Source organism: Platalea leucorodia (genome assembly GCF_965183815.1).
Source record: "Platalea leucorodia genome assembly, contig: HAP1_HAP1_SCAFFOLD_273, whole genome shotgun sequence".
Classification (NCBI taxonomy): Eukaryota; Metazoa; Chordata; class Aves; order Pelecaniformes; family Threskiornithidae; genus Platalea; species Platalea leucorodia.
In genome coordinates, this window is record NW_028121299.1 from 44,949 (window position 1) to 106,653 (window position 61,705).

General features: G+C 55.5%; 1 protein-coding gene across 1 annotated transcript; it reads right to left on the reverse strand.

Annotated features, from left to right (window-relative positions):
* Positions 1–23,220: 23,220 nt before the first annotated feature.
* LOC309603956 (scavenger receptor cysteine-rich domain-containing protein SCART1-like) lies at positions 23,221–59,200 on the reverse strand (the record flags this gene model as incomplete). The annotated part of the gene is made up of 11 exons (XM_082338828.1): positions 23,221–23,237; positions 33,066–33,368; positions 33,725–34,039; positions 34,126–34,446; positions 35,298–35,603; positions 35,850–35,908; positions 47,794–47,879; positions 48,275–48,531; positions 48,770–48,923; positions 49,358–49,419; positions 59,131–59,200. Coding segments are annotated over 11 exons (1,950 nt in total), but the record flags the coding sequence as incomplete, so codon positions are not given.
* Positions 59,201–61,705: the final 2,505 nt, after the last annotated feature.

A 61,705-nucleotide genomic window follows, 5' to 3' on the forward strand; every position in this document is an offset into this window, starting at 1 on the left:
CCCAGGCAGCTGCTGCCATGTGGACACAAGCTCTGCTGCCCAGGAGGGTCCCATAGTGCAGAGGTTTGCAGATGGCAACGTAGCGGTCATAGGACATGATGGTGAGGAGACAAAATTCTGCTGCCATCAAAAAGACAAACAGAAAGACCTGGGCAGCACATCCCTGGTAGGAGATGGCCGTGGTGTCCCAGAGGGAATTGGCCATGGCTTTGGGGAGAATGATGGAGATGGAGCCCAGGTCAAGGAGGGAGAGGTTGAGGAGGAAGAAGTACATGGGAGTGTGGAGGTGGTGGTTGCAGGCCACGGTGGTGATGATGAGGCCATTGCCCAGGAGGGCAGCCAGGTAGATGCCCAGGAAGAGCCAGAAGTACACGAGCTGCAGCTCCCGTGTGTCTGCGAATGCCAAGAGGATGAATTCAGTGATGGAGCTGGCGTTGGACATTTGCTGCTTCTGGGCATGGGGACCTGTCCAAGGAGGAAAAGGCAGTGAGAAGTTAAGGCAGAGTTCTTTGAGCAAAACCTACTCCAGTTCTCATGGAAACTCCCCAGGCTTCCTTGCCCCTTTCAGGTAGACCTTTGTCATGTTGCTTTTATGAGCTCTGCATGGTGTTGGCAGAGGGTGCCACTGGGAGCAGGGAGCTCTGCTGTGGACTCTTGAAGTGTCACTCCTGCCCTACAGCAACCGGTAAACAGGAACACAGAGTCATCTCAGATTAAATCCACTTTTGATGCCAGTGAGCTTTTCAGCATTGTTCTCATTTCACCCAACAGCAGAGCAGAGCTGTGGGGATTTTGGTTTGTGTATTTTGTTCTAGTTGCCTCACCGAAACCAAGGAGTGTTTTTAAGGTAGAAAGCTTTGGCATTCCTGTTGCACTCCAGGTGAAACCTTGTGGGTGCTGACAGGCAAAGGAAGCTCCCTGGGCAGGCTGAGTGCTCATCCTGGCAGGCGGCAGAGTCCCTGCCCTGGCACACAGCCCCCTGGGGTGCAGGGACCCTCCTCTGAACGACAGCCCTGCACACCCTGGCTGCACAACTGGCTTCACAGCCCTGCAGCCAGCCCCAGGAGAAGGCAGCCATCATGCCCTGTCCTTCTGACCGTGCAGCAGGGAAGCCCTGCCCTGGAGTATGTCCTCCGTCTTCACACCAGGGAAGCCAAGACAGACATCCTGACAGGTCCTAGCAGTCATGGGATGTGCCAGCTCTGGAAGACCTGTCCAGGATACTCATCTGCATTGCCCTGCTGCCAGAGACTTACCGTGTCAAATGCTGTGAAGATTTCTCTGGGAACAAGCTCAGCTCTGTCCTCCCACCCCAGACTGCCTTTAACCTCTCTCTGCCTCACTCATCTCCCCTCGGTGCCTGCGGGCAGTGCCCTCAGCCCTGCTGCACTTTGCAGAGGAGCTGCTCCTGGGCAGAGCTGTCTCTCAGCACTGCTGCCCACTTGCCATGAGCTCCCTGCATCCCAGGAGCCTGGGCCACCTGAGCAACAGAGGACCAGCCCAAGGCAGCACTTTCTCCACCCCCTCAGGCCTCCCTCCAGGTGTCCCTGGGGCTCCAGGGCAACCTACTGTGAAACAAGCTGAATATTCCCTCCCTCAGCTGGGGAGAGACACTTCTTTCCTGCAGTGTCATTTCTCCTATCTGAGGCAGAGTTAGGTCTAAAATTCACCTTTGTTGTCTTATCATTAGGCAGGGCACCCAGACAAAGACAGGCAGGGATCTTCTTTACTCCTGCTCAGGGAAGGGATTCAGCTGAGTCAATCGAGGTATCTCATCCTGCGTTTCTATTGTGAGCGCTGGAAGGGGACTGAGCTCCCTCCCTTGCCTGTCACAAACCCACAGGACGTGGGATTCCTCTTGCCTCAGTTCAGGCAATAGGGTTAAATAGGCACCTGCATGTGAGTTCCTTGTCTCAGCTCCCATGGTAATTGCTGAAGATGTAGGTCAGGAGTTGGCTGTTCAGGTGAAATAGCTGGTGATGTTTGAGGTACCAGAGGTTGTCCAAGGCATGTGCAACACAGCTGCACCTGTCCCTATTTACTATTTCCTTGGCAGCCTGCGCTGCCATCTGACCAAATACTGTCCTGTATCACAGGGAGAGCTACGTTTCTCTGTCTTTTCCATCAGCTGGCTTGACTAGATCTCCATTGACTATAATGGCGGTTTTCATCCCCATATTGCCTAATCACATCCTGGACAGTTACTCTTTTTAATGTCCAAATTGAGGCCTGTAGTGCTGTATGAGATGTCAAGGCTCTCACACAGAACTACATGCGGCTGGCAGGTACAGCACAGGAAAGCCATCCTCAGTCAGAGCAAGAGTGTGACAGATGCCCCGGACAGCACTGCAGACAGGTTCGGTGCCTTTGTGCAAGCCACTGACTGCCACCACTGCACTGTGGCAAGGTCTGTCCCTTCTCTATCCAGCAGATGTAGGGCAGTCCAGGAACATAAGGCACATCACACTGGGCTCTCCACTTGGGTGCCTACATTCTCAGACTGCTGGTTTTGCTCTGCATCAACCTTTACTCACCCTCTTGATGATACAGCCAAGGAACAGACCAACAGTTTTCACAGTGGGCCTGTCAGCAGCACCTTGTCATTCATGGAGATCACCTTCATGTCCACTGAAGGCCCTCAGGGGCAGCAGAGATACCACTGAAGTAAACCCATTTCTTTCCAGGGCTGCGTTTCCCAGCCCTGTTTCTCTCTGTCCCTGCAACAGCAGGGTTTGCTCACTCTCTTGGCATCCAGTTTCAGCTTTATTTTTCCATCTGCTGTCCACTCTGGCATGTCTCTGCTCTGAAGCAAAGCCTTTGCACACATGCGGTCTTGGATGTGTGGTACCAGGTTTTCCCAAGACAAGTCAGAGCTTGGCCTGGTGCTGCACCTGAGGTGCTACAGCCCAAATGTGCACCGATGCCCCCAGCCAGGGGCATAGCCAGGACGAGCTGGAGCCTGTGCTTTTTGACATCGATGGAGTAACTGCCAAGGCGTGGTAGAACAAGTCACACAGCTTGGGGTGCTGCAATGGATGGGTACAGGCTTTTCAGGACAGACAGGCTGGAAGGATCAGGAGTGGGGTTTCTCTCAAAGTGAAGAAGCTACTTGGATGTATGGGGATCCTGTATGGGGCCAGTGAAAGCTCTGGTGAGTCCTTGTGAGTGAGGATCAGAGGAGGGGCTAGTAAAAGTGACATTGTGGTGGGAGATGAGGAACCCACGGTCAGGGTGGAGAAGTGGGCATAGTCTTTTCTAAGCACCCCAAGGAAGTCTCTGGATGGAGAAGCCTGGGCCTCACTGGGGATTTTGATGACCCTGGCATTTTCTGGAAGGGGAGCAGAGCAGCATGCAAACAGTCCAGGCAGTTTCTGGAGTTTCTTGGGACAACTTCTGAGCATAGCTGCCAGATGGGCCAACAAAGGTAATGCAAACCTGGATCTGGTACTTGCCAGCAAGGAAGAGCTTGTCCGAGATGTGAAGATCATTGTAAGTCTTGGTTGTCATCACCCTGAAATATTGGGGTCCCAGTTCCTGAGGGGAATGGGGAAGGAAAACAGGAGACTGCAGATGCTGGATGTTAGAAGAGCAGACTTTGGCCTATGCTGGGGAGTTCTAGTGGGGATCCAATGGTCAGCAGCACTGAATGGCAGCAGAGCTCAGTACAGCTGGTCTTCAAGGCCAGCATCCTCCAAGCATAGCAATGGTCTATAACAAATGTCGGTTGAAAGTTGAAAGTAAATTCAAGGGCACCATAATGAGCTGTTACTACTTCAGGGACAGTGAAAGAAGAAGCAAAGATAATATGGAATCACTCCCAAGTTTAGTAAGAGCAGGTGTAGATTGATCTGAGATATTTAGTGTGCTCTTTGACTCAGTTATCACCAGCAAGGTCTCCCAGGCCTTTGTGCCTCAAGGCAGGAGTCTGGATGAAAACAGCCAATGGTGGATGGGAATCAAATCAGGGGCTACTTGAGCAAACTCAAACGTTACCAGTCAGAAGGGACTGGATGTATATATCTGTATTTAAATAGAGGGAGAAAAAGTGCTATCAGCTTGCTGGTCCATGTCCATGGCCTATGAAAAAATAACGAGAATTTACAGACGAGCATCAAAGTTCTGAAAATGAAGGCTTCTTATACACTTATCACACTGAGGTCTTTTCTGCCTACGTTTCAACTTCTGCTTAACATCTTCATTCAAGGGTTGATACAGTTGCCCACACAAAGGTGGCGAGGATACGTGGGAGTACCCGACGCCCCAACATGGTACTAGGAAATGTGACCCAGGGCTGATGGGAGCATTTCTGGAGCAGGAGCTGGCGGACAGGCAGGGTAGGCCAAAGCATCTCAGTTGAGACAACTGATATCTCTCCTTTGAGTAGAAAAGGAAGCACTGGAGGAGGATGAGAAATGAGTGCGTCTAGATGCTGCGGAGTCTACAAAGAACATGCTCCTGTAACCCAGCTATGTTGGGATTAATGCAGATTTGGCTATTCAAAAGAGAGCATTCCATTCACGTTGTCTCTTTGCTTCCCTCTGTGAATTGAGGGAGCTTGACTGCAGCGTGTGACTCGCTGTGTGCAAAGATTGAATATGGACAAACAGAGTCCGAGGCAGGGAGTGCTTTGGCAGTTCTTGGGATCTATGCTTGATGCAAAAATGTGCTTTCTATTGGTCTAAGGCTATCCACTGTGGAGAGTGGACTTCAGAGGAGGTAAAGTGGACTTAATATACAGCAGAGGAGTGTATTTTATTTTTATTGAACCATGCCTGCCTTTGGTTTTGTTTTTTTGGCAATTAAGAAACATCCTTCTGTGTCTGGGTGCAGCTCATTCCCCAAATAAAACAGGTGGGAACTGGTGACAATGCGCTGAAACATGGAGCTACAGACTGTAGTGGAGAAAGGTCAGATTTGAGCAAAGGTGCCATAGATCCCAGGTGCCTGACGAGAGACATGTAGAGTTGGAGGTAGGGACAAAGATTGCCCATGGAGTGTTTGACATACAGGGTCTTGACTTGTCTATGTATTCAGTCTTGACTATGTTTGGTTTCAACACCATTTGGAGATTGCTGATATCACTCAACGTGTAAGCAGACGAATGAAGAAAAGCGGAAGAAATGCCTTCTTATTGTTTTTGATTACTGAAATCTTTTCACTTCTGAAATGTCTCTAATTAACCACATAAGAACTGAGGAATTAAGAAAATTATGCCCAGAGACTTGTCTCGTTAGGGAATTTTGCATGTTAATGAGCCCTCTGGTGCCAAGTTCCTGAACTGCAGATACTGCAAGTGCAATGAACCAGCCTCTAGCGAAGTAAAAGTCAGCAGCAAACCTCCAGATTTCTGAGGGTGTTAGCAGTCCCCACTGAGAGCCATCACTGAAGAGACCATGGAGGGAATGAGCAGACAAATGTCCTGCTGTTGCCCCCATAATCCAAGGGGAAATGGTTAGCAACCTGCTACACCACTTAGGCAAGAACAAGCCTATGGGGCTGGATGGGATGCATCCAAGGGGAAAAGGTTAGCGACCTGCTACACCACGTAGACACACACAAGTCTATGGGGCTGGATGGGATCCACCCAAGGGTACTGAGGGAGCTGGCGGAAGGGCTCACCAAGCCACTTTCAAATATTTATCAGCAGTCCTGGCTACCTAGGGAGGTCCCAGTTGACTAGAGGTTAGCAAATGTGATGCCCATTCACAAGAAGGGCCAGAAGGAGGATCCAGGGAACTACAGGCCTGTCAGTCTGACCTCAGTGCCCAGAAAGGTTGTGGAGCAGATCATCATTCTATGATCTTGAGTGCCTTCCCACAGTACGTACAGGGCAACTGGGGGATCAGGCCCAGTCAGCGTGGCTTTATGACAGGCAGGTCCTGCTTGACTAACCTGATCTCCTTCTGTGACAAGATGACCCACTTAGTGGATCAGGGAAAGCCTGTGGATGGTGGTTCCCTGGACTTTAGTAAAGCCTTTGACACTGTTTCCCACAGCATTCTCCTGGAGAAACTCGCTGCTCATGGCTTGGACAGGTGTACTCCTCACTGGGTAACAAACTGGCTGGATGACCAGGCCCAAAGAGCTGTGGTGGATGGAGTTCAATCCAGTTGGCGGCCGGTCACAAGTGGTGTTCCCCAGGGCTCAATACTGGGGCCGATTCTGTTTAATATCTTTATCAATGATATGGACAAGGGGATTGAGTGCACCCTCAGTAAGTTTGCAGATGACACTAAGTCCATAGAATCATAGAATGCTTTGGGATGGAAGGGACCTTTGAAGGTCATCTAGTCCATCCCCCCTGCAATTAGCAGGGACATCTACAACTAGATCAGGTTGCTCAGAGCCCTGTCCAGCCTGGCCTTGAATGTTTCCAGGATGGGGCATCTACCACCTCTCTGGGCAACCCGTTCCAGTGTTTCACCACCCACATTGTAAAAAAGTTCTTCCTTAGATCTAGTCTGAATCTACCCTCTTGCAATTTAAAACCATTACCCCTTGTCGTATCGCAACAGGCCCTGCTAAAGAGTCTGTCCCCATCTTTCTTATAAGCCCCCTTATATTGAAATACTATAAGCCCCCTTAGTATTGAAAGGACACAATAAGGTCTCCCTGCAGCCTTCTCTTCTCCAGGCTGAACAACCCCAGCTCTTTCAGCCTTTCCTCATAGCAGAGGTGTTCCATCCCTCTCATCATTTGCGTGGCCCTCTTCTGGACCCGCTCCAACAGGTCCATGTCCTTCCTGTGCTGAGGACGCCAGAGCTGGATGCAGTGCCCCATGTGGGGTCTCACCAGAGCAGAGCAGAGGGGCAGAATCCCCTCCCTCGACCTGCTGGCCACGCTTCTTTTGATGCAGCCCAGGAGACGCTTGGCTTTCTGTGCTGCGAGAGCACATTGCAGGCTCATGTCCAGCTTTTCATCCACCAGTACCCCCAACTCCTTCTCCTCAGGGCTTCTCTCAATCCCTTCATCCCCCAGCCTGTATTGATACCAGGGATTGCCCCGACCCAGGTGCAGGACCCTGCACTTGGCCTTGTTGAACCTCATGAGGTTCACACAGGCCTATTTCTGTAGCTTCTCCAGGTCCCTCTGGATGGCATTCCATCCCTCAGGCATGTCAACTGCACCGCTCAGCTTGGTGTCATCCGCAAAATCACTGAGGGTGCACTCAATCCTGTTGTCTATGTCATTGATGAAGATATTGAACAGCACAGGCCCCCGTACGGACCCCTGACGGACACCACGTGTCACTGTTCTCAATCTGGACATCGAGCCATTGACCACTACCCTCTGGATGCGACCCTCCTGTCAATTCCTTATCCACCAAACATCTCACTCATCAAATCCATACCCTTCTAATTTAGAGAGAAGGAGATTGTGGGGGACTGTGTCAACGGCCTTAGAGAAGTCCAGATAGATCACATCCATAGCTCTTCCCTCATCCACTGATGTAGTCACTCCATCATAGAAGGCCACTAGGTTGGTCAGGCAGGACTTGCCCTGGGTGAAGCCATGCTGACTGTCCCGAATCACCTCCCTTTCCTCCATGTGCCTTAGCATAGCTTCTAGGAGGATCTGCTCCATGATCTTCCAAGGCACAGAGGTGAGGCTGACAGGTTGGTAGTTCCCAGGGTCCTCCTTTCTACCCTTTTTAAAAATGGCTGCAATAGTTCCCTTTTTCCAGTCCCCAGGGACTTCCCCTGACTGCCATGACTTTTCAAATATCAGGGAGAGTGGCTTAGCAACTACATCAGCCAATTCCCTCAGGACTCTGGGATGCAAGTTGGGCGGGAGTGTTGATCTGCTGGAGGGTAGGAAGGCTCTGCAGAGGGATCTGGACAGGCTGGATTGATGGGCTGAGGCCAACTGTATGAGGTTCAACAAGGCTCAGTGCCGGGTCCTGGGCTTGGGTCACAACAACCCCATGCAACGCTATAGTCTTGGGGAAGAGTGGCTGGAGAGCTGCCTGGCGGAAAAGGATCTGGGGGTGTTGGTCGACAGCCGTGTGAACATGAGCCAGTTGTGTGCTCAGGTGGCCAAGAAGGCCACTGGCACCCTGGCTTGTATCAGAAACAGTGTGGCCAGCAGGAATAGGGGAGCGATCGTACCCCTGTACTGGGCACTGATGAGGCCGTGCCTTGAATCCTGTGTTCAGTTTTGGGCGCCTCACTACAAGAAGGACATTGAGGTGCTGGAGCATGTCCAAAGAAGAGTAATGAAGCTGGTGAAGGGTCTAGAGAACAAGTCTTATGAGGAGTGGCTGAGGGAACTGGTTTTGTTAAGTCTACAGAAAAGGAGGCTGAGAGGAGACCTTGTCGCTCTCTACAACTAACTAAAAGGAGGTTGCAGTGGGTTGGGGGTCAGTCTCTTTTCCCAAGTAACAAGTGATAGGATGAGAGGAAATGGTGTCAAGTTGTGCCAGGGGAGCTTTAGGTTGTATATTAGGAAAAATTTCCTCACCAAAAGGGTTGTGAAGCATTGGAACAGGCTGCCCAGGGAAGGGCATGTAGGCGTGGCACGTAGGGACATGGTTTAGTGATGGACTTGGCAGTGTTAGGTTAACAGTTGGACCCATTGATCTTAAAGGCCTTTTCCAAGCTAAATGATTCTGTGATTCTATGATTCTCCTTTTTGCCCATCCCTCTGGCCTGTCAATGTCCTTTGGGATGGCAGCCTTGCCCTCCAGTGTCATGTCAGCTCTCCTCAATATGGTTTCATCTGCAAACGCTATGAAAAAGAGCTCTCTCATCTCCTCCAGGTCATTAAAAACATGTGAAACAGGGTAGGTGGTGGGACAGACTCTTGCAGGACCCTTCTAGCTAGATGCCTCCAGGCAGAGTACCACACATTGACCACATCCCTCTGAGCCTGACCAGCCGTCTCGTTCTTTTCCCCTCTACTTATGCACCCATGCAGGCCATAATATCCTAACTTGGGCACAAGAATATTGTGAGGGATGATGCTGAACTCTTCACTGACTTGCAGGTTAAAAGACAGCCACTCTTCTCCTGCTGTCCAGCAATCCTGCCCTTTCATCCCGGAAAGCAAAGAGGATGGCAAGACACAAGCTACCCTGGGGAAAACCAGTCACCTTCTTTTTCAGACACCCAGAAATGGGGTCTGAATGGACACACTCAGACACACTCACACGCAGCCTTGAGTTTCCCTGCTCATCCCTTGGGTGTTTTTGAAAGGTGCATGCAATGGTTGGGTGCTGCCAGTCATCAGGGAGTGCCCCCAGTCTCCATGACCTTATAAAGATGATGGAGAGTGTCATCGCTGTGAGACTGGCTTGCCCTCTCAGCTCCCTGGGATGCCACCTCTCCTTTCCCGTAGACTGGCAAGGATTGCATTTGCTCAAGTGCCCCCTGACTTGATCCACATCCACCACTGCTTGATCTCCTCCAGAGCCCCGCCCTGAGTCACAGAGGCCTGAGAGACCTTGCTGGGGAAGACTGAGGCAAAGAGGATAACACTCTCATATGTATCTACACCTGCTCTTAGAAAACTCAGCAGTGGCCACACAGTATCTTTGTTTCTTCTTTAACAGTTCCAGAAGTAGTAAACACGCAGATGGTGCCCTTGAATTGCCTTTCAAGGTTAGATCGAGTTGCGATCTGGAGTATTGCTGAGCTTGGAGGATGCTGTCCTTGAAGACCAGCTGTACTGAGCTTTGCCACCATGTCACAGCTCTGTCTCCCACAGTATCGGCTCCAGCTCGTCCTGTCTGTGCCCCTGTCTGAGGGCACTGGTGCACACTTGTGCTGAAGCACCCCAGCTGTGGCAGCAGGCAAGCTCCTACTTGCCATAAGGAAACCTGTTACCCAGTGTCCAAGACCCTGAATGTGCAAAGGCTTTGCTTCAGAGCAGAAACACGGCATGGACAGAAGAATTCTGAATGTCTTTCTATTCCTAGGACCACAAACCCAGAATGAAATGCCTAAATTCACCCAACTGAAGACATTCCCCAGCTTGCAGAAATTAGATCCCTGCCTGTAACCTGCCAGGTGTCCTGTCTAATGATGGAACAACAAAAGGTGATTCTCATGGCCATCTCTTTTCCCAAGAGGAGAACTGCCACTGCTGGAAAGTAGTGCCTCTCCCCAGCTGAGAGAGGGAACATCAGTGATTCCTTCAGCCTGTTTCACAGCAGGTTCCCCTGGAGCCCCAGAGACACCTGGAGGGAGCCCAGAGAGGGCAGAGATAGTGGTGCCTTGGGCTGGTCCTGTGCTGCTGAGCTGGGCTGGGCTCCTGGGACAGAGGGAGCTCGTGGGAAGTGGGCAGTGCTGCAGAGAGACAGCTCTGCCCAGGAGCAGCAGCTCTGCAAAGCGCAGCAGGGCTGAGGGCACTGCCTGCAGGCATGGAGGGGACATGAGTGAGGCAGAGACAAGTTAAAGGCAGGCATGAGTGGGAAGATGGCCAAGACCTCGCTGAGGGAGAGATCTTCAAAGCCCTCTACATGGTAAGTCTCTGGATGCAGGGCAACGTACCTTGTGTTCCTGGAGGGATCTCCAAAAACTGGCACATCCCACAGCCTATGGGATCTTTCAGGACTCTCACAGTTTCTCTAGTGTAGAGGAGGAGGATGTGCTCCAGAGCAGGGCTTCCCTGCTGCACCATCAGAGGGACGGGGCATGACTGCTGCCTTCTCCCAGGGACAGATGCAAGGTGTGAATCTCGGTGTGCAGCCAGGGATGCCCAAGTCTGTCCTTCAGAGCAGGGTCCCTGCACCCCAGGGGGCTGTGATCCAGGGCAGGGACTCTGCTGCCTGCCAGGGTCAGCACTCAGCCTGCCTGGGGAGCTCCTCACGGTGTTGTGGGGAGAAGCTGTGCATGGAAGGAGTGACCCCTGGCCAGGCAGGGTTCTTCTGCTGTTGAGAGGGCACTGCATGGGACAACGCTGCTCTCAGATCCAGCTCATGCCCAGGTCATTTCCAAGGAGACTTTTCATGAGTACGGTCAGGGTTTCCTGCTTGAGTCTGTGCTTTCCTGAATCTATGCTTCCACTTTTCTCTGGCTTGGCTTGGTGGCACTGGAAACTCAGCTATGCAGGTTAGAGAAGGGGCTGAGACTCCTAAACCATCACCCTGGGGTCTACTAGGAAGCTCAGCAAGTACCTTCACCCCCCACCAGCCTAGAGCTAAAACTGGTATCACCTTTCCAGTTTCATCAGGGTTTGTGTGACCTGCTCGTTGGCCCCTGCACACACACACAGAGGCTGCAGGGCAGAGCTGGGCACACAGGGGCTGGGATAGGGTCTGGGAGCACTGGCAGGGAAGAGATGTGGGGCCAGAGAAACAGATCCCAGCAGGGACAGCACAGGGAGTAGAGACATGGGCAGGGAGAGAGGGAAATGCTAAGGGAAACCCTGCTGCAGAGGAGATATGGGTGCCTGCCAGCCATGCCCTACAGTACAGATACCTTCCCTGAGCAACACCCTTCTTGTCTCCTCTCCCACCTAGCAAAGCCCTCAGCCAGCCCATGGCATCTAGGGTGTTAGTCACCTCCTCGTCCATCTGCCAGCAGGAGAGATCAAGTGCATTTCCCACTGACCAGGGGCTGAAGGTGATTGCCCTGCGTTATCAGCATCTGGGAAGGGCTCTGCAGTGCTGGGTAAGGGAAAGGCTTTCCTGAGTGTCCCTCTGCCTCTCCCAGTGCCTCCCTCAGCTGCTCTTGGTGTTGATGTCAGGATCTCTGAGAATAATAGTTATAGCTGAGTCAGGCACGGATCTTGTGGGTCCTCCCATTCAGATGTGTTTAAGGCAATGAGGTGTCCAGCTTTCCTCTAACCTGTGAAGCTCTGGGCAATGCAGTCTGTGAGGCTAGGAAATGAGCTGATTTTCCCTTAATCAGATGCCATCATTAGCACACTTGGCTATCTCCTTGGGGTGTCCTTCCAAACTGCCAGATGCCTTCCAGGATGCACAATGAGCCATGTGTGTCTTTGGCTAGAAATGGGGTGCTAAGACCTTGGGAAACGGGAAGACATTTAGTGGTCTGCAGTGGATGCCTTTGCTCTCAGCACTGTCTGGTGACTTTTCAGGAAAACGTGGGAGTGTGATCACCCTCCATCTCAGAAAGGTGCAAGCACTGGGCAGCTGGGAACAACACGGAGGGACAGACCAGCTCCCCTCACTCTTCACTAAACCATAGGCAATCCTCTTGTCTTGTAGGACTCACTCTGTTCTCCCTGAGTGCAGCAGAAATGCTGAGGGTTTCTGACACGCGAACACACTCCCCAGGGGAGAATGAGGGGAGATGTAAAAATAACCTCTCAAACTGCCTTCTGCCATCCCCGTTGCTTAGCGCTGGCAGTGCAGATGCAGACAAGCTCTTCTGTTTTGGGAGCAGTTTCATCTGATAAAGTCAAAAACTAGCACTGGCTCCTGCCCCCACCGTTCCCATGAACTCACTGCTGTAGAGCAGGGCTGACTCCTCAGCCATCAGCGGGCACAGCACGCGCTCCTCACCACACACTGAACCAGCACCAACCAGAGTTCCAGCCACAGAGCTGAAGGAAGGTCTCCTAGAAAGGCAAAAGGGAGGGTGTGTGCAGCAGGGGAGGGTTTATGGGAAATGGCTTTGATTTTGCTCAAAGTCTCCCGTATCGTCTCACCACCTTTTCCTCCTTAGACAGTGCCGCATGCCCAGAAGCAGTAAATGTCCAACGCCAGCTCCATCACTGAATTCCTCCTCCTGGCATTCGCACACACACAGGAGCTGCAGCTCGGGCACTTCTGGCTCTTCCTGGGCATCTACCTGGCTGCCCTCCTGGGCAATGGCCTCATCATCACCGCCGTAGCCTGCGATCACTGCCTCCACACCCCCATGTACTTCCTCATCCTCAACCTCGCCCTCCTCGACCTGGGCTCCATTTCCTCCACTGTCCCCAAAGCCATGGCCAATTCCCTCTGGGACACCACGGCCATCTCCTACCAGGGATGTGCTGCCCAAGTTTTTCTGTTTGTCTTTTTGATGGCAGCAGAGTTTTCTCTTCTCACCATCATGTCCTATGACCGCTACATTGCCATCTGCAAACCCCTGCACTACAGGACCCTCCTGGGCAGCAGAGCTTGTGTCCACATGGCAGCAGCTGCCTGGGGCAGTGGTTTCCTCCATGCCGTGCTGCACACCACCAATACGTTTTCAATACCTCTCTGCCAAGGCAATGCCATAAACCAGTTCTTCTGTGAAATCCCCCACATCCTCAAGCTCTCCTGCTCAGATGCCTACCTCAGGGAAGTGGGGCTTATTGTGGTTAGTCTCTTAGCATCATATGGTTTTTTTGTTTTTATCCTGCTGTCCTATGTGCAAATCTTCAGGGCCGTGCTGAGGATCCCCTCTGAGCAGGGGCAGCACAAGGCCTTTTCCATGTGCCTCCCTCACCTGGCCGTGGTCTCCCTGTTTATCAGCACTGCCATGTTTGCCTACCTGAAGCCCCCCTCCATCTCCTCCCCATCCCTGGATCTGGTGGTGGCAGTGCTGTACTCAGTGGTGCCTCCAGCAGTGAATCCCCTCATCTACAGCACGAGGAACAAGGAGCTCAAGGATGCAGTTTGGAAACTGATGACTGGATGTTTTTCTGAAGCAATAAACTGTCCATCTTCTTATGCATATCACTCATAGTGTAGCTTATTACAAGCTCAGCCTGTCTTCTGGAGGTTTTGGTGGTGGTGGTGGAGGGTTTTTTGCTCTGTTTTACATGTGATAGTGTTGTGCACAAAGAAATGTCATTCTTCATACCATTTCTAATTCCTTATCTGCCTTTCTAGTGTTACCCAGAGACTTTTGAAAAGACTGTTGAAAAAAGAGCCATGTTCTTTGTGCAATAAAAAAAAAAAAAAGCCTGCAGCAACTTCTTTATCTGAGATCCTTTTTCTGAGACGTCTTCTGGTGCTGCAGTGGCAGTGCCTGTGTGCAGAGGTGGAGGGGAAAAGAGTGCTGGCACAACAGCACTGCCAGGGAGCACCAGCGCTTGGTCTTTCTGGAGCCGTTCTCTTTTAAATTCCACACTCTCTTTCTGAGCCCCTGTGTTGCTGTAAGGAAGGATTGCTCTTGCAGCTTGGTCACAGGCCTTTTGTGTGGCAGTCCTGTGATTGCACGCAGTGACAGGCAATGGGCACTTCTTTGGCAGAGCTGACCTCCATAATCGAGCTTCCACCATACAAGGGGATCTCCTGATGGCAGTGCCTGAAAGCTCAGGTTTTCTCCAAAGTTTCTCTCAAGAACAAGCTCAGGAAAGTGCCCTCAAGAGGAAAACACGATTGAACAGCTAAATGGTTTGAGTATTCAGGGTGGGAGAATGTGGCAGTGTCCTTGCACAGGCAGATCTCCTGGGGGAGATAGGAAGGACCAGCAGAGCAGGCCCTGGTCTGTGCCCGTGTTCACTGGACACCCCAGGGAAGCTGCCCGACGGCAACCGCCACAGACCAGCCAATAACAATCACCATTTCCAGCACCTGACTCTCACCCCTGCTCATACAAGTTGTTTATCCCTCCACAGTGGGACACCGAATGACTAGTTCAGAAGTCCATGTTTGTGTTGTACAGATGTAAGATCATGGAGCAGATCCTCCTGGAAGACGTGTCAAAGCATATGGAAGAGAGGGAGGTGATTAGAGACAGGCAACATGGCTTCACAAAGGGCAAATTGAGCCTGACTAATCTCGTGTCCTTCTGCCATGGAGTAACTGTCTCAGTGGAGAAGGGAAGAGCTATGGATGTCATCTACCTAGACTTCTCTAGGTCCTTTCGTATGGTCCCCCACAACATTCTTGCTGCTGAATTGGAGAGGTATGGGTTTGATGGACAGACTGATGGATGGACTTCCTGGACAAGGAAATGGCTAGATGACCACATGCAAATAGTTACAGTCAATGGCTCAATGCCCAAATGGAAACCAATAACACAGGGTGTCCCTCAAGGGTCCGTACTGGGACCAGTACTATTTAATATCAGTGACAATGAGGCGGGATTGAGTGCACCCTCAGCCAGTTTGCAGAGGACACCAAGCTGAGTGGGACAGCTGATTCACTTGAGGGGAGGGATGCAATCCAGAGGGACCTGGACAGGCTTGAGTAGGAGGTCCGTGCAAACCTCATGAAGTTCAACAAGGCCAAGTGCAAGGCCATTCACCTGGGTCGGGGCAATCCCCACTGTCAGTAAAGACTGGGAGGTGAATGGATTGAGAGCAGCCCTGCAGAGAAAGACTTCAGGATATTGGTGGGTGAAAAGTTGGACATGGGCCAGTAATGCGCTCTTGCAGCCCAGAAACCCAGCCGTATGCTGGGCAGCCTAAATAAAAGCATGGCCAACAGGTTGAGGGAGGTGATTCTCCCCCTCTAGTCTTGTGAGACCCCAGCTGGAGCACTGCGTCCAGCTCTGAGTTCCCAAGGACAAGAAAGACATGGACCTGTTGGAGCAAGTCCAGAGGAGAGCCACGAAAATGATCTGAGGGCTGAAACACTTCTCCTATGAAGAGAAGCTGAGAGAGTTGGGGTTGTTCAGCCTGGAGAAGGGTCTGGCAAGACCTTCTTGCGTCCTTTCAGTATATTAAAAGGGCTTATAGGAAAGATGGAGAGAGAATTTTTATGAAGGCCTGTAGTGACAGGCCAAGGGGCAATGGTTTTAAACTGAAGGAGGTTAGGTTTAGATTGGACATAGGGAAGAAATTTTTTTATGAGGGTGGTGAGACAAGGTGACCTGCTTAGTGGATGAGGGGAAGGCTGTGGACATTGTCTACTTGGACGTTAGTAAGGCCTTTGACACTGTTTCCCACAGCATTCTCCTGGAGAAGCTGGCTGCTCACGGCTTGGATGAGTGCACTCTGCACTGGGTTAAAAACTGGCTGGACGGCCGAGCCCAGAGAGTGGTGGTGAATGGAGTCAAATCCAGTTGGCGGCCGGTCACGAGTGGTGTTCCCCAGGGCTCAGTGTTGGGGCCCATCCCGTGCAATATCTTCATCGATGATGTGGATGAGGGGATTGGGTGCACCCTCAGTAAGTTTACAGATGTCACCAAGTTGGGCAGGAGTGTTGATCTGCTGGAGGGTAGGAAGGGACTACAAAGGGATCTGGACAGCCTGGATCATTGGGCTGGGGCCAACTGTATGAGATTCAACAAGGCTCAGTGCCGGGTTCCTGCACTTGGGTCACAACAACCCCATGCAATGCTACAGGCTGGGGGAGGAGGGGCTGCAGAACTGCCTGGCAGAAAAGGACCTGGGGGTGTTGGTTGACAGCCGGCTGAACATGAGCCAGCAGTGTGCCCAGGTGGCCAAGAGGGCCAATGGCATCCTGGCTTGTATCAGGAATAGTGTGGCCAGCAGGACCAGGGAGGTGATAGTGCCCCTGTACTGGGCACTGGTGAGGCCGCACCTCAAGTAGTCTGTTCAGTGTTGGGCCCCTCACTACAAGAAGGACATCGAGGTACTAGAGCTTGTCCAAAGAAGGACAACAAAGTTGGTGTTGTCTAGAGCACAAGTCTTATGAGGAGCGGCTGAGGGAGCTGGGGTTGTTTAGCCTGGAGAAGAGGAGGCTGAGGGGAGACCTTATTGCTCTCTACAACTACCTGAAAGGAGGTTGTAGTGAGGTGGGGGTCAGTCTCTTCTCCCCAGTAACAAGCGATAGGACAAGAGGAAACAGCCTCAAGCTGCACCAGGGGAAGTTTAGGTTGGATATTAGGAAAAACTTCTTCACCGAAAGGGTAGACAGGCATTGGAACAGGCTGCCCAGGGAAGTGGTTGAGTCTCCATCTCTGGAGGTATTTAAAAGACGGGTAGACGTGGTGCTTAAGCATATCGTTTAGTGGTGGACTTGGCAGTGCTAGGTTAACGGTTGGACTCGATGATCTTCAGGGTCTTTTCCAACCTTAACAATTCTATGATTCTATCCTTCTATGATTCTATGACAGTGAAAGAGGTTTCCTAAAGAAGTTGTGGCTGCCCCATCCCTGGAAGTGTGCAAAGTCGGGCTGGATGAGGCTTTGAGCTCTCTGATCTAGTGGAAGATGTCTCTGTCCATGGAAGTCTGTTTGGACTAGATGATCTTTAAAGGTGCCTTCTAAGCCAAACTGTTCTTTGATTCTATGGGATGAGACTAAAGACATGGGGTGCGTGTGGTGAGATGAACCTGAGCGAGCACAAATGCCATCAGCTATTGGGGTTGCTGTGGAGGCTTGTGGGAAAGACAGTGTCTTGAGGTCACTTCACATTGAGAGGAATGTCCCCTGGGAGACCACCTGAATGCAGCACTGGGATGTGCTGCCTTGACCCGAGGTTCCTGTGTCCATTCCTCATGCCTTGGGGCATCTCAAAGGAGTGCAAAGCAAGCTGATACACTGCAGCGCTTAGGTGCTTCCCAGCCTCTGGGAGTGGCAACAGGAGGCCAGGGAGGCACTACCACTGTTGCAATTCGCTGCCTCTACGTCTGCAAAGGAAGGGCTCCTGTCTCTGAACACCCGTGTGTGTATGAGGAGTGCACGAGGCCAGCTCAGATGTGGACACCTGACAGACCCCTGAACTTTCTGTGTGTTACTCCAGGAACAACTCCCACTGTCCCAGTGAGATCCATCTCACCTGCCTCGGATAGGTTCATTGCAAATGTTCCTGGTCTTCTACATTACCCTCCCTGGCCTTTCTGGCCTGTGCCTTCAAATACACAGTATGAAAGAAGCTCGCCTGTGGAGTATCTCACCTGTGCAGTCAGAAGTATTCCTGCTAGCATGAGCAGCATTGCCATCTAGACGGCGGCATTTCTCACCTTTCAGAAGGCACAGAGCACATCTGGGGAGTACGAATACACTCAGAGGCACACACACCTTCATGTTTCACCTCTCTGGAATTCCTCCACAATTCCTTTAAGCAACTGGCATAGAAAAAGGAATGTTCTTCCTCCTAGGTGTCCTGCCAGGAGAGAGGGGACAGGAAGGACATAAAACCTTCAATGGAGAAAGGGGAAGGGGACAATCAAAGCTCATCAACGGAGTTACCTGTACTGCGAATAGGGAATGTCCCCAAGCCTTAGAGAAATCCTCCTACCTCTCATGACCTGCCCTGTGACTGGTGTTGGGAACACCCTCATCATTGTGCTGGTGGTGGACAACTTGAAGACTTGCTATAGCCCCACCACCACGCCCCTGACCTGACCCCACTGCTGACCAGACTGGACACACCACCATCTCTGCTGACAGCGGTGTTAGTAGCACTTGCTGCCCCTTTTGCATGTACTGAGTGTTTCCTGCTGGTGGCCACATCCTACGATCAGTACTGGGCTGTGTGCCACCTGCTTCTCTCTGCAAGACTCATGGCCTGGAAGGTCTGTTTTGGGAAGGCAGCTACACCTTGGCTAGGGGGGATTTCTCTCATCTACAGTAGTCACTTCATTCTTGTCCCAGATACAGGTCTGTGGCCCCAGTGCAGTGCGCCACTTCTTCTGTGATTTCACTGGAGCTCTCCTGCAGTGACACCATGACACTTTTGCTCTTTGCTCTCATAACCTGCTGTCCCGATCCAATGTCGGGAGAGGTTTCGATACGATCCCAAGGACGAGATTAAGACACTGGAATCGGTCAGATGTCGTACAACCTTTTACTTTTATTTGAGGGGAGAAGAGAATGGAGGGAGGAGGGAGGGCAAAGGAGGAGAGGAAAATAGGGGAGAGAGAGAGAAAGAGAAGGAGGAGTTTGTCACCACCACTTCGAGTCCAATGATCTTCCGCTGGATCTTTGGTGGCCTCAGGCTTCGTCGGGGACGGGGGGGGGGGGGGGCGGGCCTTGAGGGTGCAGGAACGGAAGGAGTGGTCTTGCGCGCGCCGCCGCCGCCCCTGCCAAGGGGCACGTGTGATCCTTATGTAGGGGCTCTCACGCATGCGCGGATCACAAATGTGTACGTGCGGTTCGCCACGGACGTGCTGCCCCCGCCTCTGCTCTTTTCGCGCCTTTAGTCCCTGCCTCAGCTCTTTTCATGCCTTTAGTCCCTGCGCAGGCGCACGAGGTTGTTTTTCTCAAAACTGTGGAGAAGAGGGTTTTCTCGAAGCGCGACGCTGGATGGCGCTACAGCGGCAATGTCGAGACAAAACCTCATTTGGTACCGGTTCTCTGCACCACCCCGTGGCTCGACATTGCAGCTTGGTGGCATAAGACAGAGAGAGAAAGAGAAAGCAAAGGAGAAAGAAAGAAACGCAGAGTTGAGAGAGTTGAGGATAAGGATGGAGGAAAATTGTGGGAAGGAAAAAGGGAATAACATTGTTTCGGGTGAAGGAATGTCTTGATACAGGTTAACTGAGGTACTGCTCAATGCAAGCTCATTCTCGAACGACTTCAACAATTCTTCAGCTTTGAAGGGTAAACATTGGAAATAGGGTTAACAATAACTGGCAATACGCGGTTTCTTCCTTCAGAAGGAAGTGGGAACGGGTTTAAATGATGGGTACTGAGGCTGGTTGTGGCTGATGGATGGTACAGATCTTTGTTACACCATCAGGTGGAGCATTAGGAACAAATTGCATATTTGACACAATGTGTTGAATTAATTGACTAAAACATGGAATTATACAGAGTAGGAACAGTAAGGTGGCAGTTGCACATAGCAAATACAATATTAATTGTTTGACCCATGGTGCCCCTGGTAACCAGGACCACAAATCACCGTTCCAACCGCTCCAGGTTTGAACAGGGACGTGGGCTATTTTCCTGATATCTTGGGTCAATTGGAGAACTATTTCTCCCATGTCATCGTTTCTAGACAGCAGTTAGAGATATTTAATTTTCCACACACCTCTCCCTCCTCGGCCAACAAACAATCTAAAACCATACGGTGTTGAAGGATTGCCGCGCGCACCCGTTGAGACCGTTGAGTTAATAGGTATGGCATCAGATCAGCGGCCCTGTTGGTGATAATTTCTAGGGCCGCTTGTAGTCCGATTATTCGATTTAGATTATAGATTGGTTCTCTTGCCCCTGCAATGGGCTCATTCCGATTCCAGGTTGCTGGTCCATAATGTTCAATTATTCGCTCGGGGGGCCATTCGTCATTTCCCCATTTTTGTGTCCCACCTAAATTTACCTTGGTAGACTGCGTCTTACGGGCAATACTTCTATCCCGGAGGTTATCATACACTTTTAGGCCTAGTTGGGGTCCACCAGTTTCCGGCAAGAGAAAAAACAGGGGCCTTATGATCCCTATATAACAAACTCCTGACCACCCCGCGGGTAAGAATTTGTATGCAGTATTCCCACAGATCCAATAATGCTGTTTTTTGGCTTTATTTCCCTGAGCAAATGGCCCATCTTTCCCTGGTGGAAACTGAAAATAAGTTGTGTCTTTGTCACCCAGAGGGCTGAAAAAGGTGGTTGCCCCATCCCTTATTCGGCCGGTACAATACCAAGCCCCATAAGTGCTGAACATTCAATATTTACTTTTTGCAAAGAAAACTAAACAATTACATTTTCTGAGCAAGTACAACATTTCATGTTACTTGGCTATTAAGTTTTCCCATATACAGGACTATTTAATGATGAAAATAGAGGAAGATCAAAAAAAGTAAGAATTAAATATATAGTATATCATAGGTTGAAATCCTTGAGATGTCCAACATAAATAGGCATCATTGGAAAGTTATTGGGTATTTTTTCTTAAATAAGCACACACACATATATATGCTTAGACACGCGCCAGACAATTAGATGTCTTTGTACTATTGCATAAAGACTGTAGTGCACTGAAACATCTAACATTTAGCCTGTTTGCCTTAAATATTAAATCTTGAATTATTCATAGAGCTGCAATTAAGTACAAACATGTATGCACACATATGGACCACCAATTATAAAACCTGATATACACAGTGGGATATTCTAATGGGTTGGTGTCCCTGAGTTAAAATGATCCAAAGTAGCAGGTGCATCGTGGTCATATCACTGCCCTTAAAAAACAAATAGGAACAAAACTTGCTCCTTGGGTTAGAAGGAGGGAATAATCCATTTGGTGTGGATTTTGTGGGTTGTCCCGCTGGTATCTTTTGCTTTCCATGTATATTTGTTTAGTGGGGGTATCTAATATGAGAGGCACAGCTCCCACGGTGGGAAGCTCGACCAGAACCGGCTGGCTGGGGGAGTAAGATGATGCACCAGGGCAACTGGGGTTTCGAGAGACATGTACCATGGTTGGCGCCTGTGGACAAAATGCCGCAATTTTCGGGCACCCGTTTGTACCCCAGTGATTATTGACATTGGCCACTGCCTCCCCCACCTGCTCGGCCCATCCCGGTTGGTGGCGTTTAGTAGATCTCCCTTATTATTACAGGTGAGTTATCTGATAAACACCCACCCTCCGTCTCCCTCCTCACCCTGAGGGGGCGGAGGTTTTAGTTTCCCACCACTCTTTTCATCCTTCTTAAGCCCTTCCTCCCTGTCCAATGCTGGCACAGAACGCAGGTTCAATTTGGGAGGGGGTCCTTGCCTGGACCACCTCCGCACCAGGAGATTCAACTTTTTGGTGGGGAGCCCATCCATCAAGTCTCAGGGCACCCCCTTTTGCAGTCCCATTTGCCACAATCCTTGTCGGAATGGGGGTTTCTCCCTTTGTGTTAGGTCGGGGCTTCTCCCCGAAAAAGCCAGCGATTTATTTGCTGGCCTCGCTGCCCGCACAGCCCTAGTTTCTACCTTTTGGTAAGTCCTGTCTACTGGCCCATATTGCCTCCCGTAGTTTATTAGTTCCTGAGCTATCTCCCCCCAGGTCCACACCTTCCTCCCCCACTGCCGCTGTTCGGGGGTTACCGTTCCCTCCAGGGCACCTGCGATTTGCTCTTCGCGAGGCACATTTTGGATTCTCCCCTGTAATTGGATCCCGATAGGTTTTAGCGAGTCGGGGAGTCCTCTTATCAGCGGCGTCAGCTGCCCGGGTTCTACCAGTAACAACATCGGAGAGCTTAAATTTGGCTTAAGTTCCTGGTCATACATCATTTGCAGGCATGCTGCCTTTTGTACGTTTTCTAGTAGTTGCTCAACCGAACCAGTTATAGCCAGGGGATCCCCCCTTTCTAATGGGTTCAGCCCCCCCGCCCAATATGCTGCCCTCTGGGTCAGAGACCATGGGGCCCGGCGATTGTCTGTTGTGAGGAAGACGCCCGGGCCCCAATACCCCTCTGCTTCCTTTTCCGATAGCATGATCCCGTCCCCCCCCGACAGGGATATCCTCCACACAGATTCGGTTTCAGACTCCCCTGCCGTCCTAGCAAAATCCTTTCGGAGTTTAGCCAATTTGGTGGCGGTAAAAGGGATTTCTTTAGTTACAACTTGGGGACGGTTGTCGCTATCGTCCTCATATATGTATTCTGTCTTTACTAGCGGGCACATATGGGGGGTGTTATCCACCGTCTCCCTTAATCGCTTTAAATCTTTCTGGGGGTAGATTTGGCGTACCCCTTTCTCCTCCAGCATCACCTCTGCCTCAGCGAGGGTGTCTGCCTCCCTCAGGAGCTGAACCCTCAGCTCCTCCTTCAAAATCATATTTTGGCGCTTCTCCTCCTCTAGCGCCCGTTTGGTCTCTAGTAGTTGCTCTCGCAGCGGCGCTATCGCCGCTTGCAACACAGCGGCCACAGCCTCTGATTGGCAGGGTGCTCGTTTCTTGTCCTCCACCGCCACTGCCAGACACGCTCCTAACACAGCACAAACGATGGCTTTCCCTTTGCCCTTCTTCACTCTAGCTTCTTTATGCAAAACCGCTATTCGGTCCATAACACTTTGCAGTTGGAACCAGTGGTCCCGTGCCCAATCTTGTCCCGGGGCACATGTGCTCCTTATGTAGGGGCTCTCACGCATGCGCGGATCACAAATGTGTACGTGCGGTTCGCCACGGACGTGCTGCCCCCGCCTCTGCTCTTTTTGTGCCTTTTGTCCCTGCCTCGGCTCTTTTCGCACCTTTAATCCCTGCGCAGGCGCACGAGGTTGTTTTTCTCAAAACTGTGGAGAAGAGGGTTTTCTCGAAGCGCGACGCTGGATGGCGCTACAGCGGCAATGTCGAGACAAAACCACATTTGGTACCAGTTCTTTACACCCCCACAATCTCCTTCTCTCTAAATTGGAAGGATATGGATTTGATGGGCAGACCATTGAGTGGACAGCAAACTGGCTGGGTGGTCGCATCCAGAGGGTAGTGGTCAATGGCTCGATGTCCAGATGGAGATCAGTGACAAGTGGTGTCCCTCAGGGGTCCGTACTGGGGTCAGTGCTGTTCAATATCTTCAACAATGACACAGAGACCGGGATCGAGTGCACCCTCAGCAAGTTTGCAGATGACACCAAGCTGAGTGGTGCAGTTGACACGCCTCAGGGACGGAATGCATCCAGAGGGACCTGGACAGGCTGGAGAGGTGGGCCTGTGGGAACCTCATGAGGTTCAACAAGGCCAAGTGCAAGGTCCTGCACCTGGGTCGGGGCAATCCCCAGTATCAATACAGGCTGGGGGATGAAGGGATTGAGTGCAGCCCTGCCGAGAAGGAGTTGGGGGTACTGGTAGATGAAAAGCTGGACATGAGCCTGCAATGTGCTCTCGCAGCGCAGAAAGCCAAGCGTCTCCTGGGCTGCATCAAAAGAAGCGTGGCCAGCAGGTCAAGGGAGGGGATTCTGCCCCTCTACTCTGCTCTGGTGAGACCCCACCTGGAGCACTGCCTCCAGCTCTGGGGTCCTCAGCACAGGAAGGTCACAGACCTGTTGGAGAGGGTCCAGAGGAGGCCACAAAAATGATCAGAGGGCTGGAACACCTCTGCTATGAGGAAATGCTGAGAGAGCTGGGGTTGTTCAGCCTGGAGAAGAGAAGGCTCTTCAACAAGAGACCTTCTTGCAGCCTTTCAGTATTCAAGGGGGCCTCCAAGAAAGATGGAGATAGTCTTTTTAGCAGGGCCTGTAGCGATAGGACAAGGGGTAATGGCTTTAAACTAAAGGAGGGTAGATTTAGACTGAAAACAAGGAAAAACTTTTTCGTGATGAGGGTGGTGAAACACTGTAAGGGGTTGCCCAGAGAGGTGGTAGATGCCCCATCCCTGGAAACATTCAAGGCCAGGCTGGATGGGGCTCTGAGCAACCTGATCAAGTTGTAGATGTCCCTGCCTATTGCAGGAGGGCTGGACTAGGTGACCTTACAAGGTCCCTTCCATCCCAAAGCATTCTATGATTCTATGATTCCATGTTCCCTCCCTTAGCTGGGGAGAGACACTTACTCCCACCAGTGGCATTTCTTCTGTCAGGACAAAGATTTGGGCATGAAAATCACGTTTTCTTTTCCCATCATTACACAGGACACCCAGAGAGGGACAGGGAATGATCTCCTTTACCCCTGCTGAGGGAAGGGATTCAGCTGAGTCAGTCAAGGCATCTCCTTCTGGGTTTGTAGTCCTGGGGCTAGAAGGGAACTAAACTTTATCCCATGCCTGCCACAACCCCACAGGTGGTGGGTTTCTTCTTGCCTCAGTTCATACATGTGCACAAAATAGGCTCCTGCATGTGAGTTCCTTGTCTCAGCTCCCATGCTCATTACTGGGGGTGGAGGCCAGGAGGGAGTTGTTCACACACAAACACCTGGTGCCAGAGGTGGTCAGGCAAAAATGCCAGGAGGCCTGCGTGGAGGAACAAGGACCTCCTGGCCAAACTCAGACATGAAAAGGAGCATAGAGAGGGTGGAAGCAGGGACAGGTAACCTGGGAGGGATACAGAGAGACTGTCCAAGCATGCAGAGATGCAGTCTGGAAAACCAAAGCCCAAGTAGAATTGAATCTTATGAAGGATGTTAATGGCAACAGGAAGGGTTTCTGTACTGACAGAGCTGACAAAAGCTATGGCAAAAGCTCTGAAAACAGTGGGTGCACTGCTGAAGGAGGCAGGGGAGCTATTGACACAGGAGATGGGAAAGGCCATGGTACTGAATGCCGCCTTCACCTCCTCCTTTACTGGCAAGACAGGCCTTCAGCAATCCCAGGTCCCAGAGACCAGTGGGGAAAGTCAGGAGCCAGCAGCCATACCCCTGGTGCAAGAGGATCAGGTCAGGGAATACGTAAGCAAACTGGACATGCCTAAGTCTCTGGGCCCTGATGGGATGCAGCCACGAGTGCTGAGGAAGCTGGCAGATGTCATTGCGAGGCCACTCTCAGTAATATTTTACCAGTCATTGAAACTGGGGGAAGTGGCCGAAGAGTGGAGGAAATCAAATGTCAATCCTATCTTCAAGAAGAGCAAGAAGGAGGACCCAGGGAACTGCAGGCCACTCAGCCTCACCTCTCTCCCTGGCAAGGTGATAGAGCAAAGAATCCTGGAAACTGTATTTCCAGGCACATTGTACTGGTTTTGGCTGGGATGCGGATAATTTTCTTCATAGCAGCCCGTATGGTGCTATGTGTGGGATTTGTGACCAAAACAGTGTTGACAGCACCCCAATGTTGTAGCTAGTGCTGAACTGTGTTTGCACAGCATCAAGGCCTTCTCTGGTTCTCTCCCTTCCTCCCCAGCGAGTAAACTGTATTTGTGGATGAGGGAAGAGCAGGGGACGTCATTTAGCAAGGCAAAGCTTTACCCCGTGTCTTGGCGTCCAGGTGCAGGTTTTGGTAGCGGGGGGGCTGCACGGGTGGTCTCTGTGAGAAGAAACCAGGGGCTGCCTCCATGCCAGGCAGAGCTGCTTCCAGCTGGCTCCAAACAGACCCTTCGCTGGCCAAAGCTGAGCCCATCAACGAGGATGGTGGAACCTTAGTGAAAGTGTATTTAAGAAAGGACACAACTGCCAAAGTGGGAGAGGAGTGAGGGAAACAATAGTGGGAGAAACAGCCCTGCAGGCACCAATGCTGGTGAAGAAGGAGGTGCTTCAGGCACCAGAGCAGGTTCTTTGCAGCCCGTGGCAGAGAGCATGGTGGAGAAGGTAAGCCCTGCAGTCTGTGGAGGACCCAGCACTGGAGACGTAGGATATTTCCTGCAAGAATGGTGGCTTGAGGAGAGCCCATGCTGGAGCAAGTTTGTCTCAAAGGACTGTAGCCCACAAGACGGACCCCATGGGAAAAGTGTGAGAAGGAAGGAGCAGCAGAGAGGACCTGTTCTGGACTGACCACAGCCTCCATTGCCCATCCCCCTGCACTGCTCAGGGGTAGAAGAGTTGGGAACAAAGGGGTGAAGTTGAGCTGGGGAAAACAGGGTGGTGGGAGGGAGGCCTTCCATGGGGAAGGAGATAAGGTCTTCCACCAGCCCCACGCTTCTTCCACCCTCAGCCTTTGCGCATGCCTGGCCTGCCCACTTACCTTTGCCAGTGACACGTTTGTACAAGGCCCCCACACATCTTGGCACAGCCAGTGCAAGCTGGCCTCCACCAAACGTGGAGCCCACGGGGCCTTGGAGGCAGGGAGGGGCCAGGTCCCCTCTGCCGGAGGCTGGGCACAGCTTTTCCCTGGGAACCTCTCTGAGGAGCCTCCTCCTGTGTGTCAGCCTGGGGCCTGGCACCGCTGCCACAGGGACAAGGGCTGGGGGGGCAAGGCAGGGCTGAAGTAGCTCAGCTGGGAGAGCGTTAGGCTGAACATCTAAAGGCCCCTGCTTCAACCCCGGGCTTCAGCAATCATTTCCTCCCTTACATTTTTCCAGATATCGCTTTCCTTCTTCCAGCCTGCCCCAGCCCTGCTTGCTCCTTCACCTCTTGCCAGAGCACCATCGCGGCTCTGTAGCTGTCAATCTGTGGCTTAGAAGGAGCCTTCCTCCAGCACCAACAGTGCCCATCCCCTCCCTGGGCAGGATTCTCCCTTCAGTGCTCCTCTGGGGTGGTCTCCAGCTGTCCCTCCTTCCCTGCTCCACAGGGATCGAGATCTCTCCTCTGCGGGGTCTCTGCAAAGACCCTGTCTCTCTCCTCTTTGTCATTCTCAGTGATGCACAGACTGGTCCCATCCTCACACCTTCACCTGGACCCCATTTCCCAGACCAGAGGCCACCATCCCCGCAGTCCCAGGGAGATGCACTCCCTGGAGCTGAGGCCTGAATGGCAGCATCCTCCCTCCAGAGCTCTGTCCCACTAAGACCTCTGATGTGCCCAGGACAGCTGACAATGCTGTGCTGAGGATCATCCGCTGTAGTGCATGGGCACCAGTGTTGTTCAGTCACACGCTGACCTGACCAGTTTCTTGGCCCCCCTTGCCCCCCTGCTGCAATGACTGATGAAACACCTATGTGCTCCTCTCTGGGCATCAGCAGAGAGATACACAGCACAGGGGGATCCCTCTGGGGCCCCACATCAACAGCCCTCTGCATCAGCTCCTCCCTGCTGCAAGGGCACAAGTCGGGACAGAAATGCCAGCACTGGCTCCCCTGGGGTCTAGCATGGTCACCAACTCTCACACTGTGTCTTCAAAACAGCCCCAGATCAACCACTCAGCGTCAGTTTTACTCTCCAGATTTACCTTCCTCTGCATGTCCTAGCATTGCACACGCTTCTGTGTTCTCCATCCCCTCAGCACCTATGGACCCAGGGCCCATAGCACAAGTGTCTCAACTGTCCCCACTTTCCTTACCCAAAACTCCTCACCCACCACTGTCCAGCCCAGCTGCAGCCCCTCACAGCCCTCAGTCCCTGCCCAGAGGAAGAAAGACCTGCTCATGAGCTCCAACAACCTGCTGCAGTGCCCTCTTGCAACTTCTTGCAGCTGCAGAATCCTGCTCACCCATCAGGAACACAGTGACAACTGCAACCCAGGCCATCCCCCTCTGCTTCCAGTCTCAGCCTCTCCCCAGTCAACCAGTCAGGCCAAGTAATGGCACATACTGGACTGTAGTCCCACAGCAACGTGCACGTCCTGGCCCCCTGCAGATCTGCTGCCTCATAGCCAGCTCCCCGGCAATGCATCTCCAAAGAAGTTTGGCTTTTTTGGTGACTGAGCAAAAGTGAGAGGGAGAGACCCTGTCCAAGCAACGATACTGTCTTGTGAGCTTTGAGCATGAGCCTGAAAATGCTTGGCTTCAGGGACAGTGCCTGCAGGACTCTCACTGCTCCAAAAGAGTCCTTCTAGGTTGCTCCTGAGCAAGAATAGGAGAGTCACTGATAAGGATGGGCCCTGGGGCCATGTGTGCAAAGCAGACTGGATGAACAGCCCATCCCCTTACCTCCTCCACTCAACCCCTCCAGATGTTCAAGGTGACTGCGGTCTGGTTTTGATTCCCCCAAACCCTGTCTGCCAGGCAGGGGCTCACTGGGGAACAAATCTATGGCACTGGGCAACACAACTGCCCCAGCTGTAGCATCACGAGGACACCATCCCTGTGTGTGGCCAAACCGTTGGCCTTTCAGTTAACAGCTGACCGTGCTCACCCACCCTGCCACAGAGACCCTTAGCCCCAGGGAGACGGAAGCTTGCCCTTCCCCCCACCTCCAGGGATGCTGGGGGGCAGAGGGGCGCAGGGGGAGGCCCAGTGCCTGGATGAGGGGCTGTGAGCTTTCTGCTCCTGTGTCCCTGCCGTTGTCATACCTGCTGGGGCTGGCTGGGGTGTCCAGGGCACCTTGGCCACCATAGGGCTAACTGCTGTGAGGCCACAGCCCAGGGATCACCCAACACAGCAGCTCTGTCTTCGCCTCTCTGTGTGGGACCAGTGTGGCCCAGGTAGGGCCTGAGGGAAAGAGAAACTGGGGAACCCTGAGGTGAAGAGATGGGCACTCCTGGGACCTTGGAGAGAGACATTTTGGCTGGAAACTGCGGCTGCCAGGATGGAAATGTCTCTGACAGCAGGAATATTCCCTAGGGACCAGGGGCTCTTGCAGCCCCACAATCTGACCCCGAGACTGCTGTCCGTCCTTGAGACGTGCCCCTTCCCCACCACCATGTCTTTGTGCTCTGCTCCTCCCGATCACCCTCAGGGAGACACCCCGACATCGGGCCAGGCAAGCACCAGCTGTGGCTCAAACCCCTAAAGGCTTTTAATAAGAACAAATAAGGAGGCATGGTGCAAAAACAGGGGAATAAAAAAGAGGAAATGCCCGGCTGTTTCTGCTGCCCGTGGTAAAGGGAGACGCTTCCCTGGTGCTCACGGCTCTCCCAGCTGCACAGACCTCTCCTCCCTCCTGGCTGCACCCAGCTGCATGGCAGGGACGGGCTCTCCTGGCGCGGGGCTCAGGGACTGTTGTGCACTGAGCTCCACTGGCACAGCCTGTGTGTCCTCAGGGGGATGTGCCAGAGACACCTCTTCAGCATCGTCATAGCCTGTGCTCTCTGGGGACAGGGACCAGGCATCTCCCTCAGCTCCAGGGGCTCCAGCACGTCTCTGGGAGCACAGCTTTGCCCCTGCAAGCAGCAAGGCAGCCATTGCACGTTCGCCCCATGGGGTGCCCCTCCTGCTCTGTACATCACCTTCCTCCCTTCTCCTCACCAGTCCGGAGATGTTCAACTCCCTCTCCCACCCCTGGAACCCAAGGAAAATTCCTGGTGCATTTTCCCCCATCCCAGGAGGTTGAGCATTCACTACAGCAAGGATTCATCCGGCACCAGGGATGGCAGCCCAGGAACCGGCAGCGCTCTCTTTCCCTCTCACCTCCAGGTGCATCCCTGGGTCCTGCTGCCTCCTCTGGTGCCCTGGCCATTTCCCAGTCTCCCTGCCCAGGGGCAGCATCATCCCCAGGCTCAGAAACCTCCCTGGCATCATCATAGCCATCCGCTGGGTCACCTCCGGGCAGGACAGGGACGTCTGAAAGGAGAGGGGAGCTGGTGACAGGGAGAAGATACATTTGCAGAGCAGAGGATGGGAGGATGCGCAGGGACATGGGGCTCAGACACCGGTGTTGGCAGCACCACAGGAGACACCACTCCATGTCCTCCCCAGCTCCGACGGTGACACTCAGTGACACCGCTGTTCTTCACATGCCTGCAGGGAGGAGAGATCCACTCCTTCCTGCACCCTATTACCTGCTGCTGATCCCGGACCATCCTCCTCCTTGCTGTCCCCAGGGTAGGGCTGCAGCTTGGTCAGGGACCCCTCTGAAGAGGAGCCTGGAGAGAGGCGCAGCGGCTGTTAGGGGAGTGCGCTCTGCTGACCAGGCCTGTGGTCAGTGCTGCTGGGGACGGGGGACCCACAGAGGCAGGGCTGAGTGGGGAGAAGGGCTCAGGACTCACCCTGCTCCCCTGGGACAAATCCTGTTTCAAAGGGGCTCCCAGAGCTGCCCCAGGACAGCCCCTTCCCTCCCCCCTCAGGTGTCCCATAGGGGTGCAGGGACAGGCAGAGAGGGGCTGTCCCCAGCTGGGACAGGAAGAACAGGTGGGGAGGAAGCTCCTCTCTTGGGCCCAGGACCTGGCTGCTCTCCCCACAGCCCCCACAGCCCCAGCACTGCAGGGACCATGGGCCAGGGGACTGCAGGGGTTCAGCCATGGGTGGGGGGTGAGGGGGAAGAGCCTGGCAGATGTGCCCCCCGGGAGGAACCCACACCCACCTGAGCCACTGAACCTCGCCTGCTTCTCCCACGCCGGGCTGTAACCGATCTCCTCATACACGGCCTCAGGGAAGGGCTCCCAAGCTCTCCCAGAGCCTGTGGACAGCAGCAGGGCTGGCCCAGGGACAGGCAGAGACGGGACAGGATCCCACTCTGCCCCCCTGGTTTTGGTCCCCTGGGCCAGCAAAAGGCTATCGCCAGAGCACAGCCCTGCTGTGCTGTCTGGTCACTGCTACCACGTCCTCAGTGAGGGCAGTGTCCCCATGGACATGGCCTGGGGCAGTGACACCCTCGCACCATCCCCTCAGAAACAGCCCCTGTGCCCCTCTGGCCCCTGGGTCAGGTCCCTCATGCAGAGCTTGGAGCAGCTCCCACCTTCCCTCTCCCCTTTCTGCCCCATGGATCCATAGCATGGCCCCTTCTCTGCTGGGGGGAGGTCAGGGTTACACAGGAGAACATCCTCAGGGCCTGCAACCACGGGGATCGACCCTGCTGCCCCGCATTCCTCCTGGCATCTCCCCTGCCCCACAGTCCCCTCCAGGGCTGCCCAGAGCGCTGCCAGTGTGATGTCCTCCTCTGTCTCCCCTCTGCTCCCATCTCCCCCAGACCAGCTCCGCCATTTCTGTCCTCACCCCATTCCTAATTCCCACCATGTCTGGACTCTCTCTGCCCCTTGCTGCTGGTGGCCCATGGTCAGGCAGTCAAGGAGGCGGTGCATGGGAATGAAGGCAGCACACACCCTTATCCCCCCAGCTCTGCCTGTGCCACTCACTCACACCTCACAGCACCCCTGGCCTTGCCAGGAGGCATCTTTCCCCGCCACCCACCTCCGCGCCCAGCCCTGGGCTTCGCGCTTGCCCGGCCAGGAGGGCCAGGACAAGGCAGAGAAGGGCCCCCAGGATGATGCAGATGATGACGGGCAATGAGACTCTCCCGCTGCTGGTCAAACGACCCCGGGTAGGATCTGCATGGCAGGAGCACAAAAAGGGCAGCACCAGGCCTGGGAGAGGTGGGGGGCTGGGACACCCCAGTCCTGACCCCCATTACACCAGGGGTAGATGATCCCAGGAGTGAGTCATGAGGAAGATTCCACCCTGATGGATGACAGAATGACAGCCAAATGACAGCCCTCCCCAATGCCCCTGCCCCACTGCTATCCCAGTGCCTCCTCCTGGGAGTTTCACATCCCAGCAAGGAGCCCCTTCCCTCCCGCCATGGGTCACAGCTGGCCCTGAGAAGACCCAGCACCAGCGGGGAGGACAGGTTACCTGGTCGGAGCGTAGGTGCTGCTGTCGTGGGTGCAGCTGTAGAAGACGAGAAGGAGAGCTGGGCTGAGAGGGTGGGTGTGCAGGTACCAGGGAGCCTCCTCTCTCACACACCGTGTGTGCGTGCATGTGTGCATGTATCCCTGACGCATCCCACCCAAATTGCTCCTCCTGCAAAACTGGTCAGGGTGGCCAGGACAGGGCCCAGGGCCCTGCTCTGGGTATTGGGCAGGATGGTGCAGGGAGCCCAGGAGATGCCCCTGGGGGCTGCAGGGCCCTGCAGGCAGAAGCCAGAGGACATCCAGCCCCACAGAGGCTGCTGCCCACTTGACACCAGGCTCCCATGCTCCACAAGGACAGCCTTGCTCTCAGGAGCTCTGCCAAGAGCTCCAGCAAGGGTCCCAGCCCTGCCGCTCACCTGAGCAGCGCACGGCAGCATCCTCCTTGTGCCGGCAGGCACCGCTGTCCCCAGGCCGAGCCCAGCAGTCCTGCAGAGATGGCTCCGTCCCCCGGCACTCCACCTGCTCCAGCCAGATGGGGCCCGTCCCCTCCCCAAACGCAGCCTCGCCCAGGGCAGACACCGCGGGGCCACAGCCCAGCTGCCTGCAGGCCACCTCGGCATCCTGCCTGTCCCAGGAGTCGTCGCACACCGTCCCCCAGGAGCCATGGTGCCAGACCTCCACTCTGCCCGAGCACCCGTCTCCCACCTGAGCACCCACCTCCCACGGCACGAATCTTCTCCCTGTCTGGAGAAGGCAGAGACCTCCCAGGGCACCGGGACAGCAGGCAGAGCCCTGCCAGGCCAGAGGGGCATGCAGAGGAGCAGCTACCTGTGCAGCTCGTGGAGTTTGGGCACACGGTCCCCAGGGCCGCGGGTGTTTCTGGCCGACTCCCTGCAGAAGGAAATCCTGCTGTGAAGGGGCTGCTGAAGGGGGTCGTGCAGCAGAGCGTGGGGCTGAGCTTTGCTCACGCCGCCCCGTGCCGCCTCGCTCACGGCAGCAGCTGAACCCCAGTCATTCAGGGGACACGCACGGCAATGTGGGGGACCCTGACTGCTCAGCCCCAGAGGGACCCTGGTTCACAGAGCAGCAGGAGGGTGTCCATGGAGGGGACGCTCCTTGGAGCCCTGGCTGGGCTCTTCTGAGACCTCGCCTGCAGACACCTCTGCCTCCCCTGGGTGCTGCTGGGAGCCCGGCTGGCAACTGCTGGGGAATGTGTGGGGCTCTGAGAGCTGAAGTCCCATTTGTGCCACCACAAGCAGCAGGGTCTGGCACATAAAGTCAAAGCCCCTGTGGGCCCTGTCTCTGCGCTTGACTGTGCCCAGCAGGGAGCAGGAGCTGGGGGGATGCTGGTGCCCGCGGAGCTCCGAATTACCATTGCAGGTGATGTGGGTCTCGTCTCGCAGGTCATCACACGACTGTGGGTCCCAGGGAGCAGAAGGACACTGCCAGAAGGAGCTGTTTCTCTCCCCACACTCCACGCGATCCAGCCAGGTGAGGCCAGACACCCTACCATAGGGCAGGGTCCCTCCATCCCCACAGCCCAGCTCCTTGCATGCCAGCGACACCGTTTTGGGAGTCATTGAGTTGGAGCAAACGCTCCCCCATTTGCCATTGTAGAACACCTGCAGGCGCCCGGAGCAGTTGGTGCTGTTGTGCAGCCTCAGGGCCATGAAATCTGGGAGGAAAGAGCCCAGAGGGGAACAGGCTGGTCTGGGGCTATGGGAGCAGAGAAGCCTCTTCACCCCCCAGGCCCTCAGCCAGGCAGAGGCACGGCCAGCAAGTCACCCTTTTGCCAGGGGCAGAGAGAAGTCCCTGACGGACAGACACCCATGCCCTCCCCGCTAACCCTTGGGGACAGCTCAGCTTACAAGGGGCCCCCAGTGGGACCGAGGGGGTTTGTGCATGGGTGTCCCCAGGACTGGCTCAGGCAGGGGCTCAGAGGCAGCCAGGGACAGCCTCGGCCGTTGACGGCTCTCCCCTTGTCCTGGTCTCCCCGGGCACCGGGCTCCCACCACAGCTCCCAGCACAGACCTGAGCAGACGACTCCTGCGTCCTCTTTGTGCCCGCAGTCGTGCTGCCCCCAGGACCCTGCCGGGCAGTCCCAGAGAGCAGCTTCGGCCCCGGAGCAGTTCACGCTGTCCAGCCATATCTGACCAGAGCCTTCCCCAAACCGAGCGGAGCCAGTCGCCTCCACCGCCCCTCCGCAGCCCAGCTGGTGGCAAACGACGGCGGCATCAGACAGGTCCCACTGGTCATCGCAGACAGTCCCCCAGCTGCCCTGGTGGTAGATCTCCACTCTGCCAGCACAGCGCCCGGGCCCGTTCACCAGCCGGACCTGCCGGCTCCCTGCAGCAGGAAGAAACCCCAGCTGCCATCAGGGGCCGGCTGCCCACCCAGCCCAGAGCCTGGAGGGCCTGTGCAGTGCCACTCACCCCAGCAAACGACCCCCACGTCCTCTGCAATCCCTGCTGCCAGCGCGCTCATGGGCAGGGAGGTGTTGCAGAGGGTCAGGTTGGCCTCGTGCCCTGCGCACCGGACCCCTCGCAGCCCCACGGGACCCGTCCCTCTCCGAGGCTTCGGGGGGTTGTAGGCTCTCTCTGCCTCTTCGCACCACAGCTGCCGGCACACCACGCTGGCCTCCTGCATGTCCCACTGCTCATCCAGGACTCGGCCCCACGTCCCGCGCTGCAAGATCTCCACTCGCCCGTCGCACCGGCTCCCTCCACCCACCAGCCGCAGGGCTGTGGAGCTGCCTGGGCCTGGGGAGAGCAGCCATGCCCCAGCCCTCAGCAGCACCAGACAGCCCACAAACCTGCAGCACCTCTCCAGGCTCTCCAACCCTCACAACCCCCTGCAGCTCACCCGCCTGCCCCCAGCCCTCTGCGGTCAGCTTCAGGAGCAGCTTTCCACAGGCTTGCTTCCCCAGTCCCTGAGCCTTCCTGAGCAAGACACTCCCTTTGCTCTTGGTGGGGCAGAGCCACCCAACACGTCCCTGCTGAGGCAGATGGGGCAGCTCCCGCAGGAGGGAGCAGCAGCCGGCGGTGGCCTGGGGACAGGCAGCCCCAGGACAAGCCTTGCCCCACCTCAGTGCTGCCATTGGCACTGCTGAGCCATGGGGCAGAGCACACACGCCTCTGCCCCTCTGCATCCCTGGGGATCTGGGCCTGGGAGCCTGTGTCCCTGGCAGGGAGCAGAGCAAGGGGGGCCTTTCCGATCAAACAGGACAAGTTTGGGTCTTGTGCTGACCAGAAGCGAGGGCAAAGCCCAGCCCTGCTCTGCAGCTCACACCCCCTGTGGCTCTGGGATTGGCCTCTATGGGACTCTCTGTGGGGCTGGGACAGAGCTGTGTGCAGCCAGAGGGATGGAGCTGAGCCCCGCAGCCCTGTCCTGGGTCTGTCCTGCAGCAGGAGAGCAGAGGACCCTCGGCCTGGCTGTGACCTCAGGACCTGAGCCCCTGCCCTGGGTGGGGAAGAGATTCCTGGTGAAGCTAGGGTTTCTCCAGGGAGAAATTCACCCTGCTGCTGCCATGAGGTCCTCTGCTTTCGGTGGCCATGTCACACCCAAGCGGCAAATGGAGTTAATACAACGTTGTCCCAGCACTCACCTGAGCAAATGACAGCAGCTTCGTTCTCATGGGAGCACGGTGAGGCCCCCAGGGCGCTCACTGGGCACTGTCCCAGGTGGGCTTCAGTCCCATCACAGTGGAATGAATCTCTCCAGACAGGTCCCGTGCCTCTCCCAAAATGCCCTCCTCTGGGAATGGACTCAGCAAACCCGCAGTCGAGGTGACGACAGAGAACATGGGCATCCGAGAGATCCCAGCGGGAGGCACAGAGGGTGCCCCAGGTCCCCAGCACATAGACCTCCACCCTCCCCTCACACGCCGTGCTGCCGTTCACCAGCCTGAACCCTGTGTCATCGGGAACAGAGAAGAATGAGGGAGGGTGGACTTGTGCTCTCACCTACTTGGCAGCTGGAGGAGCAGCCAAATGGAGGAGAGCCTGCCTTTCTCCTCTTTCTGCCTGATTTTAGGGCTGCAGACAACCACATCACCCCGTCTGTCCTCACACCCAGCACAGCATGGCACTGTCCCGGCCCTGCTCCCCTTGGCCCCAGCACACCCCCAGATATGGAACACCCCACCCTCAGTCCTTACGGGTACAGGTGACACCAGCGGCGTTCGTGTGGGTGCAGGGCCGGTCTCTGCGGGATCCCCTGGGGCAGGAGATGAGGAAGGATTCATTCCCCGCACACTGCAGTTCTCTGTCCCACATGGCACCAACACCTTCTCCAAAGTGAGCTGCCCTGGGCACAGGCAGGGCTGCGCCACACTGCAACTCCCCACAGACCACGTTGGCAGCTTTGGGACCAAAGTCTGAGTCACAGACCGTTTTCCACTGGTTCCCATCGTGGATCTCCACGCGTCCTGAGCAGGGGCTCTCCCCTCCAAGCAGCCGGACAAATCCTGGAGCAATCAAAGTCCCTGGAGAGTTGCCAGAGCCCTCTGGCAGTTACATGCCCACGTCCCACCTGGTCTGCAAGGTGGCCACAGGCACAGAGCCCCACAACCCTCCCAGCAGCTCCCAGGGGCTGCTGATGGCACAAACACACCAGGGACACCCTGCCACTCCTCAGACATCAGCACAGCACTTGTGGCCTTGCTTCTCTCCCAAACCCCCAGCCGTAGGCACTGCTTGGACCAACTGCTGCCATTTTGGAGACCCTGGGCTTCCTGGCAGCACTCCGAGCACTTGGGGCCCAGGGAGACTGGCCAAGGCACTGTTGGCTGCTGCAGCCTGCTCTGCCCACTGAGCTCAGGGCCTGGCTGAGGAACCCTTGGAATTCCCAGTAACACACCCTTCCCTCAGGGTGGTCTCAGGCTGTTGGGGCACTGCTGTTAGATGGGCCATTTCACGGGGTACGGCTATGGCACAGCTGTATGTACAGTCAGTGTCTGTGCCAGCCCCCCACTCTGGCACCTGCCCAGGGAGGGGGTCCTCAGCCAGGGCCAGAGTGCACTGCCAGGCACGCACATCCTCATCAATGGCCAGGCAGAGGGCAGGAGAGCGGGCAGAGGGGCAGCCCTGGGCTGACACGAGCTCCCGGTGCAAGGACAGGCACCGAGGACAGTGCAAGTGCTGGCAAAGCCCCTGTGGCACAGGGCAGCCGGGGCTGGGGTAGGCAGGAAAGTCTGGGCAGCGGGTCACCACTGACAGCACGGGGCCATGTCCACGTGGGCTGGCTCTCATGGGGTGACCCTGGGAGAGGAATGGGGTGCCATGTGCCCCCCTGCTCCTCTGCTCAAGGCCAGCGCTTTCCCCCTCTGAGCAGCCCCTTTGCTTAGGCCAAGGGACTCATGCCTGCCAGGAGGCACAACCCAAAAGTCCCTGGCCACTCTGTGCCCTTCCCTGGGGCTGTGGGTGGCTGCATGAGCAGCTCTCGGTGCCTCTGGCATGGGGGGACCTGGCCCCTGGCAATGCCAGACAGGTCTTGGCTGAATGGAACGAGAAAGATGGGCACCAACAGACACCAAGGGGCAGGGAGGGGGTTTCACCTGAGCCCCAGGCACCAATGGAGGGTGGGCTGAACCACGTAAGGGACCAGGAAGGGTGTGCGCACCCAGGGTGGGCTCTCACAGGGCTTTCCTCAGGGACTGGCAAATGCAGCAACAGGGCCCTGATCTGGTGTCTGCTCGTTTCTTCCTGAGGGCACAGCCAGTTCCCTCCCCGCATCCTGGTCTCAAAGGTGGGGAAAGGGCTGACCCCTTACCTGAACACGTCACTCCAGCATCCTCACTGTGATCACAGTTGTGTTTACCCCATCCACTGTGTCTGCAGTCAGACAGGGCAGACTCGGTGCCAGCACAGGCAACATCATCCATCCATATGTGGCCAGATCCTTGCCCAAAGTGTGCCCAGGAATGAACTTCAACAGCAGACCCACAGCCCAGCTGCTTGCAAACCACTGCAGCATCAGCCATGTCCCAGGAGAAACCACACACAGTTCCCCACTGGCCCTGGTGTTTCACCTCCACTCTCCCAGCACAGCGCCCGCCGCCAGCCTCCAGCCTCACCTCCGCAGCCCCTTCAAACACCAAAACACAGGACCGGTCAGGAGAGGGCCGAGCCCCAGGCTGCAGCTCTGGGAGTCGAGTCACAGCACCAGGCTGGGAGCCCTCTCCTCCCTGAGCTGTCCCTGGGGAAGTGTGGGGGTCCCTCCTCTCCCCACGGGCTGGGCAGGCTGGGGGGGCCAACTCCAGCCCTGCTGGGCCATTCACCACCCCACAGCCCTTGGCACCTCCTCCCACTCCAACAGCCCCCTGCCCATGCCCACCCACACACTGTGTTCCCAGGCCCTGCACAGGGCACCATCTCCTCCCCAGCCAAGCACACCCTGGAAAGCCCCATGCCCCCAGGCCCACGGCTTCCCCTGCCCACCACCTGCCCTGCCACCACCCAAACCCACACCACCCCCAGGGCTTTCCATGTCCTCAGGGAGCACCGAGATGAACCCAAGGGTCCCCCCAACCCATGTCCCCTCCTCACCCCAGCCATCAGCCCAGCCCCTGTGCTTGGCCAAGACACCCAGGAAAGAAACTTCTCTGCCACCTGTGGGTGCAGACAGCCCAGGCCCCTTCTCTCTGTGGGGCACAAACTGCCTTCCTGGGGTCGGGGTTCCCCTGCACCCTGGGGCAGGGAGCAGCACACAAACCCTCCGGGGCACCCTGGAGATTGGCTGTGCCCTGGGGATCGCTGAGTGCTGCCATCACCACCTGGGCCACTGCCAACCTCAGGGGCACAGAACTGGGGAACAAGGGGTCCCAAAAGGGTCACCCAGGATGGGGGAGTCCATAAATGCAGCCAGGCACAGGCTGCCTTAAACACAGAGAGGCACAGGGAAAGGCAGAAGGTCCATGGACCTGAGCACCTTCCGACCCTTGTCTCAGCGGAGCCTGGAAAGAAACCCCATTCCCAAAGGGATCCCGATGACCCCGCTGGTACCCACCGGCCCTGGGCTGTGAGACAAGGGAACCGGCACTTACCCCTGCACAGCTGCACCCAGAGGAGCAGCCACAGCACCCGAGGGGACAGGAGTGCCTCCATCCCCATCCTGAGCCTCCTGCCCTGCTGGCACAGCCCTGCTGCGCCCCACTCCCTGCCACGGCTCCTTGGGGATTCACGGGGACAACGACGATGGGAGGGTAATATACCTCTGCAGATACCAACCCAGCTGCAGGAGGAGCCAATCAAAGCAGCAGCAGCACCTTTTGAGACGTTATCGGGAGCTATCTCCCCTCCGATGCAGCCCAGCCCACCAATGAACTTCTCCAGCGCCATTCATGACCATATATGAGGGACATATGTGTCCTACTGCGGGTGTCATGGTCGCTACGTCGGGGGATCGTCATGGGAGAAGCTGAGTGTGGAGGGGAAATGAGTCCATCACCCCTTGCACCCTGCTGTGGGGACTGGGAGCACTGAGCATCTTCTACGGTGGGCTCATCCAAGAACCCAAGAGGCAGCTGTCCAGCTCCGACAAGAGATGTGGGAACCACGGAGCTGGGAGTGCACCGGGGTCTGTGTCAGGATGGGAAGGAAAAAGCCCCTGGCCCTGCTACAGACCCCACTGTGCTGGGAGCAGCAGCTGGGCAAGGGCCTTGGGCAGGGGAAGAGCTCCATCCCAGGAGGGCTGGCTCACCCGTCCCTCCCTGCACAGCCCCACCCTGGGTCCCTCGCAGGAGCCCGAGCTGGGCCATGGCCTTGCCCTGGCAGCAGACCCACAGCCCAGAGGCTCCGTCAGGCCCCTGACTCTCAGCCTGTCCCCGAGGGGCCGTTCTTCCCCACAGGCGCATCGGGAGCTGGAGCCTGCAGGTGCACAAACCACAGCCCACGTGGCCTCGCAGCGCTCGCCGCGCTCCCCCCGCAGCGCAGCGCTGGGCAGGAAGTCTGTGGTTTCCTCCTGGCACCGTGCCCAGGCACATCCCTGCGGTGCCCCCGAGCCACCCCCACCCCGACTGCTCCAGCCAGGGCTGCAGGGGCTGCTCCTTCGGCCTCGCAGACACGGGGCCGGGCAGCTCCCGGCCCCCGGCATGCCCCGCTGATGCACACGGCCGCTCTGCACCGAGCCCCACGGCCACGCGGTGCCATCGGTGATGGGACCTCACACCCTCCTCCTGCCACAGCTGCGTGCTTCTGAGTTATAGTGACGGTGACCTCACACCCTCCTACAGCCACCACTGGGTGCTCAGCAGTTAGAGTGACGGTGACCTCACACCCTCCTACAGCCACCACTGGGTGCTCAGCAGTTAGAGTGACGGTGACCTCACACCCTCTTACAGCCACCACTGGGTGCTCAGCAGTTATAGTGACGGTGACCTCACACCCTCCTACAGCCACCACTGGGTGCTCAGCAGTTAGAGTGACGGTGACCTCACACCCTCTTACAGCCACCACTGGGTGCTCAGCAGTTATAGTGACGGTGACCTCACACCCTCCTACAGCCACCACTGGGTGCTCAGCAGTTAGAGTGACGGTGACCCCACACCCTCCTGCTGCCAGCGCTGTCTGCTCAAGAGTTACACTGTCACACGGGTGTGGGTGCTGTGCACGGGCTTCTGCTGATGATGGTTCTTCCAAAAAGCCATGTTTGGGTGGGGTCCAAATACTATGTTGATGACATCAGAAGCACCCACACAAGCCATATGCCTGCTCTTGGCCTATAGGCTACTCCAGCACCAGTGAAATCACAAGCTCGTACACAAGCCCTGTGCACGCTCCTGGCCTATCCGTCATTCAGCCACAGTTGATGTCATAACATCTAAACCTGCCATGTGCCTGCTTTGGGCCTATCAGGTGTTCTGACACCAATGACCCAACACCTACACAAACACCTACACAAGCCATTGTTCTGCTCCTAACCTCTCAGCTACTCAGGCACCAGTGACACCACAGCAACCTACACCAGCCATGGCCCTGCTCCTGGCCTATCAGCTACCAGGGCAGCAGTGACTTCACAAGCACTTACACAACCCATGGGCCTCTTCCTGGCCCATCAGCTCATCGGTCACAAATGACCTTGCAAACACCTACACAAGACAGGTGCTTGCTCCTGGCCTACCAGCTTCTCAGGCACCTGTGACCTTCAAAATATCCAGCACAAGACATGTTTCTCCTGGCCTACCAGCTACTCAGGCAGCACTGACATCACAAAGAAATTCACAAGCCATGTGCCAGGTCCTGGCCTATCATCTCCTCAGGCACCAGTGACCTCACAAGCACTCACACAGTCCATAGGCCTGCTCCTGGCCTACTAGCTCCTCAGGCAGGAGTGACCTCAGAAGCACAGACACAAGCCATGGGCCTGCTCCTGGCCTAGCAGCTACTCAGGCAGCAGAGACCTCACAACAAGCTGCACATGCCATGGGTCAGCTCCTGGCCTATTGTCTGAGAGTGACCTCATAAGCAACTCTGCCCATTTGCCATGTACTTGCCGTTGAGGTACTCAGACTCCAGTGACGTCACAAGCACATACCAACGTATTTCCTGTGTACTGGTGTGGTGGAGTGACCTCAGCCGACAGCTAAACCCCCAACCAGTCACTCGCTCACTCCCTCCAAGCAGGATGGGGGAGGTAACTGGAAGGGCAAAAGCAAGAAAAAAAAAAGCATGGGCCAAGATAAACACAGTTTAATAAGTGGAGAGGAAAAGAAGGAAAGGAACCAAGCAATGGAGAAGCAATCACTCACACCAGCAGACTGATGCCCAGCCAGTCTCCAAGCAATGGCTACTTTGGAGAAACTCCCCTCCAAGACTTAGTGCTTAACAAGACGCCATATGCCATGGAATATCTCTTTGGTCCATTTGGGTCAGCTTTGACTTTGTCCCCTCCCAGCCTCTTGCCCATCCCCAGCCTCATCGCTGTGGGGGCAGAGTGAGAAACAGAGAAGGCGCTGACATTATGGCAGCACTCATCAGCAATAGCTACGACATCAGTGTGTTCTCAACGTTGTTTTAGACAGCAGTGCAAAGCACAGCACTGTCCCGACTTCTCCCCTCACTCAGTCATCTGGAGATTTTTGAAATATTCGATCAGGACATCAACGTAAGGACAAGGCAAAACACGTAGCTCTAGCCTGCACCCCAAAATGGTCTGGCAGGTAGCTGTGAGATCCCCCACAACCATGGGGAAAGGGAGCTCCCCACCAGTACCCATCTTAGTGTGATACCTCAAAATGCACTTTGCTGTTCACAGGCCCATTGGCTGCTTTTTCTCATTCGCGTGGTCCTGTTGAGGATCCCATTCAGGTCTTTTCCTCTTTGTCCCCACACGCATGTACTTCCGAGTTTGCATTTCATCCTGGTTTTCCATTTGCACAGCCCATATGGCCTGTGTCTTGCTGCACTGTGCAAATCCCAGAGTCTGCCCCAGTAAGCCTGCATGGCCACCTTGCAGGGCTGGGCTGGGATGTGGGGGCCTCCCAGTCCAGCTCACAGGACCGGCCCCTTCTTTGCACGTGACAGGATTTGTTATGGAGGCCCTTTGGAGGACTCCTAGGAGGGGGCCGTAGCCCCTGGGCATGTTCCAGCTTGTCCACACCCCACCACCTTTCGGGCACCCCTCTGCCCTCCTGAAGCCCCCCCCAACCCAGACCTGTCAGGGCTTGTTCTGCAGCCTGGGAAAGTGGGGGACCCTGGGCTGGCCTCTTCCTTTTGTTTCTCTTCACATTTAAACTTTAAGTACTCACTCCAGTAGTGCTTATTAAAAAAGGTTTTATCTGTTGGCCATTAGCCAATCACAGAGCAGTATGAGCTTTAACAAAAGGGCAGCTCACTGCCATGGAATGGTGGCGCCCTGTCACAAAATGGCGGCCAACCCAAAATGGCAGCCCCTGTGGATGCAGGGGAAGGGCCTTCCAGGTCTGATGTATCTCTGGGCCAAGCGGCAGGGGTGGCCGGTCCTGCCAGCCAATCCCAGCGGAGCACATGGCCGGCAGAGGAGAGCGACTTCCGGGGCACAGGGCCCCTGCGGGTGCTGGGAGGGGGCGGGGCTTCCAGCGGGAGCGGGTGGGCGGGGCCCCTGTCCCGTCATGCCTCCCACAGCAGCGGTGCCCGTGCTCTGGCCTGTTCCAGGGCAGGGATCCCAGCAGGCACCGGGAAGGCCCGTGGGGAGGTGAAAATGCTTCTTGGGAGCCGTGGGCAGAGAAGGGCTCACGGTGGCGTCAGAGCTCCCGGCTTTGTGCCGGACGTAAGACCTTTCCCCGCCTCCCAGGGCTTCAAGGCCGCACCACCTTCCTCAGCAAAATAATTGCAGAAACACCTCCAACAACAAAAAATCCCCCCTTAAACTCCAAAACACCCTAGGAAAAGAGGATGAGGGGAGAGAGGCAAGGGTTAAAGGAATAAACCCCTCAGAGTTCCTGCATCTGGTCAATGTGACGGATACACTTGACTCCGAGCCGCACTTTGGTTCAGGCTGAGGCAGGAGCAACAGCCCTCACGTCCTTGGGGTGAACGTGTGAGCTGGAAAGCCCCTGGCTGACGTACAAGGGAGTGAAGGTGTCTTGAACAAGATTCCAAAAGGTGGTTTTGAAAGCCAAAGATACAAGTTGCCAGAGCTAAAATGAAGATATCTTGTCTATAGTATTGACTGGCAGGCAGCTACTTCACCCTCTAAATATTACCATCAGGATGGGCCCAATGAGAGCTCTCCCTGCATGGCAGCTGGACGGCAGGCCAGGTGACTCTCCCCTCGAGCAGGGACGCCTCTCAGGGTTTGAGATCCCTTTCCTGAGACCGAGAGATCCTTCCTTAGCCAGTATGGAGAGATTCATAGAATCATGGAATCGTTAAGGTTGGAAAAGACCCTTAAGATCATCGAGTCCAACCGTTAACCCAGCACTGCCAAGTCCACCACTGAACCACGTCCTCAAGCACCACATCTACCCATCTTTTAAATCCCTCCAGGGATGGAGACTCAACCACTTCCCTGGGCAGCCTGTTGCAATGCCTGACTACCCTTTCAGTGAAGAAGTTTTTCATAATATCCAACCTAAACATACCCCAAAAATACAAGTTTACTTGAAACAACAGGAGAAGAACCTTCCCAAGAAGAAAGATGTAAGTTTGGTGCCTACACTCAGTTTGTGCATGCCGCTGATTAGTACCACAGACACTGGCGTAGCAACAAAGCAGACCAGTTAACAAACAGCTTCCGGCAGATAAATGCCTCAGGTCAGAAAGAAACTTCCTCTGTGAACAGCTTGGTGTCGACAGGGAATTCTTGCAGCTTCCCAGGAGGCATCTGGTAGAGGCTAACACAGAAGGGTAACTCAACTTAATGGATCACTGGTCCCTCTTCATTTTCTACAGTACCTTCTCTCATAGCTAGAAAACATTTTTGTACAGCAAGCATCTGTGAAAAGCCATTTATCTCCAGGATGGACTTCGACATTCTACACTTAAATTCTCCAACATGAAAAAAGAAAAAAAAATCGTGCCACCCTTACTTGGAGTTTACTCTAACCTAAAGACAAAGTAAATTCTGTAAATAATATGATGTATTCCCAGGAAGAGCATGAGAGCCTCCACTGCCATGCTGCCTGTGTGTTGGGATGTGCAGGAGTGGCACTGCACGTGTTTGAGCTGGGGGGTACGTGCACACTTTATTCCTTCCTGCCCCTACAAGCAGTTCTGGGATCACACATGGGGTGTGTATAATCCCTTTAGACCGATCCATCTCCAGGCACAGGCCAGTCAGTCCAGCCCCAGAGCTCTTTATTTTGTATTTTTAGGTGGATCTTGACAGCTGAGAAGCCACCCAGCCCCTTTGCTAACAGCCACTGCTACAGCCGTCGCTCCCGGCACCTTTCCCTCTGCTGCGGTACCAGCATCTAGCGCTAGGGAGGAAGAAAGAAACGTGTATGATCGTCTGACCAGGGAGAAGGCAGAGAAATGCTGCAGGCGTAGCTCAGGCCGCCTGTGATGGGATCTGCTTGCGATGAAGCCTCAAGGTGTCTGTGAAGTGGGAGAGGCCCCTTGTGCCCCAGCCCATGAGAAGGTCCCAGGTGCAGCTGATCAGCCTGGGGCTGAGTCAGGTTGGGCCAAGACCTTGAGCGTCCCATACAGGTGTCCCCCCTCGGGGCAAGGTGTCTTGGCCCAGGACTCTGCAAGGGAAGGACATGCTCTCTGGTTTGGAAAGGGGAGAGCCAGCCATCAGAGGGATCCCTCGGTCTTCAGCCAGGACTTTCACATCGCCCATGGAAAGCCAATCCTGGGGGCCCAGGCAGACCCCTTGGGTGTCAGGGAGGTCCAGCCCAAAGCCAGCCTCCAGAACCTGCTTTGGTCTTGCGAGGGGTGTCAGAGAAATCCCGCTTTCCCACAGGGCTGCCCTCAGTGCAGGGATGGGCCTTGCAGCTGGGGGAAACACCACCCCTTTCTGGAGACAGTTACCAGGGGAGCTGCCTCTGCTGCTCTTGCTGCCGCCTGTTGTTCTCAGCGACGTGCTGGAAGATCTTCCTCTGTACCTGATGTGGCTCCAGCCTTCTCAGGACCTGGACCGCTCGTGGGGAAAGGTGGCTGCAACAGCAGGGAAACATCATCCCTCAGCCCCTGCCGGAGACCCCTTCTGCCTCTCCCCTCGTCCAGCCTCTGCACCCACCCGGTCCCGCATGTGCCCACCCTTTCACCCTGTGGTGAGTTTTGGGCCTTGGCTGTGGGGGTAACCCACATCATGCCCGTGTTAGGAGACATCAGAGGGTGTCCTACACAGCCCCAGGGCGCAGGGATGGGGGTCCTGGACATCTCTGTGGGGTCACAGCTGCTCGACTGCCCCAGGCTGCGGCCAGAGCCAACACACACTTACTCAGGCTGGAGTCTGTCCAGCTGGGCTGCTGCTGCCATCTGCTCTGCTGGGAGAGGCTTTGCAGCCCTTCTCCACCTCTCGTTGCCCTCCTTTCTCCTGGGCTGGGCTGGAGGGTGGGGAGTCCAAGTGCCTCCAGTGCCGAGTGCCTGCCAAGGAGGAGACGCTCTCAGCAAAGCAGATGGCAAAGAGAGGTGCTGCTTCCCAGAGGACCTCTTGAAAGGGGCCTGCAGCAGGACCTGGGAGCTGGGTAACTCAGCACCACGTGCCCGTCATCACAGCTGACGGCTGCTTTTGCCCCTCGGATCCTGCTGCTGCCGATCGCTCCCTCACGGGGGTGAGCAGGCAACCCCCTGCCCTGCAGCTGGGTGTCAGTCCTGCTCCCAGCCCCTGGAGACCTGCCGCCCTGGGTGCCCCGACAGAGAGGGTCGCTGCTGCTCTCAGCGGTGTCAATCACTGCCCGTACCTGGGGCGGCTGTCGGTCCTCCCCTGCAGCCCAGGCTTCCCACGCCGCCCATTCTGCCTGTGCTTGCTGTCGCCGCTCTTGCCAATGGGTCTTTGCTTGCTCCCACTCTGCAGACAGCTGCCAGACCTCCTGGAGGGCATGGAAACGCAGCAGCAGGCAGGATTAGTCCCAGCTCCTGGAGGGGGATCCCTCGGGTCTGACCCACCTTGGTGCCCCTTGCCTCAGCCAGTCGGTCGGCAGCGCTTTGCCCCTACCAGATCAGGGGCCGTGGAGTCATGCCAGGCTCCTCAGCTCAGGGCAAACACAGCTGAGTGACCAAAGACCTCCCCTGTCAACAACCTAGAAAGGACTTGTACATTTTCCATAGCCCCTGGCCAGAATCAAGTGTTTCACGACAACCCAGGGGGCAATAACAGGCGGGAAGGACACGCAGCACCTTCCTTTTCATGAAGAAGAACTGAAGGAGGTGACGGACAGGTTACAATGAATGCACCCCAAGGGATCCTTTCAGGATGGCTCTCTGCACAAAGAGGCTTTTGCCCAGTCTCAAACAGCATGGTCGTTACAGCAAGGCAGAGCACGTACCTGCAACGCTCTCTTGCAGCCTTCAGAGGACGGGAGTGCAGCGGTGTGCCTGGCTGGAGGAGCTGGCTCCTGCCTGCCTGCCTCCTTCGTCCTGGGGGAGCTGCCTGGACATGGCGGGAGCACACTGCAAAGAGAGACCAGGAGGAGTCGGCGTGAGCACGGGGCAGTTTGCTCTCCCATTTCCATCTGCTATCAAAGCTCCACAGGCTGGCAGAAGCAGCAGGGGAGGTGGGGCCATTTCCCATGGCAAGGGGGAGCCTTTCCTGAGCCCCATCAGATGGATGGGAGAGGACTGCACCTCAGGTCTGCTGTAAGGGCAAGCAAAGTGATGTGGGCTGCACTCAACATCCGCCGTCTTCCCTACTAAGGGGCCTGCGATGGGGCAAGCAAGTTCCTAAAAACTGTGGGGCATGTGTCAGGGACCTTCCCGAGTCCCTACAGCCGGAGTGTCCAAAGGGGATGTCTCTCCTACACGGCTGCAAGGATCCCTTTCGTCCCTTCCCACAAGGAGCTCACCTGGCAGAAGTCTTCTTCCCCACGTCTTGCTGCCTTGGGCCTGGCCCCTGGCTTGGCAGCACGGGGAAGCAAAACGTCTCTCGCCTCTGCAGCAGCTTGTCAGGACGCCCCTCTGTACCTGGGAAAGGAGGAAGCTCTTCAGAGCAGCCCTGTGGAGAGTGCCTTTTAACCGGGCTGTGGTCACCCCGCGTGGGGCAGGGCCCCACCTGCACAGCAGGGACCCGTTCCCGTACCTCTTCTGGTCCCACGCTTTTCTGCAGCCTTCTTGTGCCAGGTGGAGAAAGCCTTGGCCACCCTTCTGCTGATCACCAGGAACTTAAACCTGGAAAGCAAATGATGACACAGGCTTGAAGAAGGATGACCCCCTACCCTCTGCAGCTTCCCAGCACTAATCCTCCTGACTGCCGTGCCAGGCATGGCATCCCTTTTCCTTTGGGGCCACGCACGGGTTTTATTGGCAGTCTCCCCCCGTGGAGAAACACAACCACGATGTCTGGTCACTCCAGGAGAACACACGTGGAGCCCAGACTCAGCATTAGTTAACCAGAAACCAGTCACTTCAGGATTGATCCCTGACTCGACGCTGAGGGTCGAGTCCCAACAACGTGCGCTGCTCAGCAGGAGCTGGGAAGGCGCCCGCTCGGTCGGTCGAGGGCTGCAGAGGAAACGCACTCACCTCGGGAACGCGTGGGCAGGAGCAGCCTGCATCCCCTGAGCGCTGGCCGCTCCACCGGAGACAGCTGCCCCTGGCATCCACAGCCTCTGCAAAGTGACACAGAGCTGTCAGAAGGTTTCCAAGGCAGTTTTCTCTTCCCTCCCAAAGGAAGCAGACCTGTCTCCTGCTCCAAAAGAAAGCCATTTCTCCAAACCCCTCTTCCAAATCCTCCTCCAGGAACTTTAGCCCTTGCTCTGCTCTCCAGAAGCTGCACAGCAAACACTGAGCCTGTGCAACAGTGCTGCTGGGCTTTTTGTAGGGCAAGGACCCAGAAACTCACAAGAAACTTGCTTTGCTAACGGAGAAGTCCGTGGGGGTGAGCATGGGGAAGGGCGTTTGACTGGCCTGCCACGTCCAGGCTGGCCAACGGCGACTGGGTTGCTCACCCTTCCACAGGCTTCCCAAAGACATTGAAGCAGCCCTCAAAGCCTGAGCAACTCACACTGTGAAGCAGCGCAATCCGGCTGGCCTTGCTCTCCAGCCCTGTGACGCAGTCGTAATAAAACCGCATGCACAGGACATCGTCTTTGCAGGACAGAACGCCAATGTCCTTGAAGGCGAAGGAGAGGCGCTGCCTGTTCCTCAGCTGGAACGAGTACAAGAGTATGGTCTCTTGCACACAGCCCTCCACCACGTGCCGCGGGAAGGAGGTGGCTCGCGACAGCCACCTGTAGTCCAGCGGCTTGATCTTGACATCGCCTGTAAGGAGGAGCACCATCGTCACTGCCACAGCAGGCCAAACAGCCATGTAAGATTCATAACAAAACGCCACAGAAAACAGCTCTTGGGGGGTGGTTTGTTTTGGGGGAGGTCAAGCCATCCCCCGACCTTTGGAGGCAATTCTCGACTTCTCCCAGCCCTTTCCAAAGAGCAGAGAGCACGCACCCCACCCCCAGACACGGAGGGGCAGAGGGGAGGGTGGCCGCTGCCTTCTCACCAGGGATAACCACTGTGGGGAACGCAAACTCCTGCAGCCGTAACAAATCAATGTCCAGCTGGAAGACGGGTCTTCGAACCACATACACCTCTTCTTTGCCCTGGAAGCGCTCATGCAACATAGCGAAGGTCCCGAGTCCTGTGACCAGGACACCCTGCCAGGAAAAACACAAAAAGGCTGATGAGTGAGGACTTGAGAGAGGGGAAAAGTGAAGGCTTTGGAAAAGGCCCATGATCTCCATGTGTTTTCTTCCCCTCCTCAAAAAATTTGCTAACATCCCTTGGCTAGAGAAGATGCCAGGCATTCCCAGCACAGGGAATACCACAAGGATTATCCTTGGCACAGACCCAGCATAATCCCCCGTCTCTCTGCTTGTCCTCTCCACTGTGGCCACAGGGAAGAGTGAAGCCCTATCGTGTGCCCAATGCTTTCTCAGACTAGACCTGGACTTGGTTTCTCTCCGGGTTGACCAAGCAGCAGCTCTGGGCACACAGGGTGGTCTCGGTGTGCTGCCCCGATGCTCAGGGAGGGATCGCTCCCCAGGGCCCAGGCTCCCCAGGGCAAAGGAGGACCGAGACGCCAGCCCACCTTGTCCAGCTTCAGTTGTCCCAGGATGTACGCAGACACAGCATCCCAGATAGCCACAACCTCTGGAAAGCAAGGGAAGGAGGTGTCAGGCTCCGGGCCAGCCAGCTCACAGCCTCTCGGCAAGCTCCTCGCCCAGGGGGTGATGGATGCAGGTGTCCACCAACAGCCCAGACGAACACTGCCATGGCTGCGGAGCTGGGCTGTGCCCCAGTTTCAGACTGCCAGCCTTACCCTGCTCCCGGGGCAGGGCTGGAGCAGAAATGGGCATCTGGGAAGGGCTCAGGACCAGGGCTGTGACCATCTAACCCCCAGGAAGGTATGGCGCCCCAGAGCCCAGGACGTCATCTGCCAGCCTTGTGGCACAAGAGGACCCCATGGGAAGGAAGAGAGGTTCTCCCAAAGGAGACTAGTTCAACGTACAGGGCTGATTTACAGCAGAGGCATTTCCAGCTGGCTCGTGAGAGCCCTGTGCGAGCTGAAGGACACCCCAGCCTCCAGGACGCAGGACCCCTTTTCATCCCAGAGCCAGAACCCCAAGAGGTACCAGCTCCCAGGGGAAGCTGGCCCTGGACAGCCCCTCTAGCAAGGGGACTGAGCCATTCCCATGGGAGCCTGGGGACTCAGGGCAGGCGGGCATCCTCCTTGCCACATTGTCCCCTGAGCCTGGTGGGACCCTCAGGCAGGGCTCTCGCAGCAGCCCCCAGCCCTGTCCAGCCACCCCCACAGCCCAGCAGCTGCAGCTTTTGACAGTGCGACCCCTCGCGAAGGAGCTCCCAAAAGCCTTACCCTCGGTGGAGAGATGCAGGAGCGTGGGGAACAAGCTGCTCAGCTCCAAGCTGACGGCCACGCTGCAGCAGCCCTCCATTGCGCTTGCTGCTTGCCCTCAGCTCAGGGAAAGGGATGCTCTTGGCAGCTCCTCGCCCAAAACTCCTCACCGTCGTGCCCCTGCTCTGCCTGTCAGCAAGGGTCCTGCCTGTCAGCGAGGGTCCCCCAGCGCAGCCCCGCTGCCTCCCGACCCCGCTCCTGGCTGTGGAGCAGCTCCGAAGGGCAGCAGTGGGGAGCCCCTGAGCAGTGCCCAGCAGCACCCAGGCCTCACCGGGAAGTGCCGCGGGCAGTGCCACGGTGCTGGGGAGACCTCCCTGTCATGTGGGGCATCCCCCTGTGACATCAGCCCGCATCATCTGAAGGTGTATTATGACGCCAGCAGGGAGACGGCACAGCTGGGTACAGAGGATACAGATTCCCTCTTGTCCTGGGAAACACTCATCCCCTTTCTCGCCAGTCCTTTCCCAAAAACCCCTCTGCCCCCTGCACCAACGTCTCTGCTATGGGGAGCCCGTCTGGGCAGGTGGGGTTTGGGGGCTGGCTGCGGTTGGGCAGTTACAAGGGATGGGAGCGAAGGCCTGTGGGATGCAACAGCCCCTCCAGCGTGCCCAAACACCCCTCTCTGCTGCGTGTCGCTTGCGTGGCAGCAGCAGGATGGGCTTTGCCGCACTGGTTTTGGCTGGGATGGAGTTAAGTTTCTCCAGAGCAGCCCCTATGGTGCCGCGTGTTGGACTGGTGACCAAAACAGTCCTGAGAACACACCGATGTTTTAGCTGTCGCTGAACAGTGCCTGCACAGCATCAAGGCCTTCTCTGTTTCTCACGCTGACCCACCAGCAACGAGGCTGGGGGTGGGCAAGAAGCTGGGAGGGGACACAGCTGGGACAGCTGACCCCAACAGCCAATGGGATGTCCCACACCATGTGATGTCGTGCTTGGCAATAAAAGTTGGGGAAAGAACGAGCAAGGTGTGTGGGGGGTGCATGGTGAAGGATACGGCATTTGTCTTTCCAAGTTACTGTTGTGCTGATGAAGCCCTGAACATAATGAGCAGCGCAAGGTTCAGTTGCCCTAACTTTTGGCATCTGCTGTCATTTCAGTTGGCCAGAGGAATTTCCCTGCAACCTCCGAGAAGGTGCCCCCAGATGCTGCCCTGTCTCTCAGAGCTGCTCCAGTAGAGCTTGCAGTTACCTGCACATATCCTGGACCATCTCCAGTACCTCCTGTGTCCCCAGGGGTTTGTGTCTGAGCAGCTCACTGCTGCCCTCCATCTCCATTCATTAGCAGCAGAGCTGAGACAAGGAGCTCACATGCAGGTGGCCATTTGGTGCACCCCTCAGCTGAGGCAAGAGGAATCCCACCTCCTCTGAGGGATTTGTGGGTTTGTGGTGTGCATGGGAGGGAGCCAAGTCCCTTTCTGGCCCCAGCACTAAAAGCACAGGAGGAGGTGCCTCCACTGACTCAGCTGAATCCCTTCCCTCCGCAGGGGTAAAGGAGATCCCTCCCTGGCACTGTCTGGGTGTCCTGCCTAACGATGGGACAAGGAAAGGCAATTCTCATGCCCGTTTTTTTTTTCCCGAGAGGAGAAATGGCACTGCTGGAAAGAAATCTCTCTCCCCGGCTGGGGAAGGGAACATCAGTGACTCCTTCGGCCTGTTTCACAGCAGGTTCCCCTGGAGCCCCAGGGACACCTGGAGGGAGCCCAGAGGGGGCAGAGAAAGTGCTGCCTTGGGCTGGGCCTCTGCTGCTGAGCTGGGCTGGGCTCCTGGGACAGAGGGAGCTGATGGCAAGTGGGCAGCGCTGCAGAGAGACAGCTCTGCCCAGGAGCAGCTCCTCTGCAAAGCACAGCAGGGCTGAGGGCACTGCCTGCAGGCACCAAAGGGAGAGGAGCAAGGCAGAGAGAGGTTAAAGGCAGTGTGGAGGAGGAGGACACTGAGAGCTGACTGGGGGAGAAATGTTGCAGCCACAGAAGTAGCTGAAACGGGCAGATGCAAGCAGAATGAGGAAGAAAGGGACCAAGGAAACAATTCCAAGAGAATGAGGGAACTTCAGAAGGGGGCCAGCCCAGCGACCAACAAAACCACTAGAAAATCAAGAGACCACAGACCAGAATTAAGTGATTGGGCTTGGGGATCGGGTGATGGGTGGTACGTTCTGGGAAATCTGTCTGTAAGGGTGTAACTGGGGTCTGCGATCTGCAGTAGGGGTCCCTCCTTGGAGGCACCCAGCTCGAGCTGCTCTGCACGGCGGATAAATAAACCCCTGATTTCCTCAGCGGATTGGTGACTCGACTTCATGCGAGCAGGAACCCAGGGCCGAGCCCTCTTGAGGTGGCACCCACATAATTCCTACCATGGTCTAGGTGGTGGCTGTGTAATTCCTGACACAAGAAGCCAGGTGCCTGCCTCTGCCCTGTCACGTACTCAGGCACATGTGACATCACAAGAAGCTGCAGGAGCCAGGTGCACGCTCCTGCCCTACGAGCTACAGAGCCACCAGGGACATCACAAGCACCTGTACAAGATGGGCACCTGCTCCTGCCATAACTGAGCCACCAGTGACATGAGAACCAAGTGCACAAGCCAGCTGCGTGCTCCTGGCCTATCAGCTACTCAGCCATCACTGACAACAGAAGCAGCTGCAGAAGCCAGGGACTTTCTCCTGCCCTGTCAGCTACTTGGGAATTTGACATCACCAGCAGCAGCACAAAGCAGGGGCCTGCTCCTGCCCTAACAGCTGCTCAGCTACAAGGGACATCACCAGCAGCTGCACAAGCCAGGGGCCTGCTCCTGCCTTGTCACCTACGCAGCCACCAGTGGTGTCAGAAGCACCTGCACAAGCCAGGGGCCTGCTCCTGCCCTAAGAGCTACAGAGCCACCAGGACATGATGAGCTCCTGATAAGCCAGGTGTCCCTGCATACCCAGTCAGTTATGTAGCTACCAGTGACATCAGAAGCAGCTGGAAAAGCCAGGCCCAGAAGCAGCTGGAAAAGCCAGGACCTCCTCCTGCCCCATCAATTTTTGAGAACTGCAGGAATCTCCAGCACGGGCTGTGAAAGTAGAAGGGAAATTGACTGATGCCTAAAGGCAATCATCTCACGACCCTAGAAACAGCAGTATCAAGCTGAGACCCTTGGAGCTCTCCTGGCCTGCAGCGGGCTGCACCAGAATCTCCCTCTGAGTGGGACGCCTCTCAGAGCAGCCAACTCGAGCTGATCACAGCACAAGCGAAAACCACACGCCTGTGTTTTAAGGAGAACTGTAAACCACAAGAGCAAAACGATCCAGTCTATGTAATGACACTTCTTTCTAGGATACATTGGTCATTTTTTTTCACATTTCAGTGTAGAGCTTTACAGTACAATCACTGAATTCTGATACAGAAATAGGAAAACATCGTCTGTAAATCTTTAAAAGAACACTACATTGAAGGAAAACTGTTCATATAAACTGTAAACGACATGTTTCTTCTCTCAAAGGTTATAATGCTTTGGAGTATCTTTGCCATCTTCATCTTCTCTCTCTTCACCTTCTTCTGATGACATTATAACCACCGTACCTCAACGTAACACTGAACTGTTCAAGCACTCCTGAAAATTATATGAAATCCAGAATGCCTTACTGTCCTGGCTTTGGCCAGGAGAGTTACACTTCTTCACAGTAGTTTGCATGGGGCTGTGTGTTGGAATTGTGCTGAAAATAGCATTGATAACACACCGATGTTTTACTTACTGCTGAGCGGTGCTGACACAGCGTCAAGGCCTCTTCTGCCCCGTCAGCGAGCAGGGTGGAGGTGCGCAGCGAGTTGGGAGGGGACACAGCTGGGACAGCTGACCCCAGCTGACCCCAGGGCTGTTCCATACCAGATGACGTCGTGCTCAGCAATAAAACTGGGGGGGAGGGTGGCAGGGGGGCCACTGCTCAGGTACTGGCTGACCATCGGTCGGTCGGTGGTGAGCAATTGTTTTCATTTGCATCGCTTGTTTTTCTTGGGTTTTATTTTCCTCTCTGTTGTTTTTTTTCCTTTTCCTTACAATTTTTTTTTAAAAAAATTCTTTTCAATTCTTAAACTGGTTTTATCTCAAGCCATGTGTTTCTATCGCACTTTTACCCTTCTGATTCTCAACGCCATCCCACCAGGTTTTGTCATTACCATCATGTTAATGACACAATAGATCCTGCCAAACGTACGGCCTGCAAAACCTGAAGACCAACTTATGCAAGACACGTTCCAGAAACTACAAGCAGCACCGAGAAGCACACGCATCTACCTTGTTCTGTCCTTGCCAAAACTGCTGGGTGACCTGTCATCAGCCTTGGTGACTGACGGCAGGCAAGACTCTCTCATCTGGCGTAGCTCAGATGCCACTCCTAGGAAAACAGCTATTTCAGAAAGTCATGCCTTGGTATTTTGGGAAAGTCTTTCAAGGAAATGTTTTTAATACTCCGGAATGGTAAGACAGCATGGTAATCTCACTCCAAGGTCAAGCTCTGCCACAGGTTACCTTTTTTATTTTTTCCCTCTCTTTTCACCAAAGGGTGGCACTTCTTTTGGAATGCAAGATGAGTTACACGGGCTCTAGGGACAGCCCATGGAAAACTGAGAAATGACTCTGTGATCACTTCCATCCCCATTCCCTGGCACTCCAACACTCCTTTCACACTCCTCTCCTCATGCCAGTACTCAGGCCTTACGCAGTCTCCGCAACATGTACAAGGCACTGACTTCGCCCAGATATTGCCCAAATCATCATCTCTTATTTGAGATCTGATCAGCTCAACAACTGCCACAGCCTCTTCTGTCCTTACGTGCAGCCTTGCCCCATTCTCACCCACTCAGAAAGCTCCTACAAGGATCATCTCACTCACTGCCTTAATCACAACTGACAGGCTCCTTAACACCCTGAAGTTCTCTTCAGGTCTCTTCTCCCAAGTACCAAGCGATAGGATGAGAGGAAACGGCCTCAAGCTGCGCCAGGAAAGGTTTAGGTTGGATATTAGGAAAAACAACTTCACCGAAAGGGTAGTCAGGCACTGGCACAGGCTGCCCAGGGAAGTGGTTGAGTCTCCATCCCTGGAGGTGTTTAAAAGATGGGTAGACGTGGTGCTTGAGGACATGGTTTAGGGGTGGACTTGGCAGTGCTGGCTTAACGGTTGGACTCGATGATCTTAAGGGTCTTTTCCAACCTTAATGATTCTATGATTCTATGATTCTTTCCCTCACTTCACACAGACAGTTAATGTGGCCTTTCATGACTTAGCCTCCTCCCTCATGTTATTTCCCACCGAGTACCACGACAGCTCCTAATTGCATGTCCTGAGACCAGCTTCCACCGACTCTCACCTGTTACACACCAACAGCAACAGCGCTGTCTCCTCCCATGCCCGTCTCCATGCTCAGGAGGAGCTGTTCGCACACCCCTGCAGCCGGTCTTGCTGCCTGACAGTCCTTGCTGGGCTGCGCAAGGCCATGAAAACTGTCACACTACGGCTGTACCCACATCACTGTTCCTCATTCAGACTGACACTGCCCATGGCTGTGTATTCCCACCTGCCCACAGCCATCGCTTGTTTCCAATCTTGTCGGCATTTTAGAAAAGCACACTTCTTTGTTTTTTTTTTTAATACCTGCTTTGACCTCACTACAGGACAGGCTCAGAGTCCAGGACTATGGCTGGTAAAGTTTGTAGCAATACAGAATTGTGTAGGGGTTAAAAACACCCAGTAGTTCAGCTCATTTCAGTTGTTTAAGACAAGGCTTGTGGCTAGAACACAGTCCAGAAAATTGAAAACCAGAACTAACCTACACTCCCTCCTTGACTGGCACCTCTTTCTTCATCACTTCTTTGCATTTCTTTAGTTTCTGGGGAGTACGTATCGAGATTTCCCTGTTTAAAAGAAACAAGAAAGATCAGTCACAAACGTGCAGAAAACCTGCCATTCACATACACGGTGCCCACACAGGAGCATTATCAAGGCCCTGCATATACGCAAAAGATTAAATCCATGCACCAGGGAGGAGAGAGGAGATGCAGCGCTCTGGCACCCACGATGAGTAACAAGAATTTCTGCTCTGAACTGGGGCTTAGTCAAAGTGCAAGTACAGCACTGATCCAGACACGAAACCGAGCGTATTGCTTCATCCCAGGTGCCACATGCACTGTGCCTTCTTCCATCGCCTCCTGCCAATGAATTGTTTTCCAGGCTCTTCCATCTCATCGCAGCTTAGATACCGGCACTCTGGCTCAGGGCTGACTGGGGGAACTTCTCAGTGCCTTCACTTTGCTTCGGGCTTGGTACGAGCACGAGGCTTCATCCCTTTGCCTTGGCCCCCAGCAGAAGGTGGGAGAGTGGCAGGTTTGCAAGTGGTCTGATGGAACGGAGCTCGGACACCTACCAGAGATTAAAAGCCAACCAAAGAAAAAGCCCAGAGAAACTGCGTTAGAGAGTAGCAGAAAGAAACCTCAGGGCTGATCCCTGTTTAACACACGGGGTTTGGAATTTGGGAGACTGGAGCTCCCAAGAGACTCAGCTCTTGGAACAGAAACATCCTTTAGCTTTTGATCCTGACAGAAATGTTACAGACTGCCCCCATCTCTACTTTGCAGTTGCCTGAAGCGTTTGCTTGTCCATGCCCAGTTCTCTTCCATGCGTACAAGGTATGTTTAATCTGCAAAACAGTCAGTACGACAGTCCAGGATGCCACGCAGAGGGACCTGGACAGGCTGGAGAGGTGGGCCTGTGGGAACCTCATGAGGTTCAACAAGGCCAAGTGCAGGGTCCTGCACCTGGGTCAGGGCAATCCCAGGTATCAGTACAGGCTGGGGGATGGAGGGATTGAGAGCAGCCCTGCCGAGAAGGACTTGGGGGTACTGATAGAGAAAAAGCTGGGCATGAGCTGGCAATGTGCTCTCACAGCCCAGAAAGCCAACCGTACCCTGGGCTGCATCAAAAGCAGCGTGGCCAGCAGGGCGAGGGAGGGGATTCTGCCCCTCTGCTCTGCTCTGGGGAGACCCCACCTGGAGCCCTGCCTCCAGCTCTGGGGTCCTCAGCACAGGAAGGTCACAGACCTGTTGGAGAGGGTCCAGAGGAGGCCCCAAAAATGATCAGAGGGCTGGAACACCTCTGCTATGAGGAAAGGCTGAGAGAGCTGGGGTTGTTCAGCCTGGCAAAGAGAAGGCTGCGGGGAGACCTTACTGCAGCCTTTCAATACTTGAAAAAGGGCCTCCAAGAAAGATGGGGATAGTCTTTTTAGCAGGGCCTGTAGCGGTAGAACAAGGGGTAATGGTTTTAAACTAAGAGAGGGGAGATTCAGACTAGATATAAGGAAGAAATTTTTTACAATGAGGGTACTGAAACACTGGAACGGGTTGCCCAGGGAGGTGGTAGATGCCCCATCCTTGGAAACATTCAAGGCCAGGCTGGATGGGGCTCTGAGCAACCTCATCTAGTTGAAGATGTCCCTGCCCATTGCAGGGGGGATGGACTAGAGGACCTTTAAAGGTCCCTTCCATCCCAAAGCATTCTATGATTCTATGACAAACAAGCAGCCACAGGCCTCTTCTCTCAAAGATATGAAAACTGCAGAGAAAGGCAACACAGGTACCATGACAAGGCTTCTGCTCTGGCTTAGGTTTTAAAAAGCAAGGTCTCCTGAACCTCTGTTTTCCAGCTGCCGCCAACAGCTGGAGAAAGGGTCTGGTTTTGATCAGCTGGATGATCAATGCTAACTACCAAAATCCAGTATAAGATGTTACACCTCAGGCTTCAGATGTTGAGCCCAACCCAAACAACTGAATAACCTCCCTCCTGCCATTGCGCTGACTGCAGTATTGCACATCCCCTGGTTTCTCAAGCTCATCCCCAGCAGTCTCCTCCCGGCCACTCTGCTGTAGGCCGCTATATGGCCTCAGGGAACCATATTCTGGAACCACGCTGGCATCTCCCATCAGTGAGGATGCAGAGATGCTCTCCCAGCACACTGGGCTCCTCTCACCTCTTCTGCTCTCTCTGCATTGTCCTTTCCTCATCTCCAGGCACTAGTTTTGACCTTCAGCCCCATCTCCACTCCTTGCAAAATTCCCCTGTTTCAAGGGAATCAACAAGATGACCATGTCCTCCTGAGCCTTGTCTCTCATGGGAACTTTGGTCTGGCAACCAATACAGAAAATGGCAGCGTGATCAGAAAAACATCAAGGCTTGCCCCAGAGGTTGGTGGGATGAGATTTGCTGCTGTTCTGCAGGGAAGCACAGCACAAAGAAAACCTGGTGAGATTTAAGCATTAACAATTTTATTGGGCTTTACTGGGCGTTCACTGCCTTCTGCAGACCTCTCGACTGTTAACATGCCAAACTTCCCAGCCCCACGGGTTTTGAGAAGGCTTATTTTGGCTTGGACTAGACTATCAGTTAACACTGCACTGCTGAACCCTCGTAGACCTGAGCGTCCCCCTCACAGCTCCGTACCGCTGTGCCCTGTGGGAAGTGTGGCTGAGGGTGAGCCGTGCTGCACAGATATGTGCTGGAAGGCAGCGCAACGGGAATACAGATACGAGGCTGGTGGGGGAAAGGTCAAGTACTGACACTGGGAAACGTGATGCCAGTTCAGTCTCTGCAGCAGGATCCGGGCAGGCACAGAATTAAGCAACAACTCCCTTTGGAGACCATGAGGCAACGGGTACCACAACCTGCTCTAGATGACATCCCATTTCTCACATCCTTGCCCTCCCTTTCCCCTCCAGCTTTCCTGACTGTGGCAGTCGTCCTCTGAGGGTAAGAGAAGACAAAGTGCCGCTTGCCGAACCACCACCATTGCCTCCACTGGAACCACCCTGGGTCTGCATGCAAGGACGTACGGCAGTGGCAGCAGTTCACTGCCGTTCTGATCCCTACGTACCTCTTTGATGACTTGAAGGAAGTCTGTACCCAGGACCTTCCTTGTGCCCTCACCAGCCTCCTTGCAGAAGTCGACCATCGGCCACTTCTGCTTGCGCAGGAGCTTCTGCAGCGCGACAAGATCCTGGGGTGCACAAAGCAGGGGGTGCTGCCCCTCCCCCAGGGCCGTCGGCTCTCTGCTGATGAGCACTGGAAAAGGTTAGAAAACACCCTGAGAGCACCAATCAAATGGGTCAGCAATGCAGAGAGCTCTAACGGCACATTTTCACCTGACTGCCTTAAACAAAACAGGCTCGGGATCCCCACTGCTCACTTCACCCTGGAATACTCCCATTCCTCCTCTGAAAGCTGCTGTGTGCCTGGATGAGGACAGACACAATCCACATAGAGAGCAACCAGAGCTAAACGCTGCACTTTCCTTGGTCACGTTTCCTTGGAAAAAAACGTTTTAAAAAACCCCAACAAACCTGTTACTGCAAGAACCAGGAAGAAAGAAATCCCTGACAGGCTGACGGGAACTTCCCGGCTGTGGTAAAACCATCCGCCCTCTCCAGCCCCTTTCCCAAGAGCCGGCAGCACAGCTTGGCTGGGGGAAAGGCAGGTATCAGACCCTGGGGCCGAAAGAGGGGCACAGGCATCTGCCAGGGGGGCTGCATCCAGCCAGGAACATTCCCCGCTTGCTTCTCTGACAACAAAGCCCCACTGCGTGCTCCCACCAGGAGGGAGAAACAACTTCCATGTCTGGAAATCCCCATTTATCAAAGGCTGCCAGCAGAGACGGGGCTGTCCATGAGCACCAGACCCACACGAAGGCCTGGGGACAGCAAAGGCCCCCGGCCTGTCCCCACCACAGCATGCCTGCTCCAAAGCCTCCAGCCGCCTGGAGAGAGGAGGCCGCTCTGCCTTCCCCTGGCCTCCGGACACCAAACACCGACCCCCAGCTGTCAGGGCTGGGGCTGGCGACCCTCGGGGCAGCAGCAGGGACCGCCCTGACCCTGCTGGTGGGGCTGGCCCTGGGCTGAGCACTCAGGCCCAGGGCTGGGGACTGGGCCGTGGCGGGGCCCGTGGGCAGTGAGGCCTCCAGGTCCCTCCCCCCAGGCCCATCCGCAACTGGCAGATACCTGCTCCTGCTCCTGCTCCTGCTCCTGCTCCTGCTCCTGCTCCTGCAGCTCCCCCGGCCCTGGCCCCTGCTCCCCCCGGGCCCCGGCTGCCCCCGGCCCGGCTCTCGCCCCTTTCTCCTCAGGCCCCTGGGCCTCGGCCCCCTCCGGCCCCGCCCCACCCGGCTGTGACTGACAGGCCGCCTCCGGCTCCGCTGATTGGCTCAGCCGTGGCCAATGGCGCGGCCGTTGCCGGGCAGGCTCAGGCAGCCCGGGCCTCTCCTCCCAGCGCCGCCCTGCGCCCGCTGCCCCCCGCAGCGCAGCGGCTCCTCAGCCCGCCGGGGACACGGGGCCTGCGGAGAGACGGCCTCCAGAAGGGCCATGGCGCCGGGAGCTGCTCTCTCAGCAGCACAAGGTGTGTGTGTGTGCACAGCTCTGCCGTCCCTCGGTCCGCTCGGGGGGTCTGGGCCTGCGCAGGGAGGGAGGGGAGGGCAGGGCAGGGGCCAGGGCAGGAGGGGAGGGGAGCTGGCAGGAGGGAGCTTCCCTGGATTTGCCCCGGATCGGCAAGCCTTTCCCAAAACGCGGCTCTGTCTGTGCTGTGTGACGGGAGCCGCTGGCGTGGGCCAGGCCGGCAGCTGGCAGGAGACGGGGCTCTGCCCCGGTCCCAGCGCCCGTGCTGAGCCCAGCGCCCAGGGCCTCCCTCAGGCCTCGCCATGCCCCGGGCGGTGAGGAGGAGAGACGCCCTGTGCTGGTATGGGCCAGGGCATCCTCCTGCGGCCAGAAGGGAGGACGGAGCCCTGTCCCCTCTCCCCACAGGGGCTGACCACTGTCCTTGGCTTCTGTCCCCGGGGCTCCCCGGGGCCGGCAGGACCCGCAGGGCTTCAGGGCCAAGCAAATGCCGGGGGCACCAGGGGCTCCTGGGGCTCAGGGCAGCTCCGGGCAGCTCCGAAGCTGAGGTGCGGCTGCCCCTTTACTTCTGCAGATGCAGTTGTTTGCTACCCCCTTCGTGGTCAAACCTGTTTCTCCTCGTGGCCCGTGGACTGGACAGATGCCACATCCCTGTTGTCTGGGAGGACGCCAGGGAAACGAGGAAGCCACAGCAAGCACACAGGTATGAGGACAGTGAACAGGAGCCGTGTCAAGGTTTTTTCTGCTGTTTCAGAGCTGAACTCTGACACCTGTGTGCATCCCAGCACCAAAGTCAGGATTGTTCCTCCACGCTGCGCAGGTTTTCACCAGCAAAAGTGAGTGGGGCTGAGCTGGCCTTCAGGATAACTCGGCTCCTGTCTTTTTTTAATTGCATGCCTACACTTTCCCTTTTCTCCAGTAATTGCTTGTTTTCTCCCCCCCCACCCCCACCCCTTCCCCCTCCCATTTCCATCCTCTTTCAAAGGTAATTATGATTTTGACTTTCTGGACAGATCATCGAGTAGGTAGACACAGGATATAAGTGTGGTCTGGTGTATACCTCCGGAACTGCAGGCCGAGCTATTCTGCCTTTAAAGGCTGGATAGAGATGGGCTATGGGTAGA